The 72,089-nt window shown below is 38.9% G+C and overlaps 1 protein-coding gene, 1 long non-coding RNA gene and 1 pseudogene across 9 annotated transcripts; 1 reads left to right on the forward strand and 2 right to left on the reverse strand.

The window, feature by feature from the left end:
• LOC119520322 overlaps nt 1-2,821 on the reverse strand; it is a 3,732-nt pseudogene extending 911 nt beyond the window's left edge.
• A 4,167-nt stretch (nt 2,822-6,988) lies between these two features.
• On the reverse strand, nt 6,989-52,272 carry LOC119520321 (zinc finger protein 709-like). 8 transcript variants are annotated; one of them, XM_037818087.1, is made up of 5 exons: nt 27,187-27,584; nt 24,665-24,917; nt 12,952-13,078; nt 11,687-11,837; nt 6,989-11,282 (listed from the first exon to the last, which is right to left on the reverse strand). In XM_037818087.1, the coding sequence occupies exons 2-5, from the start codon at nt 24,665-24,667 to the stop codon at nt 9,587-9,589; spliced, it is 1,977 nt and encodes a 658-aa protein (XP_037674015.1). In that variant the 5' UTR covers nt 24,668-24,917; nt 27,187-27,584; the 3' UTR covers nt 6,989-9,586. The 8 variants fall into 8 exon arrangements, with proteins under 8 accessions (XP_037674015.1, XP_037674012.1, XP_037674016.1 ...); XM_037818084.1 differs by having other exon boundaries at nt 27,070-27,584; XM_037818088.1 differs by lacking the exons at nt 24,665-24,917; nt 27,187-27,584 and adding an exon at nt 51,934-52,272.
• On the forward strand, nt 27,377-54,219 carry LOC119520323. The gene is made up of 3 exons (XR_005214160.1): nt 27,377-27,542; nt 51,873-52,397; nt 53,129-54,219. It is a non-coding gene; the product is annotated as an uncharacterized LOC119520323 (long non-coding RNA).
• Nucleotides 54,220-72,089: the final 17,870 nt, after the last annotated feature.

Raw genomic sequence — 72,089 nt, forward strand, 5'->3', positions numbered from 1 at the left:
TTACCCAGCGAGAGGGAATATAAATGTTTAAGGTCTAGGAATATAAAAATAAAAATCCCTCAAAAGGACTTCAGAGTCCATTCCTCAAGGAGTCAAATGTGTACCCAAAGGCTGTCCACATGACACTGTCATGTCACTCCTTGATCTCTAAACAATGACTTCTTCCCCCTTGCAGGGATCTGGAGGTGGGGGCACCCATGGGGTGCTCTGCCAGGGGTCACAGCTGCTGACTGGTGAAGGATTTCTTCTCTCTGCAGACAGGATTTACACAGAGCAGACAGCTCAGGGTCAGCTGCGTGGAGCAGTGCTCATTGCACTGGATATGTGAGTGCACCAGATCTGCCAGGGTCTTAGAGAACAAAGGATTTCCATTAAGAGACTCCACTCTTCTGATTGTTCAACTCCACACTCATTTGCTAAAACTTGCAAGTATTCAATATCCAGTTCATACAGCATTTCAAGGTAATCGCTGGCAAATGCTATCAGAACCAAAAAGATGTTCCTCCTCCCCCTCTCACAAAGCCCTTTGATGGTCTCATCTGTTTGAGGACCCAACCAGGGCATCGGGCCAACCTTGGACTCAAATTTCCTATAGGGGTTGGAGTAACCCAGCTTATCTATGATTCTCTGGACTGTGACTCCCACCTCCTGAAGACAGGTGTCCCCTCGGTTGACCAGACATTGGCAGTGAGTGAGCAAAAAAAGGAATGATCACCTTGCTTCTCAAGTGGAAAATGGTCCAGTTCTTTCAGAAAGTGGTCTGCAAAGCACTGGATGAGGAGCAGGTGAGTGAGCCACTTGTCGATAGTGCTCCATGTCATCACAGGCTTCTTTCCCATTTCAGGATAGTGCCTGTAAATGGCATTTAAGCTGCTGCCCCATGGTGAAGCAGCTGTACTGTGGATACTGGGTAAAAGCAATCACCTTTCAAGTCCACCCCTCTCCATCTCCAATTGCTTCTTCTGTTAAAGGACGGACATACTGAAATCCAATCTAGTATTTGTGAGGGGCTGTATGAGGGGACAGCTCACCCAGCAGTTTCACCACCTTCTCCTTGCTTGGAAGTCCACATCTTGATAGCGGACCCACCTCTATTCCTGCCATACTGTTCTTGCATTTTGGGGTTTCAGCATTTGGTGACGACTGGTGCCAGCTTATCTTGAATAGGAAGCATCATGAGGTCTCATCCAGGAAGAGCCTCAGAAGGAAGTCGTGAACTTCTCCCAGGGTTTCAGGGCCTCCCATGTTTAGCATTAATATTCCTGTTTTGGGCTTCCCTGATTGCAGAGCAGGGTGTGCATGGCTTGCAGCCATGTATGTACAGACTGACAGAACTCCCAGGGCAGCCTCGGCCCAGAACTGGGTTCCTCTGGCGGCGTGCTCAGGTGCCAATCACCCCACCCTGGCCCAGCCAGCCTTTTCTCCTGTGGCCACCACCACACACCCACTTATTCGCTGAGGGGTTTCCCTGTTGATTTTTATCTAGATGTTATCCAGAATTGAAAGGTTTACTGAAATCACCACACGTTATTGTACAATGGCCTTTCCTCACTTTAATTCTGTTAATGCGTACTTTACATATTTGGGGCCCTTTCATTTGATTCATATAAGTGATTGTTAAATATTGTTGAATTGAATCTTCAAATATAATTACAATTTTGTCTTTAGTATTAGTTTTCCACTTAAAGTATATTTTGTCTAATATTAATATAGCCACCCTATCTTTTGTTTACTATTTACATCTAATATTTTTTTCAATCTTCATTTTTAACTTCTTTAAATATTTGACATAAGATGTGTACCTTGTAAACAACATATGATTGGGTCATTTTTTCCATCCATTCTGCTAACGCCTGCTTTTTGATTGGAGATTTTAACCCATTTACATGTAAGGGAACTACTGGTAAAGCACAACTTACTTCTGCCATTTAGGTAAAAATTTTGTTTTGTTTTTTATACCTTTTTTCCTTCCCCTTTCCTGTATTATTGCCTCACCTTTTGTTAACATCTTTTTTTCTTTAAGAGTTTGATTCACACACCAAAGAATCCATCCTAAGTGTACAATGAATAACTCTTGGTATAATCACAGAGTTATGCATTCAACACTACAGTCAATATGTGAGCATTCTTATTTCTTCCAGAAAAAAAAAATCCCAAACCCCTTATATTCCTTATTATTGACATTTAGTTTGGTATAGTGCCTTTGGTACAATTAATGAAAAAATGTTATGATGTTACTGTTAACTATAGTTTAGTCTGTATTAATTGGGTTTTTTTCCCATACACCACCCTATTAACACCTTGTAACAACGCCATACCTTTGTTCTAGTTCACACAATAGCTTTCTTAAATTCGTAAATTAACCACTGTCCTCATCAATTCTAGGTTTCACTAAATTATACACAGATTTTATCATCTACCTTAACTTCTGGTGACATATATGATCCTAACATTGCTGTTTCAACAATACTAAGACCCAGCTTTGTTAATTACACTAAAGTATGGTACAGCCGTCAAACAGTATTGTGTATTCTATTTCTGAATACTTACATTCAACGTTATCAAACATTTTGCAATCATCAACTCCCCAATCTCTACCTTCCTTCCATCTCCTGATAACTTATGCCCTTGAATTGAACTCTCAAAGTTCATGAGACAATACAATATTTGCCCTTTGCTTTTGAAGTTTATTACACTCAATAGAATATCTTCAAGGTTCATTCTTAAACGACTTTGAATCAGTTTTCATTTCTTTTGGGGTAGATTTTTTTTTAATTCAATTTTATTGAAATATATTCCCATACCAGACAATCATCCCTGGTGTACAATCAATTGTTCACAGCACCATTATATAGCTGTGCATCCATCATCACAATTTTTGAACATTTTCATTACCATACACAAAAAAGAATAAAAGTTAAAAAGGAAAAGAACACCAAAACATCCCATTTCCCCCTCCCCCCCCCCCATTATTCATTTACTTTTTGTCCTCATTTTTCTATCATCTGTCCATACACAGGGAGCTGGAGCCACAAAGTTTTCATAATCATACAGTCACATAGTGTAGCTATACAGTTACACAATCATCTTCAAGAATCAAGGCTACTGGGTTGCAGTTCAACAGTTTCTGGTATTTCCTTCTAGCTATTTCAATACACTAAAAACTAAAAAGGGATATCTATATAATGCATAAGAGTAACCTCCAGAATGACCTCTCAATTCTATTTGGGATCTCTTAGCCACTGAAACTTTATTTCATTTCATTTCACTTCCCCCTTTTGGTCCAAGATTTTCTCAATCCCTCAATGCCAGGACCTAGCTCATCACTGCGAATCATGTCCCATCCCTGGGAGTCACATCCCATGTAGGGGAGAGGGCAGTGAGTTTACCTGCAGAGTTGGCTTAGAGAGAGAGGCCACCTCTGAGCAACTAAAGTGGTTCTCTGGGGGTGACACTTAAGCACCATTTTAAATAGGCTTAGCCTCTCCCTTCTAGTAACAAACTTCATAAAGGCAAGCCCCAAGGTTGAGGGCTTGGACTTCTAGTTTGGTAGCCCCTAATGCTTGTGAGGATATCATTAATTTCCCAGATGGGGAAATTTAATATTTCCACATTTTCCCACAGTCCCTCAAGGGGGCTTTGCAAAGACATCTTCAATCTCTGCCAGATTGTTCTGGGATGTATTGGGGCTTCACACTAACCTGAACAAACCAACCATACTTCACTCCCCAATCAACGCTCCATATAATTATGTTGTTTGAATAAATTGACCATACGAGACAAATTATACAATGTGTAACAAAAAACATAGATCTTGCACCTAATAAAATCTCTTCCTGTGGTCCCACACAGAACCTGAAGCTTCAAAAATGCCATAAACATCATATTTTACCCTTCAGTCTGATTTACCTTACTCCTAACCAAGTCCATTTCGTTCATATCTCTAATTGAAGTCTGGTCTCTTTTTTCAGACTCTTTAATATTTGCTGTATGGGCTAATGCTGACATTCATAACTGCCAGACTCTGGCTGAGTCTCAGGTGTCACACAGATATCCAAAGTTCCAGGGACTGACCACGTTATACACAAACAGCTCAGCATCTCAAAGTTTAGAAATAACCATAACAGCTCAGGGATAGATGTAACTGCTGTAAGAGCTTACAGTCTAGGAACCTTTACAGTAAGCCTTCCCCTGATAACCTATGCTCTCAGACTCAATTCTCAGTTTGCACATTATATTTAGTCCATATTAATGAGGCATTATAGTATTTTTCATTTCATTTCTGGTTTACTTCACTCAACCTACTGTCCTCAATGTCCATTCACCTCACAACTTCACTCCTTGTAGTGGTTCAATATTCCATTCACAGATAGCCATTCCATTCATCAGTCGATGTACCTTAGGTCACCTCCACCCACTGCAAATTGTGAAGATTGACACCATAATCCCCACTATGCAAATGTCCCTTCATGTACCTCTTTTCAGTTCTTCCAAGAATATGTGGAATAACAGGTTTGCAGGACCATATGGCAACCCCACAGTTAGCTTCCTGTGGAACCACCACACTGTTCTTCAGATGGGCTGCCCCATTCCACCTCCCCACAAACGGTGATTAGGTACATCACATTTTCCAAATTTTCTCCAGCATTTGTATCCTTCTGTTTTTTAGGTGGTTTTATTCACATATTACACATTCCATCCTAAGAATCAATGGTTCCCTGTATAATCACATAGCTATGCATTCACCAACACCTATCTATATAAAGATATTTCCATTTCTTCCACAAAGAAAGACGATGAGGTGAAAAAAGCAAAAAGACAAAAAGGTGACAACTAAAAAGCAACAAAAGAAAAAATAAAAGACAAAATACAATAAAAAAGTCAGACAATATCAACACCAAGAATCCCCATGCCCCTCCCTTATATCCCCTCTTTTAGACATTTAGCTTTAGTACAGAGCCTTTGTTACAGTAAGTGGAAGCATATTAATTACAATGTTGCCATTAACTATTAACTCTAGCATGCATTGATTGTATTTTTTTCTCCAATACTACCCCATTTTTAACACCTTGCAAAGTTGACATTCATTTGGTTTCCCTCATATAAATACATATTTGTAGATTTAATCACAATCATTGACCATTCTAGGTTTCACTAAGTTATACAGTACCAGTCTTTACCTTCTGTCCTTCTCCCTGTCATCCTACCTACCCCTATCCTTCCTCCCTCAACCTTACACAAAGTCATCTTTGTTCAGTGTACTTCCATTATTCTGTTACCATTACTCAATATAGTGCTCCAAACCTCTCTCTCCTGTCTTTTCTTATCTGTCTGTAGTGCTCTCATGTAGAGCAAGGATCTTGTTCACAAACTCAGTGTCTGTCTGAGAGTATTTTAAACTCTCCCTCATTTTTGAAGGACAGCTTCACCAGATATAGAATTCTTGGTAGGTAGTTCCTCTCCTTCAGTATCTTAAAGGTATCATATCACTGCCTTCTCACCTCCAGAGTTTCTGCTGAGAAACTTGCACAGTCTTATCTAGCTTCTCTTGCATGTAATGGATCACTTTTCTCTTGCTGCTTTCAGAATTCTGTCTTTTGACATTTGATAATCTGAATATTAAGTGTATTGGCATAGATCTCTTTGGATATATTCTGTTTGGGGCATGCTGCACTTCTTGGATCTGTAATTTTATGTCTTTCACAGGAGATGGGAAATTTTCAGTGATTATTTACTCCATTATTATTTCTGCCCCCCTTCCCTTCTCTTCACCTTCTGGGACACCTATTACATGTACATTCATGTGCTTCATGTTCTCATTCAATTCCCTAAGATGCTGCTCACATTTTTCCATTCTTTTCCCTGTCTGCTCTTTTGTGTATAGGATTTCAGATGTCCTGTCCTCCAGTTCATGAATCTTTTCTTCTCTCTTTAAATCTGCTGTTGTATGTCTTCATTGTGTTTTTTAATCTCTTGTATTGTGCCTTTCATTCCCATAAGCTCTGCCAATTGTTTTTTCACACTTTCAATTTCTTCCTTATGTTCTCCCAATGTCTTCTTTATATCCTTCATCTCTTTTGCCTTATCTTCCCTCAACTAATGGATTTGATTTTTGAATTGATTTAGCATTTTTGTTTGAAGCTCTTTAATTAGTTGTATCAAGTCCTGTATCTCAGTTGAGGTGTAGTTTGTTCCTTTGACCAGGCCATATCTTCATTTTTTCCTAAGGTGAATAGAAATACTTTGTTGTCTATGCATCTGGTTTCCTTCATTACCCCAATCAGATTTTCCCAAACCAGACAGGCCCTGGTCTCAGGAGGAAGATGTAATCAGTTTCAAGTTTCCCTGAATAGCAGGTTGCCAGACTCCCGTGAGACCTCTAGACTCGGTGCTTTCCCTATACTGCCCAGCAGGTGGCTCTTGTCAGCCCACAGCTCCCCACCAGCGTAGAGGTGTAGTCCCTTTACTTCACAGTAGTCACAGTCCTGGATAGGCCAAGGATGTCAGAAGCCAAGTTTAAGTTGTTTCTGGTTTGTTTTCCCCAGGACCTGTGGTCTGAGTTCCCTAAGGGCCATCCATCACTTGAGCTGGGCCCTACACCCCTCCTTTTCTTAGGGGAGATAAACCCTTTAGGGAGTTCTCTTCTACACTTGAATTCCTCTTTTGTCTCTCTTAACTCCACCCTTGCCTGGGTCAGCTGTTGACAAATGAAAATGCCTGGGGCTTTCTCTAAAGAGCTGCTTAGAATGAGAAAAAAAATGGAAAAAGAGCTTAAAGCCCCTTTTCAGCCAGTCTCCAGCCCCTCGGTTTTGCTGGTCGACTGGAGTTTGTACCATTCTCTGTGCCCCTTTTTGTGGGGCACAGCTGTTCTCCAGCATCCTGAGCTCAGCTGTCACCAAAAGCCTGTTTTTATTTAGGTGTGTGTTTGTGTGTGTATGTATGTATATATGTGTGTGTGTGTATATGTATATATGTGTGTGTGTGTATATGTATGTGTGTGTGTGTGTGTGTGTGTGTATTTTTTTTTTTTCTTCCCTCTTCAGCCCTGCCTCCTCTCTGCCAGGAGGAACCCCAGATTCCTGTTTGCTCAGGGCCTACCTGTGCTTCTATGTTGTATTCAATAGCCCAAATTTGTTAAATTAAAACTGCTACTGGAGGTTGGCTGAGCCACCCTCCCTGCTCCAACAGGAACAGCTTCTTTCTCACACACAGAAGTTCTGCAGCTCGGCCTGCCATGCTGGGGACGAGGGTGCCGGTTCATAATTTTTTACTTGCTTTATGCCACGATCTCAGCTGTTCCACTGCCATATGTATGAGCAGTCAGGAATGTCCCCCAACAATTGTTCCAGACTATTTACTGGTTGTTCCTGGCTATTTTAGTTACTCTAGGGGACTAATTAAATTCTACACCTCTCTATGCTATCTTGCCCGCTTCCCTTTGGAGTAGATTTTTAAGTTATTTTATGGTTAACAAGGAGATTACATTTAATATCCTAAATCGATTACAGTTTAATATATACTGATACCAAGTTGTCTTCTGTGATGGTTAAAGACTGTTGTATACCTCCATTGTGGTGAATTCCATATACTGAATTTCAAAAATGACTTTATTTTTTATATTCAATTTTTAAATTTTTTAAGCAAAATATGACTAGAAGAACTGCAAATTAACAAGAAATAAAACAAGGAATCACCCAATCTCAACTTTAGGGAGAACGCCTGTTAATGTTCTGAGATTGATCATCTCTATAGTCTGCTTTATCCACGATGATAAAATGTAAAACAAGTAATACTTCAATGGTTTATCAAACTAGTATCACTGTGCATGCACTTATTTAGGCCCTGCATTTCCACAAAATTATGGTGTCACTGACTCTCCTGTGCTCACAGTTATATGAACAAATGTATTTAGTAGCAGTACAATATTGTGATGTGTAGCCAGGCATGTATCTAGCAACTCCATTCTTGGTAGTATTGTCAGGTTCCAGTCTCCCTATTTTTATTATCACTGTTATCAGCACCTTCATGGTACCCAGGAATAACCATTGGGTGATTTGGGAAGTTGCTGGGTCAAGGGGAGGACTTCTGCTGCCTAGGGCCACCATTTCCCAGGCACCTTACACGAAGAGTCTCTGAAGCAACTCCCTGCATAGCACGGGGCAGAGTGGTTTTGGATAAACCCTCAGGACCCCACTAATATGGAGACACTGACTGGGCTACCATTCTGACCAAGACCTGAAGTGGGTGTGCACTGCACGTGGAGCAACAGCTCCCAGCCAGCCTTGCAGCCTCAGCTCCCTGCATGGTGCACTCTACTAGCGCCTCATGATCACTGAAAGTAGGACTCGGTCTCTGAACACATGCTCTGTTCATGTGCTAGACAGAAGCTCCACTGCAGTTACGTCTATCCTCCCTCTACTTGTGCCCCCAAATAAGCTCTCCTTCCACACAAACTCAGCTTCTCATACCACTAGAGGAGAGGGGCAGTTGTGTGAGTTACAACGCAATTTGGCTTAAACTGTCTGTTCAGTTTCCTCATCAGCAAAACAGGGATCAAAATTAGAGTTGTAGAGGATAAATAAGAGAAGCAAAAAATGTCCACTATAGCAGTACAGAGAGTGCAATCTAGACTGTGGGAAAAATATTACTTTGCATACAAAAAAGGCCTAAAGGAACAGATCAAAATATCAAGAGTGGTGGGGATGCTGAGTGATTTTTGGCTTTGCTTTGTACTTTTCGTTAAAATCAAATTTTATACAATGAGCATATACTGCTTTGTAACCTTAGAAAATATAAAAAACTTACAAAACCTAAAAATAAAAACGTCAAAACCACCATTGGTATGTAACACTTTGTAATGAAGGCAATTATTAAATAACAGAGCCAAATGTGGGAAAATTGAAAGGGTATCATTTAATAATCAAATCAAAAAATAAAAAGTGGAAATTAAGGCATGTGGATTTATGGTAATAGTCAAGTCCATATTTCTAACCTGACGTCTATGCTGGTATGAACTTCCTTTCGCACAAAAGGGAAACAATGTCAAATAAAGCATTCTTATGCAGTGTACAGTCACTGGATCATTCCTCTGAGTGAAATCTCAAAGGTGGGTGTCTTAAGGGAGAAAGTGTACTGAAGGCTTCCCATGTCTTTTCCATTCATAAGACCTCTTCACAGTGTGATGTCTCACATATTGCCTAAGTTGTGAAAGACTCCAGATTTCCCATCTTCCTCACAATTACATGATTTATCTCTAGGATGACTCCTCCCATGTTCAACAGAGGTGATTAGCAAAGGCGTTCCCTCATTGAAACTATAGAGAAAAACCAAAACTTGCCCACAATCCTTACATGGTTTCTCTCCCATGTATCTTCTTTCAGTTTTCAAAAAGATAAAAGACAACAGAAAGCTTCCATTATGTACACATATTTTTTCACCTCCAGTGTACTTGCTCATGTCTTCAAAAACCTGAAAGACAAGCAGACTTTCCCCACATGCTTTACAAGAAAGCTTCTCTCCAAGGTAGGATCTCATAGGATTAGGGAAGTATGAGGAATGATTATACACTTTCCCACACTCCCTAGATTCACAGGCTTCTCTGGGTTTTTTTATGTTCAATGAGGGATGAGGAACAGCTAAAGGCTTTCCCACATTCCTTATGTTCATAAGGCTTCTCTCTGGTGTGAATTCTGATATGTTTAATGAGGGATGAGGAACAACGAAAGGGTTTCCCACATTCCTTACATTCATAAGGTTTTTCTCCACTGTGACATCTATTGTGTTCCTTGAAGGAATAGGAATTAGCAAAGGCTTTCCCACATACATTACAGTTAAAAGGCTTCTCTCCTCTATGACTTCTTACATGGGCAGCAAGGGATGAGGAATGAATAAAGGCTTTCCCACATTCCTTACATTCGTAAGGCTTCTCTCCAGTGTGAATTCTGGTATGGCTACTGAGGGTTGAGGAACAACGAAAAGCTTTCCCACATTCCTTACATTCGTAAGGTTTTTCTCCAGTGTGACATCTATTGTGTACCTTGAGGGAAAAGGAACTAACAAAGGCTTTCCCACACTCATTACATTTAAAAGGCTTCTCTCCTCTATGACTCTTTACATGGTCATTGAAGGTTGAAGAACGACTAAAGGCTTTCCCATATTCCTTACATTCATAAGGCTTCCCTCTGGTGTGAATTCTGATATGGTCACTGAGGGTTGAGGAACAACGAAAGGCTTTCCCACATTCCTTACATTCGTAAGGTTTTTCTCCACTGTGACATCTTTTGTGTTCCTTCAGGGAATAGGAATTAGCACAGGCTTTCCCACACTCATTACATTTAAAAGGCTTCTCTCCTCTATGACTTCTTACATGGACAGCAAGGGATGAGGAACGACTAAAGGCTTTCCCACATTCCTTACATTCATAAGGCTTCTCTCCGGTGTGAATTCTGGTGTGTTTAATGAGGGTTGAGGAACAACGAAACGCTTTCCCACATTCCTTACATTCGTAAGGTTTTTCTCCACTGTGACATCTATTGTGTTCCTTGAGGGAAAAGGAACTAACAAAGGCTTTCCCACACTCATTACATTTAAAAGGCTTCTCTCCACTATGAATCTTTACATGGTTATTTAAGGCCGAAGAACGACTAAAGGCTTTCCCACATTCCTTACATTCATAAGGCCTCTCTCCGGTATGACTTCTTTTATGTTCAGTGAGGGCAAAGAAGCGAAAAAAGGTTTTCCCACATTCCTTACATTCGTAACGTTTATCTCCACTATGAATTTTTTTATGTGAACTGAGGGATGAGAATTGAGTAAAGACTTTGCCACATTCTTTACATTCAATATTATGACTTTTCACATGTCTCTGAAAGAATAAGGGACAACTGAAGGCTTTTCCACAATCCTTACATTCATAGGGTTTCTCTCCAGTGAGTGTTATCATATGTCTTTTAAGAGATGCACGATAACGAAGGCTTTTCTTACAGTCCTTACATTTGTAGGGTTTCTCTCCAGTACGAATTCTCACATGAGTGCTTAGGAAAGAGGAGCAACTACAGGCTTCTCCACATTCCTTACACTGATAGGATCTGCATCCAGTGTGAGATTTCATGTGGTGCTGAACTGATGAGTGATTCGTGAAGGTTTTCCCACTTTTTTGGCATTCATATGATTTTATTCCAGTAGAAGTTCTTCTATGCACAATAAGATTTGGAATCTGGCTGAAGGTTTTCCCATATTGATTCCCTTCATCACTTTCACAGGGTCTTTCAACCATAGGCCTTCTGTTAAAAACAAGCATGCTATCAGAAATAAATTCATTACCATTTCACTATGGCTATATGTAGTGAAGTGTAACTTCTCTGCCTTCCATTGTCTCATGTTGTAGAAGCTGAATCATTCTGTCAGTGCCGGCTTTACTGTCATGGTGTTTTTGAAACATGGGGTTTTCTAAAAATTGCTGACAACTCAGAAATGTTTCAAATAGTCAATATGCGACTCAAAGTTTGGATACAGTGTTGTGAAAATTACGTGAACACACTTTTAGAGGTACATATGTTATCTATATATGCACATATTTGTAGGCATGCATGTATACCAAATTTATGTATGTAGATAGGTCATTATTGTAATGCAGTATCTTAAGTCTTTCTGAGGCACTGGTCTCTCTTATGAGAATGACACTCACCTCACATGTCTCCCCAGGTTGTTGTACAGATCTTCAATGCCATGGAATTGGCAGATTTCTCCTAACATGGAGGGCCAGGAATCATTCTCCTTGAATTTCAGTATTATATGCTCAATGGATAAGAGTTCTCCATTATTATCCTGTTGAGAAACTGATCCAGTGATTTTAAGTTAAGATTCACAACATGAAATAAAAAGGTAACGAAATTTTATGAAAAGAAGATACCTGTTTGCAAAGAAAAGCTATTGAGGCATTCATGTGTTTCAGGGTCTTAGAAATAAATAAAAATAACCAAATCAGCATATAACTTACTAAGAAATAATTCCATGAAGACTGAGTGACGATGATGACATATATAGGGTAATTAGCAGAGCAAAGTAAGGTGCTGAACACAAATTACCTGCCCAAAGGTAATGTGAAAGGAGGAAACAGGGAAAGCCTTTCCCTGTGAGCATGGAATATGTGAGAGAAGTGATTAAAAGTCAGTAATCTAACTCCAGCCCCCTCAAACCAGAAGAGACACTCTCTAAATAACTTATCTGAATATGATTCCCACTACATATGGTTTGTCTTTCAAAGGATTTTTGCCTTCTGGGTGCTCCCCAATACAACGCCCCTGAATAATTATCTTTACTCTCCTCAGGTCTTTCCCTTACTTCTCTGGGGGGAAAGATGAGATGGGTGCAGCTGACAATATCCTCATCGGAGAAAGGCATATTATGATGGGAGACAATGAAGAGGAAGAAACATTTTCCTGGCCTTGAGCCCACTGCTCTGGTCTTTTAAGAGAGTGGCAGGCACGAGATTATTTGCAGCAAAATCATCATGCCAAATTTCTAAAAAGGCAGTCCAACTCTAATGAGGTCCCAAATCACAAATATTCTGTGTCCCTAAGTGGTGCCTGAGGACAATGCCTACACTTATCACACTTAGCGAGTTTTAAGGATTTTAACCACAACAGAAATAAAGTCAGTTTAATACAAAGATCTTTATGTTCATTGGGAAGCCAGCAGATGTAAGCTCCACAGAATAAGCGACCATGTCTATCTTATTTATCAATCTATTCCAATTTCTCAGCCAAAATCCTGGAACAAAGTGAAAGAGTAAAGTGTATTTGCTCACTAAAGGAGTAAATTTAAAAATGATGCTGTCCTATGTGATGATACTGTGACCCAGTGATTCTATACTTCGGATGGTTTGTATGGTGTGTGAATGTATCTCAATAAAACTGCAAAAAAAAAAAAAAAAAAAAAAGCCATCCTTACCTACTGAGGCCAGGTTCCTGAAGTTTTCTACCATCACATCTCTGTAGAGCTTCATCTGAGCAACATCCAGCAAAGCCCATTCTTCCTGAGTAAAGTCCACGGCCACATCCTCAAAGACCACTGAGTCCTGAAACATCCCATATATTCTGGATCAGTAAAGTATTGTCTCCCTAACGTGTGCAGGATGGGTGAAAGTGGCAGCTGTGAGGAACTACAAAGTCATAAGAAGTTCACAAAGTTCTGTATTCTACCAAGATCTATTCTAGGGCTTGGCCATCAGCAACTTCCTTTCACTATCTACATTCACCTCCTTACTCATCAAATCCTGTCTCTTAGATTTAACAACATTCTATCACAGCAAATTTATCCTTCCATACCTTGACCGTCAGCAATTCCACTCCTCTTCCTTCTTCCCTTTAGGACTCAGAACACTCAGAGCACATCGCACAAATGAGCGAAATGCTCTACAAATGAAAAACTTATATTCACATTCAAGTCACCACTTCCTTTTAAAAAACATAACTTCAACTCCTTCCATATGCCCCACCAGAATATTCAACAAATGAAAAGCAAAGGGTGAAACCAGAATGAGATATCAGTGGTTGAGAAACCTTGCAGGGCTGGCAGCTTCTCCTTTTGCTCTCCACTAGCCATGGGAAGCTCAGAGACACACTGTTTCAGGTGCAAAAACAAACTGATCCCAGGCCATGAAATGGCCATCATTCGTTTAAAAAAATATAAATAATAATGAGGAGACAGGACCCCTTACCTGAAGAAGAATAATCTTTTGGAAAAATATGACATTTTACTCATCTATTGTCTGTTTCTCAAACACTTAGCAGTTGCACTGTCACCATCACAATCCTTTTCATTGAGACAGAGGATATTGAGAATATAATCGAGTTCAGATGAGAAAAAGGAAACATAAGAATACAGACTTCCCCCACAATTCCCACACTTACGAGCCTGACTGTGCTTGAACACCATTTATTTGTGACCACTCTGCTCAACATACAGCCAGACACTCAAACAACCAGTCCCTAATGTTATAAGATGCCAAATAGACCTATTTCCACAAGAGTGAGAAGAACATGCTTTGGTCTTTGCTAATTTGGAGGAAGACATTAAGAGTCACATTTTATAAGTTAACTGAATTCCAAAGAGGATTCAATGTTAATTTGCCCACAAATGCTAGGAGCAGAAACTTACACACCAGTCCTCTGGAGGCTCCACTCTAAAATTTCCTCACATTTGTGCCCCTGGTGGGGCCTCAAGCATATCTACTTGAACTCCCACTACTGTACCGTCCCAGGGGCTCTGAGGCTGACTGGGGTCATCTCTAATTCTTGGAATGGTGATTTCACAACAAATTTCCACCCACAGCTAACTTCAAAGCCTCCATAATTGCAATAGGCCAAGTTACATATTTTGCAGTCATCAGAAACTTAGTATTGGCTTCCAATCAACCAACATGGTGGCATAAAACACTACAGGGTGCTATTTCACCATGGAATCTTTGACCAACTGTCAAAAACTGACAGAGCCAAACTTCATTAAAATGTCAGAAATCACTTAAAGGGCTGCAGTAACTGGGCAAGCACCAAATCAAGGAGGGTACATGGGAACTCTGTATTTTCCGCCTTTTTTTGTAATCTACAACTTCTCTAATTAAACAAAAGGTAAATAAATTTTTTAAAACTTTAACATTCATTCTTACAATATATAATTACAATATATAAATGATAAATGTTCCATTTATTGAGTAACCATGATACATGAAAGGTTTTGTCAAAAGCTTTCCACACACTAGCTCATCGCTCATAATACCCCTGTTAAACAGATATTATTTCAAATAGTTCATCACAGAGGGAGCTTAGAGACAATCAATTGACCCCACGCTCAATGTTTTCCAATTAGAATGTTGCTGAGCCCAGGGCAGAAAGCAGGTCAATTTATCTTTGAAACCTAAACTCCTGACCACTACATTTCTGTTGATGTGTATACAGTTTTGGTATAATCCTGGTTGTTATTCTCCAACAAGACCAGGGATGACTTGAAGCCCTACTGGATAATGTAAAGATGAGACAAAGCAAAAGATGTATTTGATTCAGACCTTGAGTTCCTTCTCCTGCAAAGCCCTGTGTCTCAGACAAGACTGCTTTGCTTCCTGAATTTACCTCTTGTCTCTTTCATTTAGTAAAACACATTTACACAGATCCCACTTCAGCAGGCCAAAGCAGATAAACAGTGAACAAAATGGAAATGTTCAGATGCACATGGATTATACTTCTGGGGGTAGAAAGTGAAGAAATAAAATATATTCAGTGGTAGTAATATATTTACTATGGAAAATGCAGCATAGTAAGGGGATAAAGAGTGAGCCACATATGTAGATTTATCTTAGGGAAGAGAAAGAAAAGCAAAATAACCATTTCACAAAACAGTGAACCCTGATTTGGCAAAGAAAAAAGTTGTATTCTGATTCTAAAAAGTTAGAACCAAGTGTAATGATTTTTCCAACAGTCAATATAGATTTCAGATGATCATCAATTTCAAGTGTCAACATAAAGACACAAGAATGAAAAGGTATAACTGCCCCTCATTCCCAGCGAATAAAATCACAGTCTGTTCCAAGAAATAAGAAAAGTTCATTATTAAAAGGCTAAACACATAAAATGGAACACTGGGAAAGACCAAAAGCAGCACAAATGAATTGTACAAGAAAAGAGGCATGAAAAGCCAATATTAATATTACAAAAATAAATGAATAAAATGTCAGGCAACCTAAAAAGTACACTCTGATATGTAATTAGGATTCACCTGGTGAAAAATGCAAAGATCTCTTCTGTGAGGGCTAAGCAATCCAAAATTAAATTATATATCTTATGTACGGTGCAAAGGAAAAAGTCAGAACTAGAGCAGGATCCAGTTATGGACAGTGCTGACAATTCAAATAAGTGTGCTAATTAGGCTATTCAGTGAGCCTCATAGAAAAGAAAGACCTGAGCTTAGACTCCTGGGATGCAAAGCAGTTACCCAAGGGGATATGTGAGAAGATAATGAACCAGAAAGAGGAAATAACCAGAGCACAGGCAGAAGACATGAGTGTGCTTTGCACATTTTAGGTAGAGCAAGAGGCAAGTGTGAGGCAGAATGTGATGCAGGAGAGCAATCATAATCTAAGTTAGAGAGGTGATTGGAGTCTGCAGGCATGTCATGTTCTGAAGTACTTGCTGGCCAACGTCTTTTAATCTAAGTGAGAAGCAGAGTTATTTCAAGCTTTTGAGGAAAGGAGGGAACTTACTGGACAGCTCTTAAAGAAACTCTATGTAAAATATATATCTGAATATGGTTGAAAAGGGAAATGTTGGGTTGTAAATACGGTACAACAAAAATTAAGGTGGTATATGGGAATTCTGTATTTTATGTATGGTTGTTCTGTAAACCCACAACTTCTCTACTTAAAATGAAATTGCCAGCGACTCAGGCAAGATGGCGGCATAGAGAGGAGTGGAAGCTAAGTAGTCCCCCTGAAACAACTACAAAAAACCAGAAACAACTAGTAAATAATCCAGAATAACTGCGGGGGGACAAACGAGACCATCCACTCATCATACACCAACCTGAATTGGGAGGAATGCCCAAGAATACAGCATAAAATCTGTAAGTAAAACCTGCGGAACCAGGTCGGGAGACCCCCTCCCCCATAGCCCGAGCTGCAGAGTCTCGTGGTGCCACAGAGAAGCTCTCTCCCAGCAAGCGAATACAGCTCAGCTGAGCTGCAACTGGGGTTTTTAAGTAGCGAGTGTGAACTGCTCACTACAGGTACGCAGCCCCCAAAAAACAGACAGAGGCTTTGGGTGACGACTGACCTGGGAGAGCCAGAGGGTCGCCTTGGACTGGGTCTGAAGGGGACTAGCTGTTTCTTTCTCGGCTCAGTGGAGAAAGCCCAGTCATTTTCAGTTTCCAGGGCTGTGACTTGGGGAAGGGTGGAGACAGCACAAGCAGAGAGAGAGACCACTGAAATGCTAATGACCTCCACCTGGGGGGTCTGTCTTCTCTAGGAGGAAAGGGGTGGGGCCCTTTCCATTCAGAACCAGACCCCAGAGCCTGGGGGAACACGGCCACACCTCCTCACACCAGTCAAGAATTATAGGCTAACAGGCATCACCTGCTGGGCACAAAAGCACAGTGACCCGAGGCATCACAGGGTGAAGCAATTTTCTAAGACACACCCACAGGGAAACCAGATACTGAATATTTCTTCCCTCTGGGACCTGAGCCTGTTCTGGTCTGGGAAAACCTGATTTGGATAACCAAGGAACCATGCCCTAGACAACAGAAAATTACAACCTACACTAAGAAAAACAGAGTTATGGCCCAGTCAAAGGAACAAACGTACACTTCAACTGAGATACAGGAATTTAAACAACTAATGCTAAATCAATTCAAAAAGTTTAGAGAAGATATCGCAAAAGAGACAGAGGCTGTAAAGGAAGCACTGGACATGTATACGGCAGAAATCAAAAGTTCGAAAAACCTACTAGTAGAATCTATGGAAATGAAAGGCACAACACAAGAGATGAAAGACACAATGGAAACATACAACAGCAGATCTCAAGAGGCAGAAGAAAACAATCAGGAACTGGAGAACAAAACAGCTGAAAACCTACACGCAAAGGAGCACATGGAGAAAAGAATGAAAAAATATGAGCAACGTCTCCGGGAACTCAAGGATGAAACAAAGTACAATAATGTACGTATCATTGGTGTCCCAGAAGGAGAAGAGAAGGGAAAGGGGGCAGAAGCAATAATAGAGGAAATAATTAATGAAAATTTCCCATCTCTTATGAAAGACATAAACTTACAGATCCAAGAAGCGCAGCGTACTCCAAACAGAAGAGATCTGAATAGGCCTATGCCAAGACACTTAATAATCAGATTATCAAATGTCAAAGACAAAGAGAGAATCCTGAAAGCAGCAAGAGAAAAGCAATCCATTACATACAAAGGAAGCTTAATAAGACTATGTGCAAATCTCTCAGCAGAAACCATGGAGGCAAGAAGGAAGTGGTGTGATATATTTAAGATACTGAAAGAGAAAAACCGCCAACCAAGAATCCTGTATCCAGCAAAGCTGTCCTTCAAATATGAGGGAGAGCTCAAAATATTTTCTGACAAACAGACAATGAGAGACTTTGTGAACAAGACACCTGTCCTACAGGAAACATTAAAGGGAGCACTACAGGGTGATAGAAGACAGGAGTGTGTGGTTTGGAACACAATTTGGGGAGATGGTAGCACAACAATGTAAGTACACTGAACAAAGGTAACTATGAAAACAGTTGAGAGAGGAAGATGGGGAGCATGTGAGACACCACAAGAAAGGAGGAAAGATAAAGACTGGGACTGTGTAACTTCGTGAAATCTAGAGTATTCAACAATTGTGATAAAATGTACAAATATGTTCTTTTACGAGGGAGAACAAGCAAATGTCAACCTTGCAAGGTGTTAAAAATGGGGAGGCATTGGGGGAGAGATGCAATCAGCATAAACTAGAGACTGTAACTAATAGAATCATTGTATTATGCTTCCTTTAATGTAACAAAGGTGATATACTAAGGTGAATGCAGCTAAGAGGGGGGGATAGGGGAGGCATGTTAGACACTTGACATTGGTGGTATTGTCTCATTCTTTATTCTACTTTGATTTAAGGTTATTTTTCCTTTTGCTGCTTCCTAGCTGTCATTTTTTTTCCTCTTTCTTTTGCCTCTCTACCTTCTTTGACTCTCCCTCCTGCCTTGTGGAAGAAATGTAGATGCTCTTATATAGACAGTGGTGAAGATGGTGAACACATAAATGTATGACCATGCAGAAAACCATCGATTATTTACTTGGGATGGAATGTATGGTGAGTGAACAAAACCATATTAAAAAAAATGGGTTGATGACAAAACCTCGAAGGCAATATACTGAGTGAAATAAGCCAGACACATTAGGACAATTACTGCAGGGTCTCACTGATAGGAACTAATTACAATATGTAAACTCATAGACATGAAATATAAGGTACCAAGATATAGGACGAGGCTTAAGAATGGGGAGTGGTTGCTTAGTATGAGCAGAATGTTCAATTAGGATGAACTTAAATGTTTGGAAATGAACAGGGGTGTTTGTAGCAAGATGGGAGAATAACTAACAGCGCCAAATGGGGGATGTGGTGAATGAGGTGGAAAAGGGGAAGCTCAGTGTCATATACGTCACCAGAAGGAAAGCTGGAGGTCAACAAGATTGGAAATGTATAAAACTTGAATCCTATGGTGGGCAATGTCCATGATCAACTGTAGCGAATACTAGAAATCACTTCATGAACCAGAAAAAATGTATGACAATACAATTAGAAGTTAATAATAGAGGGGGCATATAGGGAAGAGAACTATATACCTATTACAAACTATATACTACAGTTAGTAGTTTTTCAACATTTTATCATAAACAGTAACAAATGTACTATATCAATACTAGGAGGGAGTCAACAATTGAGGGGGGTTGGGTTAGGGATAGGGGAGGATTAGAGTTTCCTTTTCTTTTTTTCGTTTTTCATCTTTCACTTTATTTCTTGTCTGGAGTAATGAAAAATTTCTAAAAATTGAACAAAAATTAAGTGTGATGGATGCACAGCTGTATGAGGGTACCCAGGGGCAAGTGATTGTACACTTTGGATCTTTGGATAATTGTATGGTATCTGAACAATCTCAATAAAAATGAAAAAAAAAAAAAATGAAATTGCCAAAAACAAAAAGAAGCACCTTTGTGTAAGGGGCAAATGTAGAATGTGAGAACTATGTTAGAAGGTAATGGCCATAATCAAATAAGAAACCATTATGGTTGAGATTGGGATGGTGGCAGTGTAAGTGTCGTATGTGCAGAGCTAGTCCTGCATATAGTTTTAAGTTACAGTCAACAGAATTTCCTGATGGACTGAAAGTCAGGTAGTGAGAGAAAGTATTGGCAAGGAGTCCACTATTGGTCCAAAATAAACTGCGATGTTAGTGTTGATATCCACTTGGACATGGATGCCTAAGAGGACAGCATTATTTTATGGGGGAACATGCAGAGGATAATTTGGGCATCTTGAGAGTGAAATGAGGATAAGACCTCCAAATGGGGGAGACACATGATCAAGAAAGTTTTTTAAAGCAGTGTTTAACAACAAAAAGACAAATAACCCAATTAGAAACTGGAAAAAGGACTGAAGAGACTTTTCTCAAAGCAGCTTTACAAATGGCCAACAAGCACATGAACAGATGCTCCACAACATTAGTCATTAGTAAAATGACAAATGAAAACCATGGGCTACCACCTCACACCCCCTAGAATGGCTATTACTTAAAAAATAAAAATTACCACATGCTGGCAAGGACGTGAAGTAGGAAGCTTAGTACCTCGTTGGTGGGAGTGTAAAATGCTACGGAAAACAGTGTGAGAGCTCCTCAAAAAGGTAAACATAGAAGTACCATATGATGTGGCAATCCCACTTCTAGGAATATACCCAAAGGAATTGAAAGCAGGGATTTGAAAAAATATTTCTATACCCATACTCATAACACCATTAATCAGAGTGGCCAAAAGGTGAAAGCAACCCACATGTCCGTCAATAGATGAATGGACAAACAAAATGTGGTACATACATACAATAGAATATTACCCAGTCTTAAGAAGGAATGAAGTTCTGACACATGCTAACTACATGGATGATCCTTGAAGACATCATATTCAGTTAAATAATTTAAACACAAAGGGACCTATACTGAATAATTCTATTTGTATGAAACAGCTACAATATGCAAATTCAAAGACAGAAAGTAGAGCTGAAGTTACCAGGGAAGTGAGGGTGGGGAGAAATAGAGAGTTAGTCCATAATGGGTGCAGGGTATCTGTTTGCAGTGATGGGAAAGTTCTAGTAATGGATGGTGGTAAGGGTAGCACAACACTGTGAGCGTGAGTAATCCCACTAAACGGGTACACTTGAGAGTGGTTGGGACTTGAAAGTTTATGTAGTATATATGTTCCCAAAATTTAAAAAAACAAAAGAGCAAGTAAAGAGGCAATGACAATTAAATGCAATGCATGATCCTGAACTGGATCTAATAATGAAGGAGAAAAGACCCAAAAGAACAAGATTGGAACAAACGAAAAACTGGGAAATAGACTGAAAGCTTTGTATCAATGATAAAGTTCTTGAATTCGATAACTGCACTTAAGGCAGTTATATTGTAACCAAGAAGTTAGGATGTAACAAATCATTATAATTAATTAATCATTATATAGATATTTCTTTTTTACTTTCTAGTGTTTTAGAATAGCCAGAGGGAAATACCTGAAATTACTGACTGGAAACCCAGCTGCCTTGATCTTTGATAATGATTATATAACTATATAGCCTTTATCTTGGGACTGTAAAAACCTTGTGACTGGCTCTCATTTGTACCCCTAATCCTGCTTTTCAGCATTAGAGCCAGAGGATCACAAAAGACAGTCCTTAATGTTTATTAATGAAGGAACTTGAGTCAGCCCAGAACTAACTCAACCCAATTCCTTAGCTACTTTGCTAAGCATGTAATCAATCTGTGCATGCTCCATAATTAGATCACCTCTAATGACATCAACAAGAATCACTGCTCTAAAACCTGCCCATCTTTTGTTACTATAAAACTACCAGAGTGACTGCAGTTTGGGGAGTCAGATTTTTAGGCCATCTGATTGCCTGCTTCGCACTTAGCAATAATCTTTTTCTCTCTTTGAAACCCTGGTTTGAATCACTGATCACACTTGTAAATTATTATTTTTATAAATGTAGGTATAATGCTTTCTCGCTGCATAAATTTTTTTAAATGCAATTTTACTGAGATATATTCATATACAGTCCTTCAAAGTGTACAATCAGTTGTTTATAGTATCATCATATAGTTGTGCATTTATCACCACAACCAATTTTTGAACATTTTTATTACTTCAAAAAATAAAATAAAAATTAGACTAAAAAAGGACATCCAAAACATTCCATTCCCCTCCCTCCCCTCCCCGACTGTGTCAGTTATTTTTTTCACTTATTGTTTATTTTAACTTTATCAAAAAATTAAAAAACAAAAAAACACATTTCAAACAAAACCAAAACAAAGGAATAAGAAAAAACAAATAACCTAAAATAACAACATTGTTTCCAACATGTTCCTACCCTTACCCCATGAAAATACAGAGTATAACTCAACAAAGGAATAAGAAAAACAAATAACTTAAAATAACTACCTTTCTGTGAACTTGTTCCTACCATACTCCCCATAAATTAACAAACCATAGTCGTTCCTGAGCATTCCCGTAACATTAAGTTTACTCACCATAATTTATCAGTTCTTATTAGATTATCATTCCCTCTGCACTATTTGCTGTCTATTGCTAGGTCCTCTACATTCTACAATATAAACCATTTATTTTACCTTTCTCACAGGGTTCACATTAGTAGTAACATACAATATTTCTCTTTTTGTGCCTGGCTTATTTCACTCATTAGGAGCATAGGGTACTATGAACATAAAAATTGCATGACCTAGCAATTAAAGAGAAAAATGTAGATTTATATTCTCTCGTCTTGAGAGACCTTTTACTGTTAAATATTTAGAAATACTATTAATTGAAAAAAACAGGAAACTGCAAAATGGTATGTGCAGTATGACTCAATTTCAATTTAAAAATTGCACCAAGAACTGTAACAATATTATTATGTGTTAATAAATCCACAGGAAAAATTGTAGAAATATATTCCAAACTATCAACAAAAGTTACCTCTGGGGTTTGAGTTAAATATTTTAATTATTTAATTATTTGCAATGAGCATGTATTACTTTTACACTTAGGAAAAAATACAGATCCATTTAAAAAATAAAATTTAGGAGTGTAAAACTGACTGCAACATCAGTCTGGCACCTCAATATTTACCTGCATCTAGCAAATGCTCAGTGAAAGTTTTTATTAAACCGATAGAAAAATGTATTACCCCCCCCCAAAAAAAATCTAAATAAATAAAGAAAGAAAAGTGAATATCCTTGTTCTTAGGAAATGTACATGGGAGTTATTATGTATTCAAGGAGCAGGATGTGTATGGTCTACCCCCAAATGTTTAGAAAAGTGATAGATAGATAAACAAATAGAATGATACAGCAAATGTGGCAAAATGTAAAAACTGGCGGATCTAAAATGGGCAGGTGAATATGCTGCAGTTCTCTGTATAGGTTTTGTATTATTTCTGCAACTATCTAAGTTGGAAATCATTTCAAAATAAAAAATCTAAGGAAAAAAAAGACAGTAAATGAATAGCATAATATCGGTATAGGAACACACAAACAGACATATCAAAAGAAATACAAAAAAAAAAAAAAAAAAAACAACCCACCCCTGAAACTGTCCTACCTATGTGGAGAGTTGACTCATGACAAAGCAAGTAAAGCAGAGTAGTGACGGACAGGGAGCATAAACTCTTTAACATATGGGGTAGTGTCAATTAATTACCGAGCTGGAAAAACTAATCTGTTCCTACTTACTCTATATGCAAAAATTAATTCCAGGTAGATGAGATGTAAATGTCAAATGTAAAACTGTAACATTTCCAAAAGTTATAAGTGAATCATTTTAGGAAATCAAAACGGAGGAAAAATTCTTAAATAAGAAAAGAGACTGAGAGATTCAACTACATTAAAATTCAGAACTATTCAAAGGGCAGACAAAAATGAGTAAAAAGTTACAAATTAGGAAAAGCATTTCAACACATATAAAAAGAATTTATACTCAAAGTCTATAAAGCCCTAAAAAGTCATTAAAAGGTGAATAAACAGTGGAAAAATCTGCACAGCCTTGTCAACAGTGGAGTAGTATTAGATAATCGCAGAATAAGATCAAAAGATAGATACTCCCCACCCAGTATGAGCTAGGTTTCATATATTCCACACCCATTTCAAGAACAGAAATTCATTAATTAATTAGATAATTCCATTGTTTGGTAAGCAGACGGAATAAAACACATGCATGTTTACTGGAACAGAGAAATGGTACACAATAGATCAGCATTTCCTAGCAAGTTTGAATTCACCCAATATCTACAACTCAGCAATTTTCCTCACTAAAGAGATACCCACACATGATCCATCTGGTCTCACTCTCTCCAGCAACAACCTCCATTCAAGATCCCAGGAACAGAGTCAGGGCTCTCTACCTAATAACAAACTCTCCCCTTCTACAACCCACAACTCACTGTTAGAAAAGTCTCCAGTGCCTGAGGGAAGCCAAGAGATCTGTGTGCAGCAAAGGGACAAGAATGGTTCTGGAGGGTCTGAGCCTCACCTTCCTCAGACAGAGGGAATTGAAGTCAGAGTTGCTCCATCAATAGGCTCTGGTCAGGGGATTCTGTCACTAAAACAGAGAACCAATGCCCAGGGTGGGGATGTTAACTCCCCATGGTGCCAGCTATGAGAAATCACAATGGAAGATGACTCCAGGTCAGTGACAGTGGAGCAGGGCCTTAGGATGCCCTGCATCCTCTGCCACCATTTTCCCAGAGAGGAAACACATGGCCTTGAGGACACAGCTACTGCTCCATCACTCATATCTAGACTCACCCCTTTAAGCTTAAGATAACCCAGTTCTCTGGGGTAGTACTCACCATTTCCCATCTCCAGCTTCAGAAGTCCAAGTGAACAGGGTCCTCTCTACAGCCCAGGAAGCCAGTTAAGGCAAGAGGGATGGAATGGAAGCTGGGCCACAAGACATAGTATGAAAGCAGATGAATGTTTGGTTCACACAGCCAGTCAAAGAAGCTGAAATCCTTACTCATGATCGCACAGGTGTGCAAAACAGATGTCCTGGGTTCCCAGCTCCCTTGACTGGACCAGTTCTCCCTGTGCCACACCTAGAACCTGAGGTGAAAAAATGGATGGGCAGGAGACAGGGATGAATGAGGGAATGGCTGCTTCTTGGAATTCAGCCATTTCCGTGTACAGAGGTTCCCCCCAGGCTCGGGACATTGTCTCATCCTGAGAATATTTAAATATCAAGTGAACTTGTACCAAGCTTCCATTCTTCATGACAGTCCACGGGCCCCTGCCTTCAGGCAGCAGGGTCACAGATAGAGAAATTTCCTCATCCAAAAGTAAAAGAGATATTCAGGCCTAGCCAGGCTGGAGCACATGAATCTGATCTCCTCCAGGAAGTCAGGGTCCCATAGCTAAGGCTGTGCGTTCCCTTAGGTAACTTTGCTCTTTAAATTAACACAGACACTTTTATTTGATAACACTAGGTGAAATTTCAGAGAGAATTTCTATTCCAAATTTGGTGAAGGAATCTATCATGCTCTCCTGACTTTAATTATATGCATGTAAAATTCTTCTGTTGTGCTCTCACGATTTTTAAAAATATTTTCATTCACTAACACCATTTTAATAGCACATCGATATTTTCCCTGTCAATTTTGCAGTTAACATTTCTTTCTTCTTTTGGCTTCACTCCCCATACCTCCAATCCCTATAATGGGCATGACACCATCAGTCTGAAGCTTTCCAGAAAATCTGGAGGATTCCTGCACACTCTCTCTTTCAAACTTATCATCAACTGATCAGCCAATCAAACACAAAATCATTACGTTTCTCTATGGAGTAGAATCAGCCTCTGCTCCAATTTGTTTCCACCACTTTCCCACACAGCTGACAATCACTCTATTATAATTTGGTCTCAGTATAAATGTTGTCTCCCCCACATGGCCTTTATACAGAGTATCTTACCTGTCAACATTATTCTTCCTTTATTTTCTCTATCATCTCTAATATTTTCTCTAGTTTACGTTCACAGCCCTATTTCTGTATTTTCATAATTTTCAAGCTTTGTAGAAATGTAGAATCTCAGGCCCCACCCCAGACCTGCTGAATCAAAATCTGCATTTTAACAAGATCTTTGGGACCCACAACCTCTTCAAAGTTTGAGAAGCACTTACTGGTCCATAGGCTGTGGTAACTGAAACAATGGACATTCTGTCAACTTATGCCCCATGTGCCATGTACATCTATGATGTATCATTCCAGTATCTTCATGATATCTTCTTTGTCCAAACTACAACACTCCTAGATAGTTAACTAAACCACTTTGGTTTTAAAAAGACGGTACTTTCTAACTCATTACAAATGCCACAAACATTTGTACATTAAACTGAACTTCTTCTATTTCATATTCAAAATTATTTCCCATAAATCATGATTTTCAAACGCTTGCACATTTCACTTTTATCCAAACAGGAGTACTCTGTTAAATAATTAAATACTCATTTTAAAGAATGGGCACTCTCTGCCAACACTGTAGTGCGGCTGTTTAAGTATTCTGATCAATTTCATAACCATCCCTTCACTTTCAGTCTCATTCCCATATTTGATGCTCTGGCAATGAGAATATGCCAGGTTTTTGCTCAAAGAGGACTTCAACCTGTTTAGAAGTGTGGCTCTTCGGTACCAGAAACTGACTCACCATCAATCCCGCACAGATCCTCTCTCAGCCAATTCTTAAGTTCCTCAATACGTACTGGGTGTGTGACCTCTAGAAATCTCACTGATTCATTTTAAGCTTATCCAGCCCCGTCACATTTTACACCAGACATAGTAGGATTGGCCATATTATTGTCACACTGAAGTCATGGAAATTTCTATCTTACAGCATAAGAAACTCTCAATATGTGCCTACTCCTAAATATTATCCTTTTAAGGGGGGATAAATAGGGTCCTAAATGCACCTACTAGTTCCTATGTAGGCTTAATTTCTTACCTATCTTAACACTCTATAACCATAAATCTAGGAGGAAAACATTCCGCGCAATACTGTTTGTTTTTGTATGACAAGGAATACTTGAACAAAATCTTGTCTCGCGTAAGCAGAAAAACAAAACAGAGAGGCATGCAGCAGACTGAAGCGGGCGTGGGGCTTTTGGGGCCAAATTAACTCCCCTAGGCTCGATGAAGTCTGCGACTCTGCATTTCTTACAAAATCCCAGAAGAAGCCGTTGATGCCGTAAGACTCACACGCTATTACCTGACAATGCACCGCCGGATCCGGGCCCACCCCGACCACCCGGCCACACCGGCGGGGCAGGGAGATGCAGCCTGAGACCCGCAGAGGAGGCGCCGCGGGCGGCAAGGCCGGACCGACCTCAAAGCGGTGGAGGGAGCAGGAGGCCGCGGCGCTGGGGAAGGACGGCACGCGAAGCCGGAGCGGCCAGGGCCGCGCAGGGAACCCAGGCGGGCCCTTTCACCGCGCCGCACTTGCGAGTTAAGCAGCACGCAAACGGAAACGAAAACCTGAGGCCCGGACAGGGAGTAACCGATAAAAAGTCCGTGGGCTCAAGGTCGCTCACTTCCGCTTCCTGTTTCGGGGGAGAGAGCGGAAGGGGCGGGGCCCTATATGCCTACGCAGAGGGCTCTGCCCGCTACCCGTGGCTTCAGGCTACTTCGCCTTCACTTTAAACCTGAGTTAATTCTTCTATGGAAAAGAGCGTTCGCGTTTAAGTAAGTATATAACCTTAAACGCGGATTTCAGAGGTGAAAGTTTTCCGATCTTCTTCGGAAACAGAGACAGCAGGTGGTTTTAAGTTTGGCCATTTGCAAACAATTTAACATTTAAATGCTTTTCCTTTTCTGCTACACCTAAATATTATCCATCTTAAAAATTCAGAATGAGAGGTAGGCATTCATCAAATGCGAGGAACAGACTGTGAACGGTGCAGTTCTTCTGAAGAATGGCAATTATGAATATTTTTTATTACTTTCTGAGCCATAGCGTATAATAAAGAACATAAACTGCACTAATTTTAATTGTACAAGATGGATTTTACATTAGAATATACATAACCACGTTTGAGATCAAGTTAGGAAACATTCCCAGGGCCACAGGATTCCCTGCTGCCCTTTTCCCACTTGAAATTCTCCCTACATGCAATCAAAGTCCTGTTACCTCCAGGAATAAGTTTTGCCTGTTTTTGAACTTAATATCATTGGAGTGATATTGTATGAATTCGGTTGCCTCTGACTTCATCTACTCAACATGTCTCATCTACTCAACATGTCTGTGGGATTATCTATGCTTTTGAATATACCAGTAATTTGTTCTTTTTTTGCTCTTGCTCTGTAGAATTTCATTGCCTGAACATACCGTAAATTAAAAATCATGGCTCTGTTAAGCTTTGTATTACAACCCAGGATATGGACAATCTTGTTGAATGTTTAATGATCATTCAGAAAAAATATTTCTTTTGCTGTTGTTGGGTGGAGTGTTCTCTAAATGTCAGGTCATATTGACTGATAGCCTTCTTGAGGACTTCTATATGCTTGCTGACTTCTATTTCCTTTTAATTTTTTTCTATATTGTCTTGGCATTCCATCAGTTGTTGCTTATATATTTTGAGGCTTTGTTATTAGCTGGGTACACATTTTGGATTGTTATGTCTTCTTGTTGAATTCATCCTTTTAACATTTTTTAATGCCCTCTCTTCTGATAATTTTAAATTTAATAATATATTTTTTCTTTTTTCATTTTTTTTTTGTTATAGAAGATGTGAGTTTTCAGAAAAATCATGCATGAAATACAAAATTCCAAAATATCTCCCACACTGTTACACCAGGCATTACTGCAGTAACTTGATTACAATTGAGGAAAGTATATTACAATTGTAATATTAACTATAGTCCATTGTTTATTGTTAGGGTTTACTGTGTTGTACAGTTGTATGGTTTTTTTTAAATCTTATACTAATAGTATATATGCAACTTAACATTTCCCCCATTTGACCACATTCAAATATAAAATTCAGTGCTTCTAATTTCATACACAATGTTCTGCTAACATCACCACAATCCATTACCAAAACTATTTCATCACCCCAAACAGAAACTCTATACCAATTAAGCATTAACTCCCCATTCTCATCCCACTCCAGCCCCTGGTAACCGTTATGCTAGGGCCTGACTCTATGAAGTTGCTTATGCTGATTATTTCATAGAAGTCATACATTTGTCCTTTTATGACTGGTGAATTCCACTCAACAGGATGACTTCAAGGTTCATCCATATTGTTGCACAAATAAGAACTTCATACGTATTTTACAGCTGAAAAATATTCCATCATATGCATATACCAAATTTAGTTTATCCATTCATCACATGATGGACACTTGGACTGCTTCCAGATTTTGGCAATTAGGAATTATGCCACTATGAACATTGGTGTGCAAATAACCATTTGAATCCCTGCATTCAATTATTTTGGTTATATAACTGCAAGTGGGACTAATGGGTTATAAAGTAATTGTATTAGTTAGAGTTCTCTAGGGAAACAGAAACGAGATATCTATAAATATGAAATTTTATAAAAGTCTCTCACACAACTGTGGGGATGCAAGAGTCCAAATTCTGTAGGGCAGGATACATGAGTCCAAATTCCGTAGGGCAGGATGCACAAGTCCAAATTCCGTAAGGTAGGCAGAGAGCTGGCAACTCCAATGAAGGTCTTCGATGAACTCCCCAGGAGAGGCTGGATAGCTGAAGAAGAAATGAATGTTCTCTCTCTTTTCCCTCAAAAGTCTTCAACTGATTAGATTAAATCCAGCAGATTGAATTCTCTTGTTTGGAAGGAATGCCCTTAGTTGATGTAATCAGCCACAGATGCAATCAATTGACTGATGATTTAATAAACCAGCTTTCTGGTTTATTAACCAGCCACAAATGTACTTGAAGTAATGGTTAGGCCAGTGCTTGCTTGACCAGACACCTGGGCACCATTACCTAGCCAAGTTGAAACATGAACCTATCCATCACAGAAGTCAACTTGCTATCAATAAAAATTAAACTGTAATCAATTTATGATGTTAATTGTAACTCCCATGTTAACCATAAAGAAAATAATGTAAAAATCTACACCAATGGAAATAAGAAGTGATTCAAAGTGGTTCATTATATAGGATCATCTAAACAAAAAAGGAAGGCTATAAAGAGGAAATGAGGAGGAAAATGGTATAAGAAATAAACAAAATTATCAAAATGGCAGAAATAAGTCTTACTTTACCAGTTATTACCTCAAATCTAAAAGGATTAAAATCTCCATAGCAGCATTACTCACAACTGCCAGAAGATGCAAACAACCCAGGTGTCCATTAACTGGTGAAATGGATAAACAAATTGTGGTATATACATATGATGGAATATTATGTTGCTGTAAGAAGAAATGAAGTCCTGATGCATGCAACAACATGGATGAACCTGGAGGACATTATGTTGAGTAAAGTAAGTCAGACACAAAAGGACAAATATGGTATGATCTCACTAATATGAAATTAGTATAATGAGAAAACTCATGGAGTTAATATGTAGAATATAGTTTACCACAAGAGAGAATGAGTCTAGAGAATGGGGAAATGGTGCTTAATTTGTGCAGAATTTTAAAATATGTGTGATTGCAAATATTTGGAAATGGATAGAAGTGATGGTCACACATTATCATGAGTGTAAATAACAGCACAGAATCGTGTGTGACAGTGGTTGAAAAGTGAAGTTTAGGCTTGTGTATATCACTAGAAGGAAAGCTGGAGGATGAAACAAGGGACTGTATAACATAGTGAACCCTGTTGTAGATGATGAAGGTGGTTAATAGTACAAATACAGGACTGTTCTTCCATGAATTAGAATAAATCTATGTCACAATTTCAAGATGTTAAAAAGGTGTTATATAGAAAAAATGAAACTGAAGCAAACTATAGACTATACTAACAGTAATATTTTAATGTTCTTCCATCCATGATAGCAAAGTTACCACCATGAAGCTGTGTCCTTAATAGGGGCATAAAGGGGGCATGGGGTTTTCTTTCTGGAACTATGAAAATGTTCTAAAATTGATGTGGCAATGTAAGCGCTTCTCTGTCATTATACTGAGAGCCACTGATTGTACACATAGGGTGGACTATATAGTATGAATAAAACTTTGTTAAAAAAAGATCATCTAAACAAAGAGGAAGGCAATAATGGAGTAAAGGCAGAGGAAAAAATGTATAAGAAAAAAAAACAAGTAGCAAAATGGCAGAAATAAGTCTTGCCTTATCAGTAATTACTTTAAATCTAAATGGATTAAAATTTCCAATCAAAAAGCAGAGTTTGGTTGAATGGATAAAACAACATTAATCAATTATATGCTGTTTACAAGTTACACATCTTAGACCAAAGATTCTAACGGTGAAGATGAAGGATGGAAAAATATTTCATGCAAATAATAAACGGGATGGCTTTATTATCAGACAAAATAAACTTTAAGTTAAAAGCTGACTCAGAATACAAAGAAAATGGGTATTATATAATCAATAAAAGGATCAATTCAACAAGAAGATTTAATGATCACGAACATATTTGCATCTACTGAAAGGGCTGCAAAATATATGAAGTACACACTGATGGAACTGAGATGAGAAATACACATTTCTACAATAATGGCTGGTGATTTCAATATTGGATAACAGCTAGATAAAACTCAACCCACAAAGACAGGACATGAACCACACTATAAGCCAACTAGCACTAAAGACATACATAAATCCCTTCACCCAAAAAGAGCAGTATGCACATTTTTCAAAGGCATATAGATAATTTTCCAGGACAAACTATATCTAGGGCACAAGAGATGTCTCAATAAAAATCAAATATTGAAATCATACAAAGTAAGTTCTCTAAACACAATTGAAGGAAGCTGGAAATCAATAACAAGGGGGAAATTGGAAAAGTAAATGAATATTTGGAAATTAAATAGCACACTCTTGAACACCCAGTGGGTTGAAGAAGAAATTACAAAGGAAATTGGGAAATTCTTAGAGATGAATGAAAACAAAGACAAAATATATCAAAACATATGGGATGCAGCAAAGTGAGTGCTCAGAGGGAAATGTGTAGCTCTGAACATCTCTATTAAAAAAGAAGATACTTCAAATTAAAACCTAACTTCACATCATGAGAAACTAGAAAAAGAAGAGCAAAGTTAATCCAAAATTAGCTGAAGGAAGGAAATAATATTGATGCAGAGATAAATGAAAAAAAAAGAATAAAAAGTGAATGAATCAACAAAACTAAAACTTGTTTCTTTAAGATACTAATAAAAATAACAAAGTTTTAGTGAACTGAAAAAGAAATGAGAAAATATACAAAAATTAACATAAATGACAGTGACATCACTACTGGCCTTATAGAAATTAAAAGGATTACAAAAGAATACTGTGAATAATTGTATTCCAACAAAACAGACAATCCTAGTGAAATGGACTAATTTCTGGAAAAATACAAATTACTTAAACTGACAAGAAATAGAAAACCTCAACAGACCTATACTAACTACAGGCATTGAATCCATAATGAAAAAGCTCCTACCACAGAAATGTCCACAATCAGATGGCTTTTTCATGAATTCTACCAAAAATTTAAAGAATAATTAACACCAGTACTTCTCAGATTTTCCAAAGAATTCAAGAGGAGATAAGATGCCCTAATTCATTCTATGAGGTAAGCATTGCCCTAATACCAAAATCTCATAAAACATCACAAGAAAAGAAAACTACAGACCAATTTCCCTCATAAGTGTACATGGCAGAAATCCTTAACAAAATACTAGGAAAGTGACCCAGTAGTATATCAAAAGGCTTATACCCCATAACCAAGTGGGATTTATCCCAGGAAAGCATAGGTGATTCAACACGCAAAAGTCATTGTAATATACCACATAAACAGAATGAAGGGAAGAAACAATATTATTATCTCGATAGACACAGACAAGACATTAGGAAAAATCCCACACTCGTTCTTGATAAAAACACTCAGAAAACTAGGAACAGAAGACCATTTATGAAAAAATCAACAGATAATATCTTAATGGTGAAAGACTTCAAGCATTTATGCAAAGAAACTATAGCTGCTTTCACTGCTATTCAATATTGTAATACGATTTATAACCATAGAAATTATACAAGAAAAAGTAATATATAAGGTATCCAAAATGGAGAGAAGTAAAACTATATGTACAGAAATGTGATCTTATATAAAAGAAATATAAGAGAATCCACTAAAAAACAATTAGAGTTAATAAACAATAAACAATTTCAGCAAAGTGGCAGGATAGAAGATCAATACCCAAAAATCAGATGTGTTCCTATACAGTAGTGTGCTGGATTGTATATATTATGTCCACAGAAAAAGTCATATTCTTTAATGCAATCTTGTGGGGGCAGACGTTTTGGTGTGGATTAGGTTGGAACATATTGGTTCAATTTCCATGGAGATGTGGCCACACCCATTCAGCATTGGCCTTGATTAGTGTACTAGAGGCTTATATGAGCTCACACATAGGAGCTCACTGTGGTAGCTGAGACAGACATTTTGAAGGCAGCCATTGGAAGCTGATGCAGACATTTTGGAGAATGCCATTTTGAAATGCAACCCAGGAGCAAGCAGACGCCAGCCAATGGCCTTTCTCCAGTGAAGGTACCCTTTGTTGATGGACACTTTATGGCCTTAAGACTGTAACTGTGTAACCAAATAAACCCCCTTTTATAAAAGCCAATCCATTTCTGGTGTTTTGCATTCCGGCAGCATTAGCAACCTGGAACAGATTTTGGTACCAGAGAGGTAGGGTGCTGCCGAGATTGCAAATACCAAACATGTTGGAATGACTTTTTAAAGGGATAAGGGGAATATTCTGGAAGAATTGTGAGGCGCTTGATAGATAAGGCCTAAACTGCTTTGAAGAGACTGTTTGTGGAAATATGAACTCTAAAGATACTTTTGATGAGGACTTGAGCAGAAATGATGAATATCTTGTTGCCAACTGGAAGAAAGGTGATCCTTGTTTTAAAGTGGCAGAGAATTTGGCAAAATTGAATCCTGGTGTCAGATGGAAGGAAGAATTTGAGAGTGATGAGCTGGGATACTTGGCTGACGAGATTTCAAAACTGAAAGTTGTGGATATAGCATGGCTTCTATGTGCAGCTTATAGTAAAATGCGAGCAGAGAGAGGTAAACTTAGAACTGAACTGTTGGGTTCAAAGAAACCAGAAACTGATGGTTTGGAAAATTCTGGGCCTCCAGTGGGTGGAACCCGAGAAGCTACAGTCCAACATGAGGATTTAACCAAAATGGAACCTGACTGCCATTTCAGTACAAGCCAAGATTGGAGATGGCATTATCCAGAAAGGATTTGTGGAAAGTCCTATTGTCTGACAGCTTTGACCCGTGTGCTTCATGCAAAGCCAACAGTATTTTTGCAAGATCTTTATAGACGGAGCCACTGTTGGTCTGGACTGGAGGAGACAGACAAGGAACAAATTGAAGGAAAAATTTCTTCAAAGACAGAGCCATGGAGGCTGAGGTCTGGAGTCAAGAGGTCTCTGGCTGGGAAAGCAGAGTGGCCGACACGCATGGAAAGGGTGAGTTTGCCCCAGAGGTGGAGGGTGGGCCTTCTGCCTTGATGCTTAGGAAGAGTTCTGCCACCTCAGGCCCCAAAGAGGGTGGAGCACATTCCCAGGGGATTGGGGAGAGCCTGGCCACCAACCTACTGTTCTGAAGGGGTTGACCATGTGCCCCAAAGATGGAAGAGAATCTGGATGCTGCCCTATATTTGAGGAGGATGGGGCCAAGAAGGTGGTCTCCCCAATTTGTGGATATGTTGGAGCACTCACCCCAGCGTTTGAAGAGAAAAGGGCTGCCAAGAAAGCCTTTGGAAAGGGTTGGACTCCTACTCTCTCAAGCCCCAAGTATACAATGTCATTCTGTGAATGACTCTCAGACTTTGAAATCTAATGGAGTTTGCCCTGTGGGTTTTAGGAACAGTTTGGTCCCATAAACCCTGTTTTCCTTACTGTTTCTACTTATGGCAATGGGAATGTTTATCCTATGAGTGTCCCTCCTTTGTATATTGTTCTAAGCTTCACAGGTCCACAGCCAGAGGGAAATTTTGCTTTTGGACAGACCACACCTATAACTGATTTTGATGGGATCTTGTACTTACCTATTCTTACTGAAATGATTTAAGTTTTTGTGATATTGTAATGGGATGTATCTATTTTATATTTCGAAGAATATGTTTTTCTGGGGTCCAGGGGGTGAAATGTGCTAGTTTGTACATATTATGTCCCCCAGAAAATGCCATATTCTTTAATGCAATCTTGTGGGAGCAGACGTATTAGCATGGATTAGGTTGGAACCTGTTGGTTCAGTATTTCCATGGAGGTGTGGCCACACCCGTTCAGCATGGGCCTTGATTGGTTTACTAGAGCCTTATATAGGCTAGACATAAGGAGCTTGCTCCTGTAGCTGAGACAGAGATTTTGAAGACAGCTGTTGGAAGCTGATGCAGACATTTTGGAGAATGCGATTTTGAAATGCAACCTGGGAGCAAGCAGATGCCAGCCATGTTCCTTCCCAGGTAACAGAGGTGTTCCGGACACCATTGGCCATCCTCCAGTGAAGGCACCTGATTGTTGATACGTTACCTTGGACACTTAGGGCCTTAAGACTGTAACTGTGTAACCAAATAAACCCCCTTTTATAAAAGCCAGTCTATTTCTGGTGTTTTGCATCCCGGCAGCATTAGCAAACCAGAACAAGTAGCAATGAAAAATCTGAAGAGGAAATTAAGAAAACAGTTCTGTTTACAATACCATCCAAAAGAGTAAAATATCTAAGAATACACTTAATTAAGGATAAAAAGACATACTGGAAACCATAAAACACTTTGAAAGAAATTAGAGAAGAGCTAAATAAATGGCAACATACTCCATGTGCATGGATTTGAAGAGTTAATACTCTTAAGAAGTCAGTATTAACCAAAGCAATGTACAGATTAAAGAAATCCCTATCAAATATTCAGCAGATATTTTATACAGAAATAATAAAGCCAATCCTTACATCCATATGGAACTGCATTGGCCCTGAAGAACCAAAACAATTTTGAAAACAACCTTTTTCAAGGTTGGAGGACTCACACTTCCTGATTTAAAATGGTAGTACAAAGCTACAGTAATCAAAACAATGCAGTAGTGGCATACAGATACACAAACAGATAAATGGAAAAGGAAGAGACTGAAAGTCTAGAAATTAACCACAAATGTATGGCCAATTGATTTTTTCTTTTTTTAAATTCATTTTTGTTAGAAAAGTTGTATGTTTACTGAAAAATCATGCAGGAAATACAGAGTTCCTGCACATACACACAATCACACACACTTATATACAACCAATTTTCCTATTTTTAACACTTTGTAATAGTGTGGCAACCTTGTTACAATCGGGGAAACAATATTATTTAAAATATGCTATTAACTAAATTCCATAGTTTACATTACGGTTCATGGTTTCTGCTAGTCCTATGGTGTTTTAAAAATTTTTATTCTAGTAACATATATAGAACCTAAAGATTCCCTTTTAACCACACTCACATATATAATTCAATAGTGTTAGTTACATTCACAATGTTGTGCCATCACCACAATCCATTACCAAAATTTCCCATCACCCCAAACAGAAACTCTGTACCAATTAAGCACTGACTTCCCATTCCCTGTCTCCACCCTGGCACCTGATAACCTGTATTCTAGCTTCTGGCTCTATGAGTTTGCTTATTCTAACTATTTCATATCAGGGAGATCATACAATGTATGACTGACTTCTTTCAAGCAACATGATATCTTCACAGTTTATCCATGTTATATCATGCAAAAGAACTACATTCCTTTTTATAGCAGAATAACATTCTATTGTATGTGTATACTGTATTTTATTTATCCACTCATTGGCTGATGGACAATTAGGTTGCTTCCATCTTTTAGTAATTGTTAATAATGCAGCTATGAACATCAATCTGTGAATATCTCTTCACTTCCCTGCTCTCAACCCTTTTGGGTAAATAACTAGAAGTGGGGATGCTGGGTAATTCGGTAATTCTTTACCTAACTATCTGAAGAACTGCCAAACTGTCTTCCTGAGTGGCTGCACCCTTTTACATTACCATCAACAATGAACAAGTGTTCCTATTTCTGCACATCCTCCTCCAACACTTGTGATGTTCATCTTCTTAATAGTAGCCATTATAATGGATGTGAAATGGTACGTGTGCCAGTTTGAATGTATTGTGTCCCCCAAACACCATTACCTTTAATGTAGTCTTGTGGGGCAGACGTTTTGGTGCTGATTAGATTTGCTTGGAATGTGCCCCACCCAGCTGTGGGTGATGACTCTGATGAGATATTCCCATGGAGGCATGGCCCCGCCCATTCAGGGTGGGTCTTGATCAGTGGAGTCATGTAAATGAGCTGAGTCAAAGAGAAGGAACTCAGTGCAGCTGTGAGTGATGTTTTGAAGAGGAGCTACAGCCAAGAGAGACACTTGAAGAAAGCACAGGAGCTACAGATTAGAGACATTTTGCAGATGGCCATTGAAAGCAGACTCTTGCTCCAGAGAAGCTGAGAAGGACAAATATCCCAAGTGCAACTAAGAGTGACATTTTTGAGGAACTGCAGCCTAGAGAGGAACGTCCTGGGAGAAAGCCATTTTGAAACCAGAACTTGGAGCAGACGCCAGCCACGTGCCTTCCCAGCTAACAGAGGTTTTCCAGATGCCACTGGCCATCCTCCAGTGAAGGTACCCGATTGTTGATGTGTTACCTTGGACACTTTATGGCCTTAAGACTGTAACTCTGTAACCAAATAAACCCCCTTTATAAAAGCCAATCCATTTCTGGTGTTTTGCATTCCAGCAGCATTAGCAAACTAGAACAACACCCTACACAAAAATTAACTCAAAATGGATCAAAGAACTCAATATAAGAAACAGTACCATAAAACTCCTAGAAGATAATGTAGAGAAAGATCCTTCAAGACCTTGTATTAGGAGGTTGCTTCTTAGACCTTACACCCGAAGCACAAACAACAAAAGAAAAAAAAATAGATAAATGGTTACTCCCCAAAATTAAAGCCTTCTGTACCTCAAAGGAATTTGTCAAAAAGGTCAAGAGGCAGCCAATTCAGTGGGAAAAAGTATATGGAAACCACGTATCTGACAAAAGACTGCTGTCTTGCAAATATAGCGAAATCCTACAACTCAACAACAATAGTACAAACAACCCAATTATAAAATGGGCAAAAGACATGAAAAGACACTTCTCTGAAGAGGAAATACTAATGGCTAAAAAACACATGAAAAGATATTCATCTTCACTAGCTATTGAGGAGATGCAAATGAAGACCACAATGAGATCTCACACCAGTTAGAATGGCTGCCATTAAACAAACAGGAAACTACAAATGCTGGAGAGGTTATGGAGAAATTGGAAGTCTTATTCATTGCTGGTGGGACTGTATAATGGTACAGCAATTCTGGAGGATAGTCTGAGGGTTCCTCAGAAAACTAGATATTGTGTTACCCTTCAATCCAGGAATTTCACTTCTTGGTATATACCCAGATCTGAAAGCAATGACACGAACAGATATTTGCATACCAATGTTCATAGCAGCATTATTCACAATTGCCAAGAAATTGAAACAATCCAAATGTCCTTCAACAGATGAGTGCATAAACAAAATGTATATACACACGATGGAATACTATGTGGCAGTAAGAAGGAATGAGGTCGTGAAACATATGACAGCATGGATGAACTCTGAAAACAATGCTGAGTGAAATAAGCTAGACACAAAAAGGGAGCTATTGTATGTTACACTAACGTGAACTCTGTGTAAAATGTAAAATAAATGTTTTATATTGTAGAATGTAGGGGACCTAGAGATAGACAGCAACTAGTGAAGGGGGAACAATAATCCAATAAAAACAGATAAGATATTGAGGATAATCTTAATGATACGGGAATAGTCAGGAATGACTGTGGTTTGTTAGGTTTCCTGGGATATGGTAGGAACATGTTGGAAGCAATGTAGTTATTTTAGGTTATTTGTTTTTCTTATTCCTTTTTTGTTTTATTTGAAATATTGTGTTAATTTTTTGACAAATAAAGTTTCTTTTTTTAATGTGGGAAAGTTTAAAATATTCACAGATAAACAGAAGCTGAAAGGGTTCATTAAAAAGAGACCTGCCCTACAAAATTACAAAAAGGAGTTCTGCCAGTTGAAAAGTAAAGACAGGAGAAAGGCCTGGAGGAAAGTACAGAAATGAAGAGTATGAGTAAGGGTCACTATAAGGATAAAAAGAGAGAAAAGATAGATCAGACAAATAAAAGCCAAAGGATAAAATGGTTGAAGTAAGTGCTGCCTTTACAGTAATAACATCAAATGTTAATGGATTAAACTCCCAATCAAAAAACACAGACTGGCAGAATGGATAAAAAATATGATCCAACTCTATGTTGTTTACGAAAGTCTCATTTTAGACCCAAAGATCCAAATAGGTTGAGAGTGAAAGAATGGAAAAAGTTATTCCATGCAAGCTGTAATAAAAAAGCTTGGGTAGCTTTACTAATGTCAGACAAAATAGATTTTAAATGCAAAACTGTTTTAAGAGAAAAAGAAGGACCCTATATATTAATAAAAGGGGGCAATTCTCCAAGAATAACAATCATTTGTGCAGCTAATCAAGGTGCCCCAAAGTACATGAGGCAAACACCGGCAAAACTGAAGGAAGTAAAAGATGTCTCTATAATAATAGTGGGATACTTCAACACAGCACACTCTTCGATAGATAGAACATCTAAACAGAGGATCAATGAGAAGATAGAGAGCCTTTCTTTTTACTTGGATTATCTTTTATAATGAACCACTTTGAATCATTTCTCATTTCTTCTGGTGTAGATTTTTATGGTTATTTTTATGGTTAACATAGGAGTTACAATTAACATCCTAAATTGTTTAAAATTCCACTTCTGTTGATATAAACTTGACTTCTCTGATGGTTAGGTTCATATGTCATCTTCCAGATGATGGTTTCTACTTGGTTAAGAAGCACTAGCCTGATTGTTAATGTGAGGACATTCCACAGAATTATATTATCAATAAATTGATTGCATCTATGACTGATAACATCTACAATCAACTGAGGAGATTTCAGCAGTCAGAAGAATTTCCATGTCTACTTCAGCCAAGCTGCTTCTCCTGGGGAATTCACTGAAAACCTTCATCGGAGTTCCCAGCTTGCAGTTTGTCCTATGGAATTTGGACTTATGCATCTCCACAGTCATGTTAGGCAATTTTTATAAAAATATCATAATATTTACAGATAACTCCTTTCAATTCTGTTTCTCTGGGGAACCCCAACCAACATAGCTTTGGTACCAGGAGTGGTTCTTGAGAAACAAAATCTTAAAAATGAGATTTCTCAAATGGTTCTGGGGTTTATGGAATTGTTTCTCCAATCTCATTATATTCAAAGGCACTAATCATTCTATTTCCAAAAATCAAGATGGCTCTGAGAGTCCATGGCATGAGTTGGTAACAGAGATATCCAAAATATCACCACTGGATATGGCTACTCAAATACTTACAAGAGGCAAGGCTCTGGGTAAGAGTGTTTTTGACACTACAGAGTTTTGTGGAGTAAAATAGTGTTGGCTGTTTCTAAATTCTTTGGATACATTAATAAAAGAAAGGGATGATCTGAAACCTTCAAATTTGCAACTTCAGCACTGCATAAGGAAATGAAAGTTTTTACCTGTACCCTGAAAGAAAATCTTATTTTGTGTAGCTGCAGTCTTGCAATTTCTGAAAATCAGACCCAAAGCCTCATTGTGTGAGGGGCTGAACTACAACATAAACTAAATTCCCAACTTGTATGTTGTCTATTTTTAAAGTGAGGGCACTGACTGGAGAGGAATGGGATCCTGAAAGCTGGAATGGAGACATACGGTTTGATATTAATGGCAGTGGGACACTGAAACACTAGATTCTTCTAAGTCTTTACAAGATAAATCTGTAATGGTATGACCTAAGGAGACAGCTACTGGGCCTCCAGTCTACTGAGGAAACAGCCACCCAATATCCACTTGAAGAGGTTGATGATGCTGTGCCTGATAAACCTGTAGCTACTTCTCCTGAGCAAGCATTCTCACACCTCTGTCGAGATGTATCCTGTTTCGCTAGATGAAACTGCAATTGAATGCTCTGTGGTAATTATCTTGCAGGACACTTCTAATTCTTGTTGACCCACCCCACCAGCCCTCTTTTCCTCAGATCTATAACTATATAAAAGTTCCAACCACCCCACTAGGTGAGCTACAAAGTGTGCCCCATGAGGAGGTATGCTATACTCCAAAAGAACTGCATGATTTTTCCAATTTATATATTCAGAAATCAGGGGAATATGTGTGGCAATGGACGCAAAGGGTGTTGGACAATGGTGGAAGGAATATAAATTGGATTCAACTGAATGTATTGATATGGGCCTGCTAATCAGAGATTCTGGATTCAATGTTTTAGAAAGAGCATGAATAGTTCAGGTGGCTGACTGAAACATGGACCAACAGGTGGCCTACATTACCTAAGGTCAAACTACTAGAATTGCCCTAGAATAGTATAAATGAGGGGATTCAAAAGCTTAGAGAGACTGGAATGTTAGAGTGGATTTAACATACAAGACCTGCTCACCCACCACAGGAATATGTAGAGAATGCATGGAGTAATTTCAGGATATGTAATAAAGTTAAAAAACTATGGTAAAGAATATCGTATATGCTTGTATAAGAAAGGAGAAATGAGAATGAATGTGCATGTGTCTGTGAACTTATATACATATATGTGTTATTTTGGGGGAAAAAAAAACACAGTAACAATAAACCCAAAACTAATGAAATGCATAGGGGATGCATAGGGGATGGGTAAGAACACAGGCATGGGATATAGACTATATTGAGACTCTGGATATGTCTGGAAACACATCAAGTTATACATTTTCAAAATTTAAAATTAAATTTAAAAGAAAGGGATAAAAAAGCAAACCCTAAGTTGAATACAAATAGAAAAAAACGCATCTAAATGAAAATTAAGCTAACCATCATAACCACCATAGAGAAAAGAATTATGTAACTTTTGAATCCAGTACTGACTACTCATCCTCAGTGAGATATAGCCTAAGAATGAAAATAACTGCAAGGAAATAAACTTCACTGAACAGGTTAACTGTTAATAGTAATATTCTTACTGTGATTTTGAGGCTATTTTATTTATGTGTCGAATAAGGAAAATTAATAAATATATTAATGATAATAGGAATCAAGGGTTTTGGTATAAAAGAAATAATATACAACAAAATAAAAGAAGGTACCAGAAAATCCTAAGTTAATGAATTTGAATTGTCACTATAAATTCATGCCTTTTTAAAATTACAAATCCTAGCTTTGTCCACTGAAAGGGCCTAGAATCAATGATACTTATCACTGAGTACACATGCGAAGATTTTGGTTTCTTAAAACCATTCCCCACTAAAAGGTTTCCTTGGCGAAATGAAAAAATACAAAGTGAACCTGGGACACCTTGTGCCAGAAAATAAGGAAGAGCTCAGAGAGTAACAGCGATAAAATTTGAAGGAGCTTCCATTGGCCAAATTTGATACAATTTAAACATCAAAAAGAATAACGATACTAACTGATTACAATCCAATGAATGAAAAAAAATAATAAATCCATAGCAATACTTAAAAAAAGAAAAGTAAAGGAGGGGAGAGAAGGAAAGGTGTTTTTTACAGCACACTACCAGCTAAACACTGAAGAATGACACAATTAGAAAAATCAGTGTTTTGTAACCTCAAAGGACTTATTTATTCAGGCAGGGATAATTGTGGATACTGAAACTATTGGGTGAAACCCTCTTTGAAAACAGAATATTCCCATGGGCCCAAAGTATCACCTACAGATTACTGATTACAAAGGAAAAATGTACATTATCAATGAAGAGATATAGTTATCACCATCTTCAGCAAGCCATCACAGTTAACATCACTAAGAGTGAGACAACCTGCATTTGTATGCCTCTTGACAAATATGATATGAAATATACATGGCCTCTGAAAGACTCTTGGAAAAGATGTTTAACACCAATCTGTTCAAACTTCTATTTTCCAGTTCATGGAAAACATATGGGATAGAACAGGAGTTAGCAAAGTATGGCCTGAAGGCCAAATTCAGCCGAACACATTTTTTTTTTAATCTTCATTTTATTGAGATATATTCACATACCACGCAGCCATACAAAACAAATCGTACATTTGATTGTTCACAGTACCATTACATAGTTGTACATTCATCACCTAAATCAATCCCTGACACCTTCATTAGCACACACACAAAAATAACAAGAATAATAATTAAAGTGAAAAAGAGCAATTGAAGTAAAAAAGAACACAGGGTACCTTTGTCTGTTTGTTTGTTTGTTTCCTTCCCCTATTTTTCTACTCATCCATCCATAAACTAGACAAAGTGGAGTGTGGTCCTTATGGCTTTCCCAATCCCATTGTCACCCCTCATAAGCTACATTTTTATACAACTGTCTTCGAGATTCATGGGTTCTGGGTTTTAGTTTGATAGTTTCAGGTATCCACCACCAGCTACCCCAATTCTTTAGAACCTAAAAAAGGGTTGTCTAAATTGTGCGTAAGAGTGCCCACCAGAGTGACCTCTCGGCTCCTTTTGGAGCCTCTCTGCCACTGAAGCTTATTTCATTTCCTTTCACATCCCCCTTTTGCTCAAGAAGATGTTCTCCGTCCCACGATGCCAGGTCTACATTCCTCCCCGGGAGTCATATTCCACGTTGCCAGGGAGATTCACTCCCCTGGGTGTCTGATCCCATGTAGGGGGGAGGGCAGTCAGCCGAACACATTTTTATAAATAAAGTTGTACTGGAACACAGACACATCCATTCATGTACTAACTGCTGGCTGCCTTCAAGCTATAATGGCAGAGTAGAGTAGTGGCAATGGAGACCACATGGACTATAAAGCTTAAAATAGTTTTTGGTCCTTTACAGAAAAGGTTTGCTGACCCCTGGGATAGAGGAACAAATTAAACAACATTAACATTAAGGGAACAATTAGACAACTCCAGAATGGGGGATATTCGTCAAGACAACTGGCCTGGATACTCCAAAAATTCAATGTCAAGGAAAAAAAGGGATGGGGTGGGAACTGTTCTAGATTAAAAAAGACTAAAGAGGACAGAGGAGTTTGGGCTTGGAGAAGAGACCACCCTGCTCCTCCTTCGGCTGATTCTTCTTTCCGGACCTTCAGTGTTGAACCTGCTGAGAAGTGCGTTTCCCCGGGGCTCAGTCACTGGAACTGAGGAATCTGAATGGAATCTCAAGTGATTCAGCCTGAGGGCCTGAAGAGGGTGCGCTAACCCAAGAGAGCCAGAAGCTTCCCGCCCTGCACACCCATGGCCTTGGGCTCCCCAAAACATTCCTGGGATTCACCCAGGAGGTGCTGGCGCTCTGGATCAAACAGCAGCATCCGCAAACGGTACATTTTTAAGATTAAGTGTTATAAAAAAGGCTTGAAGAATCCAAGATGGTGGATTAGAGCAAAATACTTGTCCATGAAAAACACTAGATAAAAGACAGAAAATACCAGTTCCAGGGTTGTACCAGCTGGACAAGGTCCGCTACATCCACAGTGACTGTGCACTTGGTGAAACCAAAAGTCTGCATTTGGAATCAAATGAGTAAGGCTGCTGGGGAAATGGCAGGTAGCCATACTATGGTGGGGAGAAAACTGGGGTCGGCGTTTGGAGTCATGTTAGTTTCAAAACCCCAAAAGCAGCTGCAGATCCGGCAGCAAGAGCCAAGGAGTTGAGAGCAGTGGGACATGCCTTTCATGGCCCGGGCACCCACCTCAGTATCTGGCATGGGTGACGACAGCCTTTCGCACACCCGCAGTTAATTCTCCTGGAGTTAGGAATGGCCCAGTGCAGCAGGTGGAAGACCATGGAAGTGGGAAGTTCCCATGCCCAGTACAGCCATCATTTCAGCAGGCCGGGAGATGACCCTTTGCAGCGCTGCAGCCGAGAGCTTCCCTTGGGATTCTGCTAGCATGTGACGTTGCGCAGTCTTCCTCCATGGAGGCCCATGGAATGCACAGCTTGGAGGCAGGGTCCCACACAGAAGCCCCAAGGGCCCTACACCAACCCCAGGGACCTGCGGGCCCACAGCAGAGAGACACTATCGGGAATCTCAGAGAAGGGTTGGACTCACGCAACAGCTTTAAGACTCCAGGAACAGCTGGAGTTCTGAGTCTAAAAGCCATCTTCCATTCCTAACTAGTTGCACAAGGCACAAGCCCCACCCTCAGGGCTGGTGGCCCCAACTGCACACGGAAATTTGGTGCACTGATTGGACCCCCACAAGGTTTGGACCCCACTCATTGCATAGATGAAGTTGGGGAGAACTGGCCTGAAGACAACAGGTGGCTAGGGAGCGCCATCTGCTGGCAAGTCAGGGAAAGTGCACTCCACTAAGCTGTAGCTCTGACAAATTATAGATAATTGTTCAAATAAGCCTGCATATCCTAAAAGAACCCTATCAAGATAAGTAAATGCCAAGAGGCCAAAAACAACTGAAAATTTTAAAGCATATCAAGAAACCAGAAGATATGAATAACCCAAACACAAACTCCAAAATCAAACAATTAGAGGAGACACAGTACTTGGAGCAATTAATCAAAGAAGTAATCACAAACAACAACATCATGGCACAGGATATTAAGGACATGAAGAAGACCCTAGAAAAGCAAAAAGAAGAATTTGCAAGAGTAAATTAAAAAACAGACAATCTTACAAAAATAAAAGAAACTGTTAATCAAATTAAAAAAGATTCTGGATACACACAGTACTAGATTAGAGGAAGCTGAGGAAAGAACAAGTGAACTGGAAGACTGCAGGCTTTAAAGTGAAAGCATAAAAGAAAGAATGGAGAAAAAATCAAAAAATTTGAAATGGATCGCAGGGATATGATGGACAACATGAAGCGCACAAATATAAGAATCACTGGTGCTCCAGAAGGAGAAGAGAAGGGTAAAGGTCTAGGAAAAGCATTCAAAGAAATTCTTAAGGAAAACTGCTCAGCCCTTCTAAACAACATAAATACATAAATCACAGGCACCCAATGAATCCAAACAGAATAAATCCAAATAAACCCACTCCAAGACATATTCTGATCAGATTGTCAAATGCTGAAGAGAAGCAGAAAGTTCTGAAAGCAGCAACAAAGAAGCAATTCACCACATACAAGAGAAACAATATAAGACTAAATAGTGTCTATGCAGTGGCCACCATGGAGGCGAGAAGGCACTGGTATGACATATTTAAAATTATGAAAGACAAAAACTGCCAACCAAGAATTCTTTATCTAGCAAAGCCCTCCTTGAAATCTGAGGGAGAGCTTAAAATCTTTGCAAACAAATGCTGAGAGAATTTGCTAACAAGAGACCTGCCCTATAAGAGAGACTAAAGGGAGCCCCAAGGGCAGAGAAACAAGGAAAGGAGAGAGAGGTATTGAGAAGGGTTCAAAACTAGAGATTTAGTAAGAGTATGCTAAAGGAAATAAACAGACAGAGGGAAAAAATATATCTGACAAACAAAAACCAAAGGATAGGATGGCTGATTCAAGAACTGCCTTCACAGTAATAACAATGAATGTGAATGAATTAAACTCTCCAATTAAAAGATATAGATTGTCAGAATGGATTAAAAAATATGAACCATCAATATGTTGCTTAAAAGAGACTCATCTTAGACACAGGGACACAAAGAAATTGAAAGTGAAAGGATGGAAAAAAATATTCATGCAAGCTATAGCCAAAAGAAAGCAGGAGTAGAAATATTAATCTCAGATAAAATAGACTATAAATGCAAGGATGTTATATGAGACAAAGAAGGTCACTATATACTAATAAAAGGGACAATTCAACAAGAAGAAATAACAATCCTAAATGTCTATGCACCCAGTCAAGGTGCCCCAAAGTGCGAAGTACATGGCAAAACTGACTGAAGCAACAGAAGCTTCCACAATAATTGTGAGCAACTTCAGTACTTCATTCTCTCCTATAGACAGATCAACTAGACAGAGGATCAATAAGGAAACTGAAAACCTGAGCAATCTGATAAATGAATTTGAATTAATAGACATATAGAGAACATTACATCCCAAATCACCATGATACATAGTCTTCTCTAGTGCTCACGGAACTTTCTCTAGAATAGATCAAATGCTGGGTCGTAAAACAAACCTCAATAAATTTTTTAAAAACTTAAATTATTCAAAGCACATCCTCTGATCACAATGGAATACAATTTGAAGTCAATAACCATCAGAGACTTAGAAAATTCAAAAATACCTGGAGGTTAAACAACACACTCGTAAACAATCAGTGGGTTAAAGAAGAAATAGCGAGAAATTGCTAAATATATAGAGACGAATGAAAATAACAACACAACATATCAAAACCTGTGGGATGCAGCAAAAGTGGTACTGAGGAGGAAATTTATAGAACTAAATGTATACATTAAAAAAGAAGAAAGAGCTAAAATCAAAGAACTAATGGAGCAACTGAAGAAGCTAGGAAATGAACAGCAAACTAATCCTAAACCAAGTAGAAGAAAAAAAATAACAAGGATTAAAGCAGAAATAAATGACATAGAGAACAAAAAAATAACAACAAGAATAAGTAACACCAAAAGTTGGTTCTTTGAGAACATCAACAAGATTGATAAGCCCCTAGCTAGACTGACAAAAATCAAAAACAGAGAAGACCCAAATTAACAAAATAATGAATGAGATAGGTGACATTACTGCAGATCTGAAGAAATTTAAAAAATTATAAGAGGATACTATAAACAACTGTATGCCAACAAACTAGTTAACGTAGAGGAAATGGACAATTTCCTGGAAACATATGAACAACCCACACTGAACAGAGAAGAAAGAAAAGACCTCAACCAACCAGTCACAAGCAAAGAGATCCAATCAGTCATCAAAACGCTTCCTACAAATAAATGCCCAGAGCCAGATGGCTTCACATGGGAACTCTACCAAATTTTCCAAGAAGAACTGACACCAATCTTACTTACACTCTTTCAAAACATTGAAGAAAATGGAATACTTCCCAACACATTTTATAAAGCTAACATCACTCTAATACCAATACCAGGCAAAGATGCTACAAGAAAGGAAAACTACAGGCCAATCACCCTAATGAATATAGATGCAAAAATTCTCAGCAAGATACTTGCAAATCGAATCCAAAGACACACTAAAAAAATCATACATCATGACCAAATGGGGTTCATTCCAGGCACGCAAGGATGGTTCAACATAAGAAAATCAATTTAATTAACAAATCAAAAGAGAAAAATCAAATGATCATCTCAATAGATGCCGAAAAAGCACTCAGCAAAATCCAACATCCCTTCTTGATAAAAACAATTCAAAAAGTAGGAATTGAAGGAAACTTCCTCAATATGATAAACAGCATATATGAAAAACCCACAGCCAGCATAGTACTCAATGGGAAGAGACTGAAAGTCTTCCCTCTAACATCAGGAATGAGAAAAGGATGCCCGCTGTCACCACTGCTATTCAATATTGTGCTAGAAGTGCTAGTCAGGGCAATCTGGCAAGACAAAGAAATAAAAGGCATCCAAATTGGAAAGGAAGAAGTAAAACTGTCATTACTTCCAGATGATATGATCTTTTATCTGGAAAGCCCTGAGAAATCGACGACACAGTAACTAGAGCTAATAAATTTAGCAAAGTAGGAGGATACAAGATTAATGCACCTAAGTCAGTAACATTTCTATACACCAGAAATGACCAAAGTGAAGAGACACTCAAGAAAAAGATACTGTTTTCAATAGCAACTAAAAAAATCAAGTCCCTAGGAATAAACTTAACCAAAGATATAAAAGACCTATACAAAGAAAACTACATAACTCTACAAAAAGAAATAGAAAGGCACCTTAAAAGATGAAAAATATTCCATGTCCACAGACTGGAAGGCTAAATGTCATTAAGATATCAATTCAGTCTTTTCAACACATGGGGCTGGGAGAGTTGGCTATCTATATCCAAAAGAATGAAAGAGGACCCTTACCTCACACCCTACACAAAAATTAACTCAAAATGGATTAAAGACCTCAACATAAAAGACAGTACCATACCTCTATTGCTCAGATGTGGCCCTCTCTCTAACTGAGCCACCTCGACAGGTGAACTCACTGCCCTCCCCTCTACGTGGGACCCGACTCCCAGGGGTGTAAATCTCCCTGGCAGTGCAGAATATGACTCCCGGGGATGAATCTGGACCCGGCATCGTGGGACTGAGAGTATCTTCTTGACCAAAAGGGGAATGCAAAATGAGATGAAATAGTTTCAGTGGCTGAGAGATTTCAAACGGAGTCGTGAGGTCACTCTGATGGACATTCTTATGCACTATATAGATAACACCTCTTAGGTTTTAATGTGTTGGAATAGCTAGAAGTAAATACCTGAAACTACCAAACTCCAACCCAGCAGTCTGGACTCCTGAAGACAATTATATAATAATGTAGATTACAAGGGGTGACAGTGTGATTGTGAAGACCTTGTGGATCACACCCCCTTTATCTAGTGTACGGATGAGTAGAAAAATGGGGATTAAAAACTAAAGGACAAATGGGGTGGGATGGGGGGATGATTTGGGTGTTCTTTTTTCACTTTTATTTTTTATTCTTGTTCTGGTTTCTTTCTGATGTAAGGAAAATGTTCTGAGATAGATTGTGCTGATGAACGCATTACTATGTTACCATACTGTGGACAGCTGACTGTATACCATGGATGATTGTATGGTATGTGAATGTATTTCAATAAAACTGAATTTAATTAAAAAAAAAAAAAAAAAAGACAGTACTATAAAACTCCTAGAAGATAATGTATGGAAAGATCTTCAAGACCTAATAATATTAGGTGGTTACTTCCTAGACCTTACACCCAAAGCACAAGCAACAAAAGAAAAACCAGATAAATGGGAACTCCTCAAGCTTAGAAATTTCTGTACCTCAAAGGAATTTGTCAAAAAGGTGAAGTGTTAGCCAACTCAATGGGAAAAAATTTTTGGAAACCATGTATCTGAGCAAAAGACCGGTATCTTGCATATATAAAGAAATCCTACAACTCAATGACCATAGTACAGACAGCCCAATTATAAAATGGGCAAAAGATATGAAAAGGCAGTTCTCTGAAGAAGAAATACAAATGGCCAAAAAACACATGAAAAAATGTTCAGCTTCACTTGCTAATAGAGATGCAAATTAAGACCACAATGAGATACCATCTCACACCAATTAGAATGGCTGCCATTAAACAAACAGGTAACTACAAATGCTGGAGAGGATGTGGAGAAATTGGAACTCTTATTCATCGTTGGTGGGACAGTATAATCATTCAGCCACTCTGCAAGACAGTCTGGCAGTTCCTTAGAAAACTAGATATAGAGTTACCCTTTGACCCAGCAATTGCAATTCTCCGTATATACCTGGAAGATCTGAAAGCAGTGACACAAACAGATATCTGCAAGCCAATGTTCATAGCAGCAATATTCAAAATTGCCAAGAGATGGAAACAACTCATATGTCCTTTAACAGATGAGTGGATAAATAAAATGTGGTATATACACATGACGGAATACGACACGGCAGTAAGAAGGAACAATGTGAATCATACAACAACATGGATGAACCTTGAAGCTATAATGGTGAGCAAAATAAGCCAGGCACAAAAAGAGAAATATGCTAACATTAATGTCAACACTGAAAAATGTAAAATAAATGGTTTATAATGTAGAATTTAGGAGACCTAGTGATAGATAGCAATTAGTGAAGGGGGAATGATAATCTAATAAGAACAAATAAGTTATCCTGGGTAAATTTAACATTCTGGAAATGCCCAGAAATGACTAAGGTTTGTTAATTTCTGGTGGGTATGGTAGCAACAAGTTCACAGAAACATTATCTTTAGATTATCTGGCTTTCTTATTCCTTTGCTGGGTTATAGTCTGTATATTTTCTTGGGATAGAACAGAAACATGTTGGAAGTAATGTAGTTATTTTAGGTTAGGTGTCTTTTTCTTATTCCCTTGTTTTGGTTTGTCTGAAATGTTTTTTTATTATACGATTTATTAAATTTTTATATAGTTAATTGTTAATTAAAAAAAAAAGTCCATACAATTCTAATTTCTGGTACTAGCATAACGAAGCCTGCCTCCTCTTCAAAACGGACCCATCCATTTTCAAGCGTTGTGGGTACCTTCAGGGGCAGTTGCGCTCAGTCGAGTATTCCTGCTTAGCTGTACTAGAAACGCTTGCGGTCAACGTATGTTCACATTTCTATAAATTTACAAATCCTACAAACCTAAGAATGCATCTTAACACCTGAGTATGTAGCATTAATAATTGTTTACTCGCATCCACAGATCAAAATTCACAGATTTAAAACTTCTGCAAAAATGTTCAAAAAATAGGTTGGGGTGATGAATGCACAACTATGTGATGGTACTGTAAACAATTTATTGAACACTTCGGCTGATTGTGTGTTACGTGAATATAACTCAATAAAATTGAATTAAAAAAAACTTCTGCAAAATGCAAACTAATCTGTAGAGGCAGAAAGGCGATCAATGCGGAGAAGGGAGAGGAAACGATTGCGGAGACAGAAATAAAAAGGGGCACGACGAATCTTTGTTCAATATTTTGAATGTGATTGTTTCGGGGTGTATCATATGTACTTATCAAAACGTACACTTTAAGTATGTGCATAATTATATGAGAACTACATCTCAATAAAGCTGTTTAAAAAATTCCTCTAGCATTAAAGAAAAAAAACAAAAAGAAGAAACGGCCCTCTTGGAACTTGCACCCAGTGCTCACCGGAACACGCCGGAATCGCCAGATCCGTGAAGACAGAAGGACGCTGGGGCCGGAATCAACGTGCCCCGAACGGCGGGAGACGGTTTTCTTTCAGGAGAAAGGACACAAATGCTGCTCTGGAGGCTTCTTACAAGGTGGGGGCTCAGCGGATGGAGGAAAGGCCCCTCCGACGTGTCGCGACCACATTTCCGGACCCGCCTCCTCCCGGGACCGGCGACCTCAGCGGCCGCCCCGACCCGACCCAACCTTGCGGGGAGGAGAGACCCGAGAGGACCGAGGGGCTCCAGTTAATGTCAACGATAGAACTGCCCTTTGACCCCCGCCCCAGTACCCATCCCACCCCACCCCGAGCCCGTTCTGTCTCGCGGACCACACCAGGGCGGGGACGGCACCGAAGCGGACGATCTCGCGAGACACAGAGGCCTTAGTCTCGCGGACGCACACTTCCGCTTCCGGTTCCAGAGGTAAGCGTAAGAGGCGAAGCCCAGAAATTCGGGCGAGGGAGGGGGTGAAGTACAGAGCAGAGACAGTGGCAGGCGGGAGTCCCGGAACTGGTCCGGCCCGGGGGCGGTACCAGGGCTATTGGGCGGAGCCTGGGTGGGAGCAAAGGCCAGAGGGCGTGGTCACGGCTGGAGACCAGAACGCGAGGCTGAAAGCAGACAAGAGCCAGAGGGCGGGGTGAAGAGAGCTCCAGGCCTGGAGGGCGCGGTCGGGGCGGGGAGTAGGCCTGGGGGCGTGGCCTGGGCCGGGGGTCAGGCCTGGGCCGGGAAGGGGGCGGGGCCTCGCTTCTAGTCCCTCTCTGTCCAGCCCCGGGAAAGCCCAATAAAAGTTTTTCTTCCTCCCTTTCTCTGCCTTCCCCCGAGCCTATACAGCAGGACACCAGGCTTAGAAAGATACCTGCCAGTCCACAATGGATCACGCCTCCATTCATCCCCTTCCTTTTTTAAGGCTCTTGAAGAGAGTTTAAAAAATTCTCCTTAAATGGGTTGTACTTTTCCTTAAGAATAACTCCTAGACACTATAACTAGACACATTTAATGTTTCCTTTCATTTCTCAACTGGATATTTTTGGGGAGTTCTGGGGAATGGTATCGCTTGAGCAGCCGGATTGAGAATCGAATCACAGATGTAAATCAGTGTCCAGCTAATACCGTATTACCCAACAAACCTGAATTCCTTTCATCTTCCCCCTTAGGCAGGGCGAAAAGGTGAATAAGCTAACAAATGTTAGCTACTTCTCTTCGTTCCTGCGTTGTGAAGATACAGGACTTGACATGGCAAATCAGGTAACGTGCTGCCATCTGCTGAGAACAAAGAATATTACACTCCATAGCAAGCAACTTTATTGAAACCAACCAGAAAATCTTCCTTCCCTGCAGGAACGTTCTCAATATTTGGGTTTTAGCATCCGCCTAAGCTTGGGCTGTTGGGAATGAGACAGGACAGTTTAACAGATGAGAACACTGAAGCCCAGGGTCATCTACACCCAATATTTCCACTTCATCCCCAGCAAACAGGCTAAAGGAATTTAGGGAGCGTCTCTGAATTCCTGGAGAAAGAGTGAATGGCAAGTGCAAAGGTCCTGAGGCGGGAGAGGGCTCATCCTCTTTGACCAACAGAAGGCCAACAACTGAAATGGTTTAACTGAGGCGGACAAGATGGAGACTAGCAGAAAGCGACGGTCGAAGTAATGGAGTCAGATCATACAGGGCCAGTTAAGCAACTGTAAGAATTTTTGGTTTTACTCTGAGCAATGGGGAGCCAATGAAGGGTTTTGAGCTACCAGAGTGAAATTATCAGATATACATTTTTAAAGGAGCTCTGTCTTTTGCACTCAAACCCTAAGATCTGCAAGTATCTCAAAGGAAAAGCAGAAAAACTTCTTTTGTAGGGAGAGATAAGTGAAGCTTTAAAATGTTTTTGCGTCTAAAGAGGGGTTTTGGACATGGGCCCCACTTAAGAAGTGTTAAAGTTCGGGATCCTGTGGGGAAGAGGGAAGCTTAACTGAAGGAAGCCTTAACTTTCTTCAAGAGTCCAGGCTACTGGGTTGGAGTATGATAATTTCAGGTATTTACTTCTAGCTATTCCAATACATTAAAACCCAGTAAGTGTTATCTATGTAGTGCATAAGAATGTCCACCAGAGGGACCTCTCGACTCCATTTGAAATCTCTCAGCCACGGAAACTTTATTTCATTTCATTTTGCATCCCCCTTTTGGTCAAGTCAATTAATGAGTCCACAAATCATTAAAAACCTAAATAAGTCTCTTCTCAGTTTCCCAACTCAGGAACATCTTTTTTTTTTTTTTTTTTTTTTTTTTTTTTTTTTTTTTTTTTGCATAGCATATTCCAATAAAACTTTATTTATAAAAACAGGTGGCCTGCAGATTTGGCCTGTGGACCACAAGTTTGCTATCCCTGGCTTTATTTAATGTGTAATTTTTTTTTAATTAAGTTCATTTATAGTGAAATACATTCACATACCATACAATCATCCATGGTGTACAATCAAATGTTCAAAGTATCATCATATAATTATGCATTCATCACCTCAATCTATTTTTGAACATTTTCCTTACATCAGAAAGAATCAGACTAAGAATAAAAAATAAATGTAAAAGAAGAACTCCCAAATCATGCCCCCATCCCACCTTATTTTTCATTTAGTTTTTGTCCCTATTTTTCTACTCATCCATCCATACACTAGATAAATGGAGTGTGAGCCACAAGGTTTTCACAATCACACTGTCACACCTTGTAATCTACATTGTTACACAATCATCTTCAAGAGTCCAGGCTACTGGGTTGGAGTTTGATAATTTCAGGTATTTACTTCTAGCTATTCCAATACATTAAAACCTAAAAAGTGTTATCTATGTAGTGCATAAGAATGTCCACCAGAGTGACCACTCGACTCCAATTGAAATCTTTCAGCCACTGACACTTTATTTCATTTCATTTTGCATCCCCCTTTTGGTCAAGAAGAAGGAACATCTTTTTAAAGAGGTCTGGGAGCATCCTCTTTGAAATGTAACCTTAAAGGAGATATAGTGCTTGTCACTCTGACTCAGCGGAGGCACCGGGCTCCAAGTTATATCTACTTGCCATAGAAATATGAGAAGTTTTATTTTTCCTTTGGATAAAAGCAATTACATAATACAGATGGCCACCATTTAGGATGAACAAGGAAATTAGCTGGGAGTCTTATTAAGTCAGAAGAACAGTCCTTTGCAACAAGCAATTTCCCAGGACTCCAAGTGCATGAGAATTTCTTTATCCCTGTTTTCAAGGATCACAGGACTTAGGCAAAGTTCAACAGTGTCAGCACACAATACACAATCTCTTTATTATGAGTTTTTCAGAAAAAAACTCAGTAAATACTCTCCAAAAATTTAATCCTAGTTTACACACTTCAATTTTCAATCTGTTACACTGTAAAGCTCTTCTAACTTGCTGTACAGTCTCCTAGATATTTTCTGCTTACTAACTTGACACTAACATGTCAAAACTAGGATTAGCAGCCAGTGCTTCATATGAGAATCTCATGACCAAAACATTAATATCTCTCAATTTTTCAACTTCTTCAAACTCTACATTATACGTATGAAAAGGTTAAGATGAGAATTGCAGGTGGTTATTTCTTAAGAACAAAAATAATCTATCACATGCAATCAACTGCAATAGGGTTTTTTTTGCTTTGTTTATTTGTTTGTTTTAAGCCTAAATTGAGGATTTACAGAGACTGCTTTTTTGGATATATTTTTTTTAAAGTCACTCTTGCTTGCATTTTCCCCATATTGAAACATGAAAGCTGTGTTGGTGTTTTACTGTACATACTTCAAATGCACATGGGAATAGAAGTGTGTTATAAATCTAGCTTTCTTTATAATGTTTCTGATATGAGAATTGAAAACTTTACCTTCTCTTGTAAATAGTCATACTTTCTATTCAAATTAAAGTTGTATTTAATTCTAAAAATAATAATAATAATCTATCACAAATGGTTACAGAGAAAAATATATTCTTCTCTTTGAGCCTATCTGTTAACATAGGGTTTTTAAAATAAATCTTTTTGTTGTAAAATAAAATACACATGTAGAAAACCAGACAACACAAATATATGGCTTAATAAATGATTATAAAGTGAAAATCTCCCAGATCAAGAAATAGAACTTTGCCAACCACACCCTCCATGGCCCGTGACCCAAGTATAGCTACTTTCTTCCCCATAAAAGTAACTACACTGACTTTTACAATAATTACTTCCTGTGCTTCTTTACAGCTTTATCACCCAGCCTTATGCGTTCCTAAGCACTACAGTTTAGTTTTATACATTCTGAAAATATTTGATGTCTATTAAGTTCTTTAAACCTGAAAGTATGTCAAAATTTTAAAAATTAAAGAACTTGACATCAAATGTTTTCAAAATGGGCAAAACTATATCATGGTACCTAAGAATGCACATGTCAATGTCTTTCCAATTATTTTCCTTGTCTTAACTCTTTCTCTTGTAGATTCTACAGGAAGGCTTCCTGGTAACAACATTTCCTGAATTCTTGCAAATGGATAACAACAACAGTTTGTCTATGCCCTTTACACTTGGAAGTCGGTTTTACTGGCTACAAAATCCTGGGCTCACACTTGCTCTTTTGGATATCTTAAATGTGTTACTCTATTTTCTTCTGCCATAAAGTATTGCTATCAAACAGTCTGTTGATAATCTAATTTTCTATTTCTTATAAGTCATTTTCTCCTTTTTCCTAGATACTCAAAGGATTTTTCTTTGAAGTCCAGGATTTTTTTTTCTAGGTCTTGTTTTCTTGGTATCAGGCATTTTGGGTCAATATTCTCAGTATGCAACATGATCTTCCAATACATGTCTTCAAGTTTTTTTACTTCAGGAAAATTTACTTGAATTATCAGTTTTAGTATTTTGTTGTTGTTGTTGTTCCCTTGCTTTGGTTTTCTTCTTCTTGGACTCCTATTAGCTGTATGTTCAATCTTCATTGCCTGTCTCCAGTGTTTGTCCCTTTCTCTCTAATTTCTTTAATCTCCTTATTTTTTATTTTTAAAGGTTTTCTCTTTTGCACCTTCTACTTCTCTCAAGGAAATACCTGTTACGTTTTCTTGCTCTTGTGCTTCTTCCAGTTGTCTTCATATCTGAAATATTTTTTTTATTTTATTTCTAAGTCTTTTCTGAGTTCTGTCACCTCAGTTTTTCTAACTTGGATTTATGTGTAATTTTTATAAGAAATTAGAGATCCTGAATTTTTAGAATGAAGGAGGGTTCATAAATCTTCATTTTCTAATGTCACAGAGCTTACACTCCTGTGTTTATGTACAGTGTTCAAAAGTAGGGTGATTGCCTCTCTGAGACGTCCTGGCTCTATTTCCTTCCCCCTCTTTGTTCCTCTGCATTGTCCAATAGGCATATATGGCTATTTAAATTTAAACAAATTAAAACCAAACAAAAATTTTAAATCAGCTCCTCAATTGCAATAGCCACATGTGGGCTGGTGGCTACTATACTGGACAGTGCAGATTTTTTTTAATTAAATTCAGTTTTATTGAGATATATTCACATACCATACAGTCATCCATGGTGTACAATCAACTGTTCATAGTACCATCATATAGTTGTGCATTCATTACCCAAATATATTTGTGAACATTTTCCTTACACCAGAAAGAATAAGAATAAGAATTAAAAATAAAAGTAAAATAGAACACCCAAATCAACAGTCTCTTCAAAGCAATCCAGGCCTTTTCTATCAAGCTCCTCACAATTCTTCCAGAATCATCCCCTTATCCATTTAAAAAGCCATTCCAACATGTTCAGTATTTGCAGACTCAGCGTCAGCAGCACCCCACCTCTCTCATATCAAAATCTGTTTCAAAGGGTGGGGCAAGATGGTGGATTGGTGAGGTGTATGTTTTAGTTACTCCTCCAGGGAAGTAGGTAGAAAGCCAGGAACTGTGTGGACTGGACACCACAGAGCAATCTGACTTTGGGCATACTTCATACAACACTCATGAAAACGTGGAACTGCTGAGATCAGCGAAATCTGTAAGTTTTTGCGGCCAGGGGACCCGCACCCCTCCCTGCCAGGCTCAGTCCCGTGGGAGGAGGGGCTGTCAGCTCCGGGAAGGAGAAGGGAGAACTGCAATGGCGGCCCTTATCGGAAACTCATTCTACTGATCCAAACTCCAACCATAGATAGACTGAGACCAGACACCAGAGACTCTGACAGCAGCCAGCCCAGCAGAGAGGAGACAGACATAGCAAAAAACAGCAAGAAAAACTCAAATATATAAGCGGAAGCTTTTTGGAGTTCTGGTGAACATAGAAAGGGGAAGGGCAGAGCTCAGGCCCTGAGGCTTATTTGCAAATCCCGAAGAAAAACTGATCTCTCTGCCCCCTGGATCTTTCCTTAATAGCCCTAATTGCTTTGTCTCTTAGCATTTCAATAACCCATCAGATCTGCCAGGAGGGCCCTTTTTTTTTAATTTTATTTTTTATTTTTTTTTATTTTTCTGAAACAATTACTCTAAGAAGCCCAATACAGAAAGCCTCAAAGACTTGTAATTTGGGCAGGTCAAGACAAGAGCAGAACTAAGAGAGCTCTGAGACAAAAGGCAATAATCCAGTGGCTGAGAAAATTCACTAAACACCACAACTTCCCAAGAAAAGGGGGGCGTCCGCTCACAGCCATCATCCTGGTGGACAGGAAACACTTCTGCCCATCGCCAGCCCCATAGCCCAGAGCTGCCCCAGACAACCCAGCGTGATGGAAGTGCTTCCAATAACACACACATACCACAAAACTGGGCGTGGACATTAGCCTTCCCTGCACCCTCAGCTGGTTGTCCCAGAGTTGGGAAGGTGGAGCAGTGTGAATTAACAAAGCCCCATTCAGCCATCATTTCAGCAGACTGGGAGCCTCCCTGCACAGCCCAGCAGCCCAGAACCTCCCTGGGGGGACGGCACTCACCTGTGACATAGCACAGTCATCCCTCAACAGAGGACCAGGGGGTGCACAGCCTGGAAAAGGGACCCAATTGCAAGTCTCAGAGGCCATACCAAGGACTTGTGGGTTAGTGGCAGAGACAAACTGTGGCAGGACTGAACTGAAGGATTAGACTATTGCAGCAGCTTTAAGACTCTAGGATCACCAGGGAGATCTGATTGTTAGAGCCACCCCCCACTCCCTGACTGCCCAAAAACACGCCCCATATACAGGGCGGGCAACACCAACTACACACGCAAGCTTGGTACACCAATTGGACCCCACAAGACTCACTCTCCCACTCACCACAGAGGCAAAGCGGGGGAGAACTGGCCTGAGGAGAACAGGTGGCTCGTGGACACCACCTGCTGGTTAGTCAGAGAAAGTGTACTCCACAAAGCTGTACATCTGACAAATTAGAGATAAGGATTTCAATTGGTCTACAAATCCTAAAAGAACCCTATCAAATTAAGCAAAATCTGTTTCAGTTTGCTAATGCTGCCATTATGCAAAATACCAGAAATAGGTTGGCTTTTATACAGAGGGTTTATTTGGTTAAAAATTTATAGTCTGAAGGCCATGAAAATGTCCCAGCGAAGGCATCAGCAATAGGGTACCTTCATAGAAGAATGGCCAATGGCATCTGAAACCCCTCTGTTGTCTGGGAAGGGACGTGGCTGGCAACTTCTTCCTTTGCTCCCAGGTTGTGTTTCAAAATGGCATTCTCCAAAATATCTCTCTTAGCTGCAGCTAATGTCAGGGGTCCACAACTCCAAGCATCTCTGAGCTAAGCTAGCTAGTGTCTGGGTCTGTGCTAGCATTTTTAAAGGACTCCAGTGATTAAATCAAGACCCATGCTGAATGGGTGAGGCCACACTTCCATGGAAATAATCCAATCAGAGTTATCACCTCCAGTTGGGTGGGTCACGTCTCCATGGAAACAACCCAATTCAAAGGTTCCAACCTAATCAAGACTAAATACATCTGCCCTTACAAGACTGCATCAGAGAACATGGCATTTTGGGGGACATAATACATCCAAACCGGCACAGTCCATATTAGTGAGGCATTTTAATGTTTGTCTTTTTGTTTCCAGTGTACTTCACTCAAGATGCTGTCCTCAAGATCCACTCACCTAGTTGTGTGTCTCACAACTTCATTCCTTCTTGCAGCTGTTCAATATTCTATTGTATGCATACACCATAGCTCACCATTCTGTTCATCAATTGAGGTACCCTTAGGCCATCTCCATCCATTGCAAATCATGACTACTGCTGCCATAAACACCAGTGTGCAAATGTCCATTCGTGTCCCTGCTCTCAGATCATCCAAGTATATACCCCATAATGAGGTTGCAGGACCTTATGGCACCCACATTACCTAACTTCTTGTGGAGCCACCACAGTGACCTCCAGATAGGCTACACCATTCTACTTCTCCACCAACAGTGAATAGGTACATCCTGTGCCAGTTTGGATATATTAAGTCCCCCAAAAGCCATGTTCTTTAATGCAGTCTTGTGAAGACAGACATTAATCTTTTGATTAGGTTGTTTCCATGGAGATATGAATCAATCACCCAACTGTAGATATTTCCATGGAGGTGTGGACCCCGCCCATTCAGGATGGGTCTTAATTAAATCACTGGAGTCCTGTAAGAGAGCTCACAGAAAGAACTCGGGGCAACTGAAAGAGGCATTTTGGAGAAAGTGATTTTGAAACACAACCCCGGAGCAAAGGACCAGCAGATACCAGCCATGTGCCTTCCCAGCCAACAGAGCTCTTCTGGATGCCATTGGCCATTCTTCAGTGAAGGCATCGTCTTGTTGATGCCTTAGTTTGGACACTTTTTTGGCCTTAGAACAGTAAATTTGTAACTTAATAAATCCCCTTTATAAAAACCAGTCCATTTCTGGTATTTTGCATGATGGCAGCATTAGCAAACTGGAACACACCCCTTTCTCCACATTTTCTCCAGCACTTGTATCCCTCTATTTTTTCTCATGCAATTTTATAGAGATATTGTCACACACCATACCATCATCTACAGTGTACAACTGTTCACAGTATCATCATATAGGTGTGTATCCACCACTACAATCAGCATTTGAACATATTCATTACTCAAAAAAATTTTTTGAAGAATAAAAAAGATAAAATAAAAAATTAAAATACTATACAATAAAATACAATAATGAGGTCAGACAACACCACTACCAAGAATCCCACACCCCTCCTTTATATCCCCCTCTCATAGACATTTAGCTTTGATATATTGCCTTTGTTAAATTTAATGGAAGCATATTACAATGTACTGTTAACCATAGACTCTAGTCTGCATTGATTATATTTTTTCCCCAATATCATCCCTTTTTCAACACCTTGCAAGATTCACATTCATTTCTTCTCTGACATGTAAAAACTATTTGTACATTTAGTCACTATCATTGACCACTCTAGGTTTCAGTAAGTTTTACAGTGCCAGTCTTCATCATCTATCTTTTCTTCTGGTGTCATATATTCCCCTAGCCCTCCTCTTTCAACTTTACTCTCAGACATCTTTGTTTAGTGTACTTACAATATTGTGCTACAATCACAGAGTATTGTGCTATCCATTTCTGGATCTATACTATCAACCTTGTTGAACATTCTATACCCCTTCAGTATCAAATGCCCAATCTCTACCCTGTTTCTAACTATTGATAACATGTGCTCTCACTTTAACTCTCAAAGTTTGCTCATTAACATTAGTTCATATTAGTAAGAACATGCAGTATCTGTCCTTTTGTTTCTGGCTAACTTCACTCAACATAACATCCTCAAGGTTCATCCATGTTGTTATATGTTCCGTGACTTTGTTCTGTCTTACAGCTGTGTAATATTACATCGTCTGTATATACCACAGTTTGTTTATCCACTCTTCTATTGATGGAAATTTGGGCTGTTTCCATCTCTTGACAATTGTGAATAATGCTGCTATAAACATCAGTTTACAAACGTCCATTTTTGTCTTAATTTTCAGTTCCTTTAAGTATATACCTATTTGTTCTGGTTTGCTAATGCTGCCATTTGCAAAACACCAGAGATGGATTGGCTTTATAAAGGGGATTTATTTGGTTACACAGTTACAGTCTTAAGGCCATGAAGTGTCCAAGGTAAGGCAACAACAATCAGGTACCTTCACTGAAGGATGGCCACTGGTGTCCGGAAAATATCTGTTAGCTTGGAAGGAATGTGGCTGGCATCTGCTTGCTCCCAAGTTGTGTTTCAAAATGGCATTCTCCAAAATGTTGCTCTTGGGGTGCTTTGTCCTCTCTTAGCTGCAGCTCCTTTTCAAAATGTCACTCTCAGTTGCTCTCCAGCATCTGGGCTGTGTGGCTCTTTTTTAAAGTATTCCTATCATCCAATTAAGACCCACCCTGAATGAGTGGGGCAACACCTCCACGGAAATTATCCAATGAAAGATCTCCCTTACAGTTGAGTCACATCTCCATGGAAACACTCAAACAATTCCAATCTAATCAACACTAATACATCTGCCCCCACAAGATTGCATCAAAGAATATGGCTTTTTCTGGGGGACATAATATAAACAAACCAACACACTAGTCATGGAATTGCTGGATCATTTGACAATTCTATACTTAGCTTTCTGAGGAACCTCCACACTGCCTTCCAGAGTGGCTGCACCATTCTACATTCCCACCAACAATGAATAAGTGTGCCTCTTTCTCCACATCCTCTCCCACACTTGTAACTTTCTCTTTTTTTGTAATGACCATTCTAGTAGGCGTGAGATAATCTCATTATGGTTTTGATTTGCATTTCCCTAACAGCCAGTGAAGTTGAGCATCTTTTCATAAGTTTTTATACCATTTGTATTTCCCCTTCAGAAAAGTGACTGTCCATGTCTTTTCCCCATTTTTTAATTGGGTTGTCTGTCTTTCTGTTGTTGAGCCGTAGGATCTCTTTATATATTCTGGATATAAAACCCTTATCTGATATGTTTCCAAATATTGTCTTCCATTGCATAGGCTGACTTTTTACTTTTCTGGGAAAGCCTTTTGATGTACAGAAGTGTTTAATTTTGAGGAGATCCCATTTATCTATTTCTTCTTTCATTGCTCATGTTTTCGGTGTATGGTCTAGGAAACTGCCTCCTATCAAGATCTTTAAGCTATTTCCCTACATTTTCTTCTGAAAATCTTATGGTATTAGTGTCGATGTTTAGCTCTTTGATCCATTTTGAGTTAATTTTTGTACAAGATGTGAGATAGGAGACCTCTTTCATTCTTTCAGATGTGGATATCCAGTTCTCCAAGCACCGTTTATTGAAGAGGCTGATCTGTCCCAGTTCTGTTGGCTTGAATGCCTTATCAAAGATCAATTGACTGTAGATGCAAGGGTCAATTTCTAAACACTCAATGTGATTCCATTGGTTGGTATATCTATCTTTATGCCAGTACCACGCTTTTGCTGTTTTAGGCTGTTTTGACCACTGTAGGCTTTTACTATGCTTTAAAGTCAGGTAGTGTGAGACCTCCCACTTTGTTCCTCTTTCTCAAGATATTTTTGGCTATTTGCGGCACCCTGCCCTTCCAAATAAATTTGGTTATTGGTTTTTCTATTTCTGCAAAGTAAGTTATTGGGATTTTAATTGGTATTGCATTGAATATATCAATCAGTTTAGGTAGAATTGACACCTTAACTATATTTAGTCTTCCAATCCATGAACATGGTATGTTCTTCCATTTTTTTAGGTCCTATTTGATTTCTTTGAGCAGTTTCTAGTAGTTTTTTGTGTATATAGGTCTTTTGTGGCCTTGGTTAAGTTTATTCCTAAGTACTTGATTGTTTTGGTTGCTACTATAAATGGAATTTTTTCTTGATTTCCTCCTTCTGTTGCTCCTTAACTTGTGTATAAGAACACTACTGATTTTTGCATGTTGATCTTGCACCCTGCCACTTTGCTGTATTGATTGATTAGCCTAGTAACTTGCTGTAGCGTTTTTCTGGATTTTCTACATATAGGACCATGTCGTCTACAAACAGTGAAAGTTTTACTTCTTCCTCTCCAATCTGGATGCCTTTTATTTCTTTTTCTTGCCTAATTGCTCTAACTAGAACTTCCAGCACAATGATGAATAACAGTGATGACAATGGGCACCCCTGTTGTGTTCCTGATCTTAGAGGGAAGGCTTTCAGTCTTTTCCCATTGAATATGATGTTAGCTGTGGGGTTTTCATATATTGCCTCTATCATACTGAGAAAGTTCCCTTCTGTTCCTATCCTTTTGAGTGTTTTCATCAAGAAAGGATGTTGAATTTTGTCAGATGCCTTTTCTGCATCAATCTAGATGATCATGTGGTTCTTCCACTTTGATTTATTGATGAGGTGTATTAGATTAATTGATTTTCTTGTACTGAACCAGCCTTGCATACCTGGGATAAATCCCACTTGGTCATGGAGTAGAATTATTTTAAAATGCTGCTGGATTCGATTTGCAAGTATTTTGTTATGGATTTTTGCGTCTATATTCATTAAAGAGATTGGTCTATAATTTTCTTTTATTGTAGTATCTTTGTCTGACTTTGGTATTAGGGTGATGTTGGCTTCATAGAATGGGTTAAATAGCTTTCCCTCCTCTTCAATTTTTTTTCAAGAGTTTGAGTAGGGTTGGTATTAATTCTTTCTTGAATGCTTGGTAGAATTCACGTGAAGCCATCTGGTCCTGGACTTTTCTTTTGGGGTTTTTTTTTTGATGACTGACTCAATCTCTTTACTTGTGATTGGTTTGCTGAGGTTGCCTATTTCTTCTCAAGTCAATGTTGGTTGTTCTTATTTTTCTCAGAAGTTGTCCATTTCATCTAAGTTGTCTAGTTTATTAGTATATAGTTGCTCATAGTATCCTTTCATTATCTCCTTTATTTCTGCACAGTCAGTAGTTATGTGCCCTTTCACATTTCTGATTGTATTTATTTGTATTATCTATCTATCTATCTATCTATCTCAGCCTAGCTAAGGGTCCACTGATTTTATTGATTTTCTCAAAGAACCAACTTCTGGTTCTGTTGATTATCTCTATTGTTTTCCTGTTCTCAATTTCACTTATTTCTGCTCTAATCTTTGTTATTTTTTTCCTTCTGTTTGCTTTGGGGTTAGTTTGCTGTTCTTTCTCTAGTTCCTCCATGTGAAGAGTTAATTCCTCAATTTCTACTCTTTCTTCTCTTTTAATAAAGGTGTTTGGGGAAATAAATTTCCCTCTCAGCACAGTTTTTGCTGCATCCCATAAGTTTTGACATGTTGTGTTTTCATTTTCTTTTGCCTTGAAATATTTACTAATTTCTCCTGTAATTTTTTCCTTACTCACTGGTTGTTTAAGAGTGTGTTGTTTAGCCTCCATATATTTGTGAATTTTCCGAACTTCTGCCTATTATTGATTTCCAACTTCATTCCATTATGATCTGAGAAAGTGTTTTGTATAATATCAATATTTTTACATTTGGTGAGACTTGCTTTGTGATCCAGCATGTGGTCTATCCTAGAGAATGATCCATGAACACTTGAGAAAAATGTGTATCCTGCTGTTGTGGGGTGTAATATTCTATAAATGTCTGTCAAGTCTAGTTCATTTATCATACAATTCAACATTTCCATTTCCTTATTGATCTTCTGACTAAATGTTCTGTCCATTAATGAGAGTGGTGTATTGAAGCCTTCAACTACTATTGTAGAGATATCTACTTCTCCTTTCAGTGTTGTCAATGTTTTCCTCATGTGTTTTCAGGCACTCTGGCTCAGTGCATTAATATTTATGATTGTTATGTTTTCTTGATGAATTGTCCCTTTTATTAATATAGTGTCCTTCTTTGTCTCTCTTGTTTTATATTAGAAGTCTAATTTGTCTGATATTAATATAGCTGCTCCTGCTTTTTTCTGGTTGTTGTTTGCATGAAATACCTTTTTCCAATCTTTCACTTTCAACCCATTTTTGTCCTTGTGTCTAAAGTGAGTTTCTTGTAGACAGCATATAGATGGGTCCTGTTTTTTAATCCATTCTGCCAATGATGGCTTTTCACTGGGGAATTTAATCCATTAACATTCAGTGTTATTACTGTAAAGGCAATACTATCTTCTACCATTCTGTCTTTTGGATTTTATATGTCATATTTTATTTTTTCCCTCTCTCCTTTTACCCTTTCTGATAGTCCTCATTTCTACACTCTACTCCAAACCTCTCTCTCCTGTCTCTTCCTATCAGCCTGTAGCACTCCCTTTAGTATTTCTTGTAGTACAAGACTCTTATTCAGAAACTCTCTAAGTGTCTGTTTGTCTGAATGTATTTTAATCTCTCCCTCATTTTTGAAGTACAGTTTTGCTGGATATAGAATTCTTGGTTGGCAATTTTTCTCTTTCAGTATCTTAAATACATTATACCCCTGCCTTCTTGCCTTGATGGTTTCACAGAGAAATCCGTACATGATCTTATCGAACTTCCCTTGTACGTGATGGATCGCTTTTCTCTTGCTTCTTTCAGAATTCCCTCTTTGTCTTTCACATTGGGCAATCTGATCAGTAAGTGTATTGGAGTAGGTCTATTGGTATCTATTCTGTTTGGGGTATGCTGCATTTCTTGAATCTGTAATTTTATGTCTTTCATAAGAGTTGGGAAATTTTCAGTGATTATTTCTTCTATTAGTCTTTATGCCCATTTTACCTTCTCTTCTCCTTCTGGGTCACCCATAACATATACATTCAAGTGCTTCATGTTGTCATTCAGTTCCCTAAGATCCTGCTCATGTTTTTCCATTCTTTCCGTAACTGTTCTTTTTTTTTAATTTTTTTAATTGAGATTGTTCAGGTACCATACAACTATCCAAAGATCCAAAGTGTACAATCAATTGCCCACAGCATGACCATACAGCTGTGCATCCATCAACATAATTATCTTTTTTCAATTTTTAGAACATTTTCACTACTCCAGAAAAGAAACAAAGACAAAAAAGAGGAAACTCACATCCTCCCATTCCCCTAACCACACACCCCCCCTCCGTTACTGATTCATAGTTTTGGTATAGCACATTTGTTACTGTTGATGAAAGAATTAAAATACTACTAACTGTAGTATATAGTTTGCAATAGGTATATATTTTTCCCTATATGCCTCTCTATTATTAACCTCTAGTTATAGTGACATACATTTGTTCTAGTTCATGAGAGAGATGTCTAATATTTGTATGGTGAATCATGGACATTGTCCACCACAAGAATCACTGTTTTATACATTCCCATCTTTTAACCTCCAACTTTCCTTCTGGTGACATGCATGACTCTGAGCTTACCCTTTCCACCACCTTCACACACCTTTTAGCACTGTTAGTTATTCTCATTACATGCTACTATCACCCCTGTCCATTTCCAAATATTTAAGTTCACCCTAGTTGAACATTCTGCTCATAATAAGCAACCGCTCCCCATTCTTTAGCCTCATTCTATATCCTGGTAACTTATATTTCATGTCTATGAGTTTACATATTATAATTAGTTCATATCAGTGAGACCCTGCAATATTTGCCTTTATGTGTGTGTCTTATTTCACTCAATACAGTGCCCTCAAGGTTTCTTCATCAACCCATTTCTTCTAAGATGGTTTTGTTGAAACACTATACATTCCATCCTAAGTAAACAATCATTGGTTCTCCGTATAGTCACATATTTATGTATTGAGCACCACTGCAACTCTCTATATAAGGACATTTCTTCCACAAAGACAGAGGAAGAGTCAAAGAAGGCAGAGAGGCAAAAGAAAAAGGCAAGAGAAAGAGAGAAAAACAAACAAACAAACAAACAAAAAAACTTGATAGCTAGAAGGTGACAAAAGTAAAAAGAACATTAACCTAAAGTAGAATAAAGAGTCAGATAACATCACCAATGCCTGGAGTCCCATACCCTTCCCCTATTCCCCTCCCCCCATATGCATTTAGCTTTGGTATATTGCTTTTGTTACATTAAAGGAAGCATGTTACAATGTTTCTGTTAATTCTAGCCTCTAGTTTGCATTGATTGTATTTTCCCCCCAATCTCACCCTATTTTTAACACCTTGCAATGTTGACATTCATTTGTTCTACCTCATGTAAAAACATATTTGTACCTTTTATTACAATCGTTGAGCATCCTAGGTTTCCCTGAGTTACGCAGTCCCAGTCTATCATTCGTCTTTTATTCTGGTGTCCCACATGATCCCAGCCTTCCTCTTTCAACCATATTCACAGTTATCTTTGTTCAGTGTACTTACATTGCTGTGCTACTATCTCCCAAAAGTGTTTTCCAAACCTCTCACTCCTGTCTTTTCCTTTCTGTCTGCAGTGCTTCCTTTAGTGTTTCCTGTAGAACAGGTTTCTTGCTCACAAACTCGGTCATTATCTGTTTGTCAGAGAATATTTTAAGCTTTCCCTCATATCTGAAGGATAGTTTTGCCAGATATAGGATTCTTGGTTGGTGATTTTTCTCTTTCAGTATCTTAAATACATCACCCCACTTCCTTCTTGCCTCCATAGTTTCTAATCAGAAATCCACACATAGTCTTATCAAGCTTCCTTTGTATGTGATAGATCGTTTCTCTTTTGCTGCTTTCAGGATTCTCTCTTTATCTTTGATGTTTGATAATCTGATTATTAAGTGTCTTGGGGTAGGCCTATTCAGATCTATTCTGTTTGGGGTACGCTGTGCTTCCTGGATCCATAACTTTATGTCTTTCATAAGAGATGGGAAATTTTCATTGACTATTTCCTCTGTTTTTGCTTCTGCCCCTTTTCCCTTCTCTTCTCCTTCTGGGACACCAATGACATGTAAATTCTTGCTTTTCATTTTGTCTTTAAGTTCCTGGAGATGATGCTTGTATTTTTCCATTCTTTTCTCTATCTGTTCTTTTGTGTGTAGGCTATCAGGTGCCTTGTTCTCCAATTCCTGAGTGTTTTCTTCTGCCTCTTGAGATCTGCTGTTGTATGTTTCCATTGTGTCTTTCATCTCTTGTGTTGTGCCTTTCATTTCCATAGATTCCACCAGTTGGTTTGTTGAACTTTCAATTTCTACCTTATGTACGTCCTGTGTTTTCATTATATGGTTCATCTCTTTTGCCATATCTTCCCTAAACTTTTTGAATTCAGTTATTATTAGTTGTTTCAATTCCTGCATCACAGTTGAAGTGCAAGTCTGTTCTCCTGACCGGGCCATAACCTCATTTTTCTTGGTGTAGGTTGTAGTTTTTCTGTTGTCTAGGCATGGTTTCCTTGGTTACCCCAATCAGGCCTCCCCAGACCAGAATGAGCTAAGGTCCCAGAAGGAAGAAATATTCAGTATCCGGTTTCCATGAGAGTGTGTCTTAGAAAATTGGCACACCCTGTGATGCCTCAGGTCACTGTGCTTTTCTGCCCAGCAGGTGGTGCCTGTTAGTCTATAATTCTTGACTGGTGTAAGTTCTGAATGAAAGGCAGGTAGTAGAGCTGGGCCCCACCCCTTTCCTCTTAGAGAAGATAGACCCCCTAGGGGGAAGTCATTAGCATTTCAATGGTCTCTCTCTGCCTGTGCTATACCCTTGTCTGGGTCACAGAACTGGGAACTGAAAATGGCTGAGGCTTTCTCCACTGAGTCGAAAAAGGAACGGAGCTAGTCCGAGGTGACCCGCGGGTCTCCAAGGTCAGTCATCACCCAAAGCCTCTGTCTATTTGTTGGGGATTCGTACCTTGTGGTGAGCACTTGCTAATTAAAACCCCAGTTGGAGCTCAGCTGAGCTATATTTGCTTGCTGGAAGAAAGCTTCTCTCTGGCACCAGGAGGCTTTGTAGCTCAGGCTGTGGGAAAGGGGTCTCCCGATTTGGATCTGCAGTTTTTACTTACAGATTTTATGCTGTGACCTCAGGCATTCCTCCCAATTCAGGTTGGTGTATGATGAGTGGACAGTCACATTTGTCCCCCTGCAGTTATTCCAGATTATTTTCTAGTTGTTTCTGGTTTTTTTTAGTTGTTCCAGGGGGACTACTTAGCCTCCACTCCTCTCTATGCCGCCATCTTAGATCCTCTTGACTGTGCTCCCTAACTGTTCTTTTGTGTGTATGGAATCACATGTCCTGTCTTCCAGATCACTGATCCTTTCTTCTTCTTCAGATATACTGTTGTATGTCTCCATTATGTTTTTAATGTCTTCTTATTGTGTCTTTCATTCCCATAAGTCCTGCCATTTGTTTTTTCAAGCTTACAAATTCTTCTTTACGGTCATCCAGTGTCTTCTTTATATTCTTCATCTCTTTTGCTGCATTTCCCTTCAGCTCATTGATTTGATTTAGGAGATTTGTTTGAACATCTTTAATTAGTTGTGTCAATTAAAGTGTTAGTTGGTTCCTTTGGCTGGTCTATATTTTCATGTTTCCTAGTATGACTTGTTATATTTAGCTGTCTGGCATCTCATTTTCTTGATTAGTTTATTACGGAGTGCATTTCCACTCTTTTACCTAGGGTTTTCTTGTTGGTTGGTTTTGTTCTCTATCTGTTCTTTGGTGTTCAGTTCAACTTACTCTAGACCTCTAACACAGCTTCTGTTTACTTGATCAGAATTTTTCAGCTCTTGTTTTTCTGGCTCTTTCACTGCCTCTGTGTAACCTTTTTGTGAGAGGTCTCTCCAGATATGATTGACCACAATCAGATTTTCCCAGTCCGGACAGGCCCAGGTCTCAGGAGGAGGATGTATCATGTTTCCTGCTGGTTGTCAGACCCTCCTGTGAATCCTCTAGACTCTGCTTTTCCTATCCTGTCCAGAAGCTTGTCAGCTCATAGCTCCCCCCATTATAAAGTGGTGCATTGCCTTTAATTCTCTACAGACCCAGTCCTTCCTAGGGGTGTGAGCTGACTCAAGTTCTTTCTGTTATCCAGTCTCTGGGATCTAAGTTCTCTGAATAAGGGCCACCACTTGAGCTGGGCCCTGCCCCCCTTGTCTTGGGGAAGTAATATCCTTTAGGGTATTATCTCCCCCACCAAACTTATTGCTTTGTCTCTCAGACCTATCTTAGCTTTGCTCTTGCCTGGATCCAGCTGCCAATTGCAAATATCTGAGGCTTTCTGTAATTAGCTACTTACAATAGTTATTAAAAAAATAAGAAATCCCTCTTCAAGGCCTTTCCCCAGCCCATAAGTTTTGTCAGTTCCAGTACAGACTATTTAAAGATATGCCCTTTAGGCTATTATCTCTTTCACCTGAATAGTTACTCTCAGACCACTTTAATTCTGCCCTTCCCTGGGGCAGTGTTGAAGCCTGAATATTCCAGTAGCTCGAATGTGCTATTGAAAAGTAAAAAAATAATAATAATAATAAAGAGCCAGAGAGAAAGAAATGGAAAAATTAAAACCAACCAACCAAAAAAAAAAAAAAAAACAACCCTTTTCAGAGCCAGACCCCAGCTCCCTCGGTTTGTAAACAAGTGCTGGAGTTGGTAACTGTTTCTATGTGCCCCCTTTTATTGGAGCCCAGCCCTTTTCCAGTATTCTGAACACCTGCAAATCCAAAAGTCTCAGGGTTTTTTGTTTTTGTTTTTTTTTTTTTGGTTTTTTGGTGTTGTTTTTGGTTTTTTTATTTGTTTGTTTGCTGTTGTTGTTAGCCCCACCTCCTCTCTGCTGGGCCAAGTCCTCCTGGTTCCTTTCATGCCTGCTCTTGGTTTATCTGTGCTCAGAGCTTTTATTCAGTAGTCTGGATTTGTTAATTAATTCTGCAATTGGGTCCTGGTTGAACACCCTACTTGCTCCCATCACAGATTGTTTTTCTTTTCCCCTTGGGGAACCAGCTCCAAGACAGTCCTGTGTGGGAGGGGTGCCAGCCCCCTTGCTGGGAAACTTACAGTTCTTCACTGAAATCTCAGCCATTCCACCCATTCCACATTGGTGTATGACACATACTAGTCACAGAGGTCCCTGAAATGGCTGTTCCATACAGTTCCTGGCTATTTACCAGCTGCCCTAGAGGAGGAATGAAATTCCACAGCTCACCACTCCACCATCTTGCCCCGCCCCTGATTTTGAACTTCTTCAATGCATATTCAATTTTTAATTTTTTACAGTCCTATATTTTTGTTTTTTTATTAACACAAAATTCATTTATAATTTA

Source organism: Choloepus didactylus, chromosome 25 (assembly GCF_015220235.1).
Source record: "Choloepus didactylus isolate mChoDid1 chromosome 25, mChoDid1.pri, whole genome shotgun sequence".
NCBI classification, from domain to species: domain Eukaryota; kingdom Metazoa; phylum Chordata; class Mammalia; order Pilosa; family Megalonychidae; genus Choloepus; species Choloepus didactylus.

Excerpts from the sequence above, each read along its gene's own strand:
- LOC119520321 (XM_037818083.1), bottom strand. The coding sequence starts at position 13,087 with ATGTTTCAGGACTCAGTGGTCTTTGAGGATGTGGCCGTGGACTTTACT. Across the intron at positions 11,838-12,951 it reads CAGGAACCTGGCCTCAGTAG|TTTCTCAACAGGATAATAAT; the intron begins GTAAGGATGGCT and ends TCACTGGATCAG. Across the intron at positions 11,283-11,686 it reads AACCTGGGGAGACATGTGAG|AAGGCCTATGGTTGAAAGAC; the intron begins GTGAGTGTCATT and ends TGTTTTTAACAG.